Below are 70,794 nucleotides of genomic sequence, written 5' to 3' on the forward strand. Positions count from 1 at the left end.
ATTGAGAGCCAAATGAGTTGAACTTTGGGGTATAGTTCAAAAGATGATGTTCATAAAAAATCAAAATCAAAATCAAAAATTTGAATGCGTGTTAGATGACATAATTGTGATGGAATTTCGATTTCTCTCAATTCAGAGCTCGGTTCCTAACAAATTCTATATGCTTGTAAAGCTAACTAGTCACTTCGTGTCAAATGCAAGGTACATGTTTATGAATTTTGTGAGGCGACAAGAAATCAGTGTGGAACACAAATTGACCAACACATTCAAGCTAGTACCACCATATGTGTTATTTGTAGAATGTAGTAGTTGTGGGAGTAAGATTTCACAAGCCAATGACATAATTACATGCGGACAAGAGTCGAAGTGGTCAGACGAAATTACCCCTGCACAACGCGGGAATGAGATCTGCACCGCATCATACATTGAATACGTCAGGACGACACTGTTTCACTTGAGAGGAAGTCAATTCTTCTGACTTAAGGAGAAGTTAGACCACAGATAGGCCCAAACGTGCGTCCCAACGGCCCATAAGGAAAGACCCAACGAGGTCGTTTTTCTTATTGTTTTTGTTTGTTGTCGTTTTCCCTTTCCCTTGTTTTTTTTTTGGACAAAGTCGTTTTTCCTTCTTCTGTTTCTTCTGTTTTGGTGTTGTGATTTTCATTTCTGGGCAGTTTCGTCTTTCAATAAGAAACGACAAAAATCCCTGTGATAAATTGAGGTTTTGTTTTTGGTCAAAAGGCTCTATGATAAATCATACCACATTATATTCTAATCACAAAAATCTCAATTATAAATAATAGTTGAAAATTAATACTTTTAGTGATAAATTTGGCATTCTTTAACATATATCAAACTAAAGTTGTACGTATTGCATATAATCCAGGCAGTATTTGTGTAAATTTATTTATTTTTTTTTTAAGTACAAGCGAATGGATGAGGGGATTTATAAAATATTCATTGAGTGTTTGGAGGGGGTGGAGGTGGAAGAGCTTAACCAACTGAACTATACCCCACATGAAGGTGGAATATATTAAACCATTGTTGATGAAAACATACAAAAACCAAATTAATCTTAGCAACAATATATATGAAGAGTATGATGCTAATTTCTTTTGTACAACTAGAAAATGGAATACATATCATTCTAACTTCAAACGTTATATTCAATCTTTGAATGTACATATCATACTAATTACCCTTTGCCTAATGATATTGCTGGCCTCAGGTTGAGTCATTCTTTCCAAAGTATGAAGAACTTGAACTATGTGGATCTGCCTGACTCGTGGAACATCAATGTGCCAAAAACTCCGCAAAATCCAAAAGCAAATCCTAGCCCCATACTGATGTAAAATCCACGCGTTACAAGCCCACCTTCATGGTCTTGATTCCCTAAGCCAGTTTGTTGAACACTGCCTTTCTCTTTCTCTTGATCACACATCCTTTGAAGTGGAAGTCCACAAAGCAGAGGGTTTTCGGCAAAGGCTGACGGATCAAAGTTTTGGAGCTGAGACCCCATTGGAATATTTCCAGACAGGTTGTTGTTTGACAAGTCCAAGTCACCAAGACCATAAATCTGAAAAAGACTTGTCGGAATTCTTCCATCGATCTGGTTTCTTGATAAATCAAGAGACTGTAATAACTCCAACTTCCCAATGTCTGGATTTATTTGACCTGTTAGATGGTTTCGCGACAGGTTTAAAGAAACCAAACCACCAAGATGAATGATTTCTTTAGGAATCTCCCCCTTCAATTGATTGCTTGACAAATGAAAGCTCTTCACAAGTCCCAGAGTGCTCTTGTATTCAGACATTATTCCTTTCCATATTAAGGTTGCTGCATCATCATAGCTCTCCGAAAAAAGCCCATTTCCAAAATCACTTGCATAATGATGAGTGATGGTTAGAATTGAATGCCCTTTATCAACTAAAGCCGTCAAATTGCTGAGACACTTGGGTATAGTTCCAGAGATGTTGTTAATTGACAAATCCAATATTTGGACGTGTGTTAGATTGCATAACTGTAGAGGAATTCTTCCATAAAAGAGATTAGAACGGAGGATAAGGATAACCAACTTCGGAAGTTCAAACCCTAACCATCCAGGTATCAATCCTGACAGTTGATTTTCTGCAACATCAAAAACTTTCAAGTGTTTACAGTTCATCAAGGATGAAGGCAACTCTCCCACAAATCTGTTTTTTTTGAGTTTCAAGGTTTCAAGAGAATATAAATTCCCCAAGGTGGTAGGAATTTTGCCCAAAAAACCATTGCCACAAAAGTCAAGAATGACTAGATTTTCTAAATGCGTCCAGCAATCTGGAAGTTCTTCAGATACATGGTTGCCCGAGAGATCAAGAAGGGTTAAATTACTGGCCTTGATTCCACACAAGAAAGAAAAGAACCCGGAAAGTTTGTTGCTGGATAGATCTAGAGATGATGATTTTGACAGAAATGAAGGAATTGGACCTTCCAGTTGGTTCCAACTAAAATTTAGCTTAGGGTAATAAGCAAACTCCATTGTTGAACTTGGAAATGTTCCTCTAATTTGGTTGTGGGAGAGATTTATAAGGACAGCTGTACGTGACAAACCCCAAAACCAACTTGGAATGATGTCAGAAATTGTAGTGTTAGAGATATCAAGGGATGAATAATTTTTCTGAGTTTGAAGCCACTGGGGGAAATATGGACCCATCTTGCAAGACCACAATATTATGACACTCAATTGAAAAGGAGGGACCCAATCAGAATGGAAGTTTAAAACCAGTGAGTTGGAGGATAAATCCAAATATTTTAACTTGGAGAGTTTTGAAAAATGAGTTTCAGAAATCACCCCTTCCAAAGAATTCTTACCAAGATTGATGTACACCAGATTGGACATTTGTCCAATACTTTCAGGTATTCTCCCGCTTAATCGATTTCCGTAGAGAGATAATCGTGTCAATGATTGCATTTGCCCAACACTTGCAGGTATTCTTCCGCTTAATTGATTTCCATAGAGAGATAATTCTGTCAACGATGATATTTGCCCAATGCTTTCAGGTATTTCTCCGCTTAATCGGTTGTTAGAGAGATACAAACCTTCTAGCTGCTTTTGAGAACATTTAGACAATATCTGAACAAACTTGGGAAATTCTCCACTGAGATTATTGTTTGAAAGCCCTAACGATCTCAAACTGCATAGCTCCGAAAACGAATTTGTTATGTCTCCTTCAAGTTGGTTATCAGTGAGATTAAGGACTGCAAGAGAGCTCATGTTGCCCCAAACATCCATAGCTGAACCTGCAGTCCTTAATTATTACATAGTTTTTCTGCATATATAATTACTAATATATAGTACGTAGTTAAAGTCATGCTGCAGCAAGCCAATCATTTAAATTAGAACTAATCGTACCTTGCAAAGATTGGGATCCAAGCTGAAGTTCAACAACCTGGCCAGTTTGGTTGCTGCAGTAGACTCCTTTCCACGTGCAACAATCTTTGTTTTGGCCTTCTGAGGTGCCCCATGTAGAGACTATTTGACTGAGGGTGTCCACGACGAGGCCTTGTTTGAATGCAAGGAGGGCTTGTCTTTCCCTCTCTATGCATCCATTTATGGAAGGACTCATGTGTAGCAAAGGCACCACAAAAGCATACCAGAGTTTGAAGCACCTTCTGTGGTCAACTACGGCCATCGAAGTGAGGGAGGTAGAGGAATAGTTGAGAGAGAGACAGAGAGATAGAGCTGGAGAGAGAGATGGACGGATTGAGGTTGTGGTTTCTATGTTGCAGATAGAATTATGGAATAGTAAACGTTATAAAGATGCGAGAGAGAGAGTCATTAGACTTCTTTAACCTTAGTCTTTAATCCTTTTACAGATACAAGAGATGAGATTTGTCTAAGGAATTGCATGGGTTTATATAATGATAGTACGTATCGAAACCAAGTAGCCCAATCTTAATGTAGTGGTACTTTTCTTTCTAATGTTAGAAAAAACTGGATGGACATTAATTGTTGCACAAATTTTATTTTTCATAAATTTTGAATATAATCACATTGAGTAAATCACTTTGCCTCTAAAAATTGGCGAAATTGAAACAATTCGGTGCATACATGATTTGTGAAAGTAATTTGTAAATCGTGAGCCAGAATTTCTCTTTTCATAACATCAAAAATTTTAAACAAATGTTTTCGTAATCAAAATATAAGGAGGGCATGACCACTTCAACCCTGTCCTTGTCCTTGTTTGTACACAAGCCACGTTTTTGGCCAAATACTACAACGTTTGCCAATTTTTGATTTTCCTAATGAAAAAGAAAATATCAATTTAGTCAGTCGTGTGGCAATATATTCCAGTGATGGTACATTCCAGTGTTTTTGGCCAAATACTACATTTGGTCACCCGTTATCAATCAATAGCTGCGTCAAAGGAGAAAAGCTGTCTGTGATGTTCTCACAAGTAGCCAAGTATATTGACTTGCAACGTGGACCTAAGCTTTTCATTTTGTCTCTTAACCAAACTTGACTAATTCGCAACTTGAATTTTCATAGTGGGGATACCAAAATGTTAACTTGTATTGATAATTGAATAGTTTTCAAATCTTGGAACCATTGAATTCGATGGAAACCCTTGTGAGAAATAATCTGCTTAGTAACCCAAGTTTGTGCCTACAACTCATCACGTGACACGATAGCTAAGATTCTCTTGTCATGTAATGTAAACATAAATGAAAAACTGAGTTGATTATTTGCAAACAATACGAATTGATCTTACCGTGTCACTAGCTGAGATTCTTCATGGTGAACAAATGTAATTGACGTGTGTAATTTTTTCAATGTCGGATGTTGGACGTAATTGATGTTTCCTTGTAAGCATTGCCAATTAGGCTTGCAAATTGAAATATGGTTTAACACTACTGATATTAATTGGCATACCAAGTTGTAAGACAAGACAACATTACTCTTGAATACAAAGTATGTCAAGTCGTTTTGCTGGGAAAATGGTGTTGATCTAGATGCAATGTCGTTTGGTTAAATGTATGTGTCTAGACTTTAAAATTTCTCGATCATGTGGAAGCCCAAGTAGTCATTTGTCTTCGCATAATGCAAGTACTGACTATGACAATAAGCGGTGTCATGTCATGTCTTTCTCGGAGTCGTTTCAAGTCCTTACAAAACATCTTAGCTAAATTAAAAAAAAGTCTTTATAAAACATCAAATTCATTTTTTTTTTTTTAACGTCCCCTCCACCCCAAGTCTTTTTTTTTTTTTGGAGAGAATTATCTTTATAAAAACTTATTCATCGATCAAGTCTTGTGCCTTTAAAAATTGCACATCCTTTGAAAAATTCCTGGGTCCACCAGTGGTCATATATGCTCAATTATCAAATGCAAAAATCTCTCTTCTCATTATTATCTTCCCTCAAATTAAAAATCAAGTAAATAAAGGCAAAGGATTATCCATTCAACCAACATTGAGATAGCATGCAAGAATCATAGGGAAACCATGCGATGCAATAAATACATATTACATAACTATGGTTTATGCGGTAGATATTATCATTTCAATTAAAATCTGCACAAATGCAAATGAAACAAGAACGTTACGCCAAACAGTTGATAGCAGAAGTTCCTATAAAAATAGCCACTATTAAACAAGGGTCCGGGTTCAGCAATCTCTGTAGTAATCACTCCAATACTAGTAGCAATTAACCATCATCTAGGCCATCTTCAACCGAAAGGAAGCATGTTATCTTAGTGGTGCCTGAGCTAAAAACAACCCCTATATGAGTTTATATGATGACAACAGCTAGCTCAACACTACTTTTATAACCAGTATTTCCAAACTCTAGGATTGTATGCATTAATTCTCATCTCATGCCCTAGGAATGACATTCTTAAAGAGCTCATCCTACAAAACAAACGCATTAATAGTCAAATTGATGATGAAATTCAAATCTTACGTAACAACTACCATAAATAACATGTCCACCTCTCATTCCATAACTACAATCTTGAAGTTCGGTTATTGCAACATCATGACATTCCTTACAATTTACTTCATAAAGGTCCTTAGTACATTCAACGATACCAAAAACATTTTTCCCGTTTGGTGATATTTTTATCTTCCCATTAGCGTACAACAGTTTATTAACAGCTTTAAAACTTAAGCGGGTGAGCAACGCATGAACTTTATCCTGAATCAACTTGGGATTATTAACAACTTTTTTTGAACTCATCCCATAAAGCGCGTTATTTGTGTCAATTCTACCAAAGAAATCGCCTCGTGCATAGATAAGGGCCAAGAACCTACGTGATTATCAGACTTCAATTCGTAGTCCCACTCATCTCTCCTACGTGATTATCAGACTTTGGATGCATGTGTTAATGATGATTCTTATTGTTGACATAATTAACTATTGAGATCATATTCTTTATGAAAATTAGTGTTTTCAAAGGCATGCCTAAGCGCAACTCAGAGCGAGGCGAATGGAAATCGCCTCGTGCATTCGTTTGTTTAGCTTGCTGCACGTTTAGCGTGGTGAGGTAGGGCGATGCATGTCAACATGCAACGGCGCCATGGTGTGATCTGCAAGCCGCAGGGCGAGGAAGAGGATGAAGTCGCGTGAAAGTTTTTTTTTTATTTTTATTTTTAATTTTTAATTTTTTTTAAGGTTTGCTTCAATGAAACGACGTCATTTCATATAGTAAGTTTTTTTTTTTTTTTTTTTTTTTTGAAAGAATAAGATTTCATTTATAAACCAAAAAGACATACAAAAACCGGCACAAGTACAATGGCCAACCTTCCTAGGAAAACTACTTGGGACAAACCCCAGGGTAAGGAAAAAAAAAAGTACCACACATGTCATGGACTAACATGAGAGTCTGACACATGTCACTATGGACCACTATAGAGAACCCGAAATAAACGTACAAAACAAAGCATAACTCCAAGCCCCGCAAAGAACAACCCACCACAACGTAATACTGTCAAAGAAAAACTCCTATGCACACATAGTTCGATGTACATAACAACATATCGTGAGCGTCAAAACATAGCCAACAGAAGTACCAAATACCTACTTGGTTAGCCTACTCCACATTTTAATTAATTTCATAATTTGAACCGTTCAATTTTTAGGTTCTCATTTCAAGATCATTCCTATATAATTTCATCCAAATCGGGACTCCTCTTAATTATTATCATGAACATTTCATTGTTATTGAAAATGGTGGGTCTGTCTAATTATTTTATCACCATTAGATAATGAAGGCATGTTGTTGAATACTAAAATGCATTGCATATTATTCAAATATGATCATCCAACTCAAAACTAATTTCCACTAAATAAAGAGGCCTAAAATCTTTGAAGCACTATTGCAAAACGTCCATCTTCCAATGTGGAATTCTCAACTAAGTATTGCTCGACATTACTGTTATAAAAAATATAGTTTTCCTCTTTCTATAAAGCCAACTACAAAAATCTTTATATTATAAATTACATATAAAAAAAATTGGAAAGCTTTTAAGGTACAATGAAATTGAAGAAAACAAATTGATAGGTAAGTAAAAGCAAAATAAATAATAAGTAAGAATGTGAGTTTGGTACGTGAAGCACGTCAAAAACACTGTCCTAAAGCCTTTGTAGCCTCCCTACGTGCACGTACTGGCGGTTTATAAGATTCCAAGATACGACCCCTTGTACACAAACTCAAGATCCGCTATGAGAACGTTCATAGACGGATATAGGTATCTAAATCACATAACCGTTGCCCAAAATAATAATATAAATAGAGAATATATATCAAAGTAGAAAAAGAGAGAATCAGATTGTGATATGTGATATTTTGATGGTGTATTGTGGTTGTTCAAATGTGAAGGAGGAGTGGCCTTTTATAGGCATCCAATAACATGTAACTTTCACCTACATTAAATTAGAAAATTAAGTAGAAATAAAACATGAAAATTAAATATTTATAACCCCCACAATAAATAAAATAAAACAGCCAAAAAAATTAAATAAATAAAACGGTTAAATTTTTAAAACCTTTTTTAAAATTCCAACAATTACTTCTTTCCATAGTACTCTCAGATTTTTACTCTCATATCCATAATCACTTATAAGCAGTTTCAGTCACCTAAGAACTTAAAAATAAAAGATAGTGAGCAACTCTTAATAACAGCCATTAATTGGATTTCTTTAAATGAGTTTCTCTAGCCTTTAGCTCTCTCTCTCTGAATGGGTTTCAAAAGTCAATACTATGATTTCATGGTTCGCTACTGTACTCTCCTCCATGCTAGTCCAATCGCTTGTTGTGTCTATCTCTGGTCCATGCTAGTCCAATCGCTTGTTTTATGAAATAGGATGAGGAAGATCTTCTCTACGGGTCAAAATAGGGTTTAAGTAAATAAAAACATGTGCCGTTGTAGTTATAAAGTGATGGTTAAACTCCGCTTTCTTAATTGCGCCAAAGGAGTTGCACTGTTGGGGCATTGGGTATAGGTCCAAAGATGATGTTCATAAAAAAATCCGAAGTTTGAATGTGTGTTAGATGGTATATAGAAATGTGATGGCATGTTGAATTGTGATTTCTCTCAATTCAGAGCTTGGTTCCTAACCAATTTTATATGCTTGAAAAGCTAATTAGTCACTTTGTGTCAAATACAACGACATATTTTGTATACAAGAATTTTGTTAGGGCCACAATAAATCAGTCTGGAACACAAATTGACCAACACATTCAAGTTAGTACAATATCTGTTATATATGGAGTAAGAACACCAGCCAATCACATAATTACATGTGGACAAGACTCAAAGTAGTCAGATGAAAATACCCCTGCACAATGCGGGAATGGGATCCACTCCTCATTGATTAGGGTCACGACGACACCATTTCAAAAGTTTCAACAACTAATATTGACATGGGTTTTAAGACAAGTATTTTTCTTTCTTACACAGATGAAAGATAATGTTAAAGTGCATTTCCCAGACTAGCAATCCTTCATTTCTAGCATTGAACTCAAATTCCATTGGTTTATTCATAAGAGCAATACAGTAAAAGGCAATTCAACGTCTACATTGAAAAAATAAAAACTTGCTTGAATCAGAGAAAAACCATGACGTGCATAAGAACATCATACGTACCAAATAGTTCATGGTAGAAATTCCAGTTACAAATGATGGTACAACTTATTTACTAAACATGGTTTATATTTCAGAGAGACCCTTATCATCACTCAAATACTCGAAAGCTAGTACAAATATAGGAGCAGTCCGTCGTCTCGGGTATCTTCAATTGAAGAGAAGCATGTCGTCTCAAAGGTGTCTGCCTGCGCTAAAGACGAAGGTAAACGACCCATAAGATTGAAAAAGATAAATCACATAAACCATATGAGTCTAATGACGATAAGAAGTGAACAAAATAACGCATGTTACTTTTATATTACAAAAGGAGAGAATCCTTAGTTTTGGAGGGCAATGAAGTCATATGTTGTTTTGATTCTGCAAAATATGCATGCATATCAAGAACAATTAACTCGTATATCATTGAATTTCAAAAATAGTATATGTGGTAAAGATAGAAGTAATTACCATTTATCTATTAAGCATCCTTTGACAGATGATTGCTGCCTTCACGTGCAGCCAATCGTTCAAAAATGTCAAGAAATTGAAGTATGTGTATCTGCATGACTTGTTGAGAAGAAGAGTGCCACAAACTCCCCAAAATCCAACAGCAAACCCAAGTCCCATGCTGATGTAATGACCTTGCGTTATGAGCACACCCTGGCTGTCTTGGTTCACCAACACAGATTGTCTTGGACCTTTTTCCTCCTCAGGGCATGTCCTTGGGAGTGGTGCTCCGCAAAGCAGACGATTTCCATCATAAGCATAGTCAAAGCTTTGGAGTTGAGTGCCTATTGGAATTTTTCCAAACAAGTTGTTTTCTGACAAGTTCAACTTACCAAGACTAGCTATCCAAGAAAGACTTGTTGGAATTTTGCCATTTATCTGGTTTTTTGATAAATCAAGAGATTCTAACTCCTGCAAATTTCCAATCCTTGAAGGTATTTGACCTATTAATTGGTTTCTCGACAGATTTAAAGAAATCAAACCAACAAGATAAGTGATTTCACTAGGAATCTCCCCAATCAACTTATTGCTTGAAAAATCAATACTCTTTAGGAGTCCTAGATTACTTTTAAATTTAGCTCTGAATCCTTTCCATGTTAAAAATGCCTCATCATCATAACGCTCTTGAAGTCTTTGTCGTAGATATTGACCTAAAAAGGAATGTTGGATAGCTTGATTTGAACTTCCTTTTTTAGTCAAAGTAGTCAAATTGTTGAGACATTTGGGTATAGTTCCAGAGATGTTGTTCATCGACAAATCCAAAAGTTGAATACGAGTGAGATGGCATAATTGTGGTGGGATGCTTCCATAGAAGTTATTAGATTGAAGGATAAGGATAGTCAAATTTGGGAGACTTGCCCCTAACCATTCAGGTATTGATCCTGATAATTTATTTTCCGCAAGATTAAAAAGTGTCAAGCTTCTACAATTCTTCAACTGTGAAGGCAACTCTCCCACAAATCCATTGTTATTTAGTCTCAGTGTCTCGATGCTAAACAAGTACCCTGATAAGCCCATATTTTATATATATTTTATGCCTCCTTTACTTATCTATTTGTTAATTTCCTTGGATTAAATTGGTTGTTTTAATTAGTTTTGTGAGATTTGTGAAGGAATTGTAAAATATGAGAAAGTGTGCTAAAAAGGGGCAAGAAGATGAAGATTGGAGATTAATCAAGTCAAGAAGCCAAGCCATTCCTTTTGTCGCAAGGAATGTTGTCAAATTTCCTAATTCAAGACGATTCAAGTTTTATCAAGTCAAACAAGGAGAAATAAAGAAGACCTTATATTAGAAGGAATCCTACTTTTATAATAATTGTAATTATACCTTAGATAGGTAGGATTTGTAGAAGTATTATAAATAGGGAGTTTAGGTCATTGTTCAAGGGGGAATTACCGATCGATCATCCTCCATCCTCCATCATCCTACATATTCATAGCCGAAATATCCAAAGGGGAATACGAAGAAAGCTTGTGCAACCTTGGCGTTCTACTTGGAGAATTCGGTGCCTTCCATGTCTTCATCAACCATCAAGATTCTCAATAAGTCCTTCATGAACTAATTCCTTTTACTAGGGCTACGATGTAGCCTAGCTATGAATACTCAAATTCTTTGATATTGTTAATTTTATTTATCTATACATGTTGAGTGCTTGTTACCGTTCTTAATGCTTTCAATTAATTGGCCACTAATTGCATGATTGGAAGAATTAGGTTGAAACCGGAAGGAGGTTCCTAGTAAATAGCTTCTTGTAACAAGTACCATAAATTACATAGCCGACTCGGAAGATTAGGTTATGGTTTGTGTAATCTTTATTGTTTTCCACAAATCTTAATGGGTTCTAAACTATCTAAATCCATAACTAGGAATAGAGTGGGTTGACTGTAAGGAATACAACTAATATAACTCGGAAGAGAGTATTGGTGAGGTAAGGGAAAACGATTATCAACATGTTAGGTAATTAGAATTAGCAAGCTAGAAGGATTTGGGTGGGATTAGCTAGGTGAAATCGGTGCCCTAGTGCTTTATCATCTTTGTTTTCATCTTTTACATTATTTCCTTAATCTCAATTTATTTTGCTTGCTTAATTAGATTTTAATCATCATAATTCTCTTTTCGTTTAATTCAAATATAATTAGATATAAATCACTCTAATATTTAATAGATTACTTGATCCCTGTTGGAACGATACTCTACTTACTACTATATTAATTTGAGCGATATTGTCCACTTGCAATTAATCACATCATACCCCATGGTGGTCGGAATTTTTCCAGATAAAGAGTTATTGCTCAAATCAAGAAAGACTAATTTTTTAAAATGGATCCAACAATCCGGAAGTTCTCCGAATATATGGTTACTGGAGATATCAAGAAAACTTAAATTACTATCCTTGGTTGTGCACAAAAAAGAAGCTGCTGCCACTGAAAATTTATTATTGGAGAGATCTAAAAAAGTAACTTCTGATAGAGTTGAAGGGATTGGACCCTCCAATTGGTTCCAACTCACATTTAGCTTAGGTGGGAACTCCGATCTCAAATTTCCAATTGTTCCTCTAATTTGATTCTGAGAGAGATCCATAAAGTATAATCCATGTGAAAAATCCCAAAGCCAACTGGGAATGGTATCAGTAATTCCATTATCATAAATATCAAGAGATGAAACACTTTTTTGAGTTTGAAGCCATTTTGGGAAAGACGGCCCCATCTTACAAGACCTCAATGTTATCGTATCCAACTGGAAAGGAGGAACCCAATCAAAACGGAAGTTTAAAACTAGTGAGCTGGAGGATAAATCCAAATAATATAATCGGAAGAGTTTCGAGAAATGGATTTCTGAAATTACTCCTTCCAAAGAATTCCCACCAAAATCAATAGCCTCCAACTTGGACATCTGTCCAATATTTTCAGGCACTGAACCCATGATGCCATGATTATCAGAGATATCCAAATACTCTAATGTGTTTTGAGCGCATTTAGACAATATGTCAATAATGTCTGAAAGTTGTCCGCTAAGGCTATTATTCCCAAGGTACAACACTCGCAACCTACATAACTTGGCAAACGAATTTGGGATCCCTCCTTTAAGTCTGCTACCAGAGAGATAAAGAGATGCAAGAGAGCTCATGTTTCCGAAATCATCAGGAATTGATGAACCATTTAAATTGTTCCAGGATAGATCAAGCTCAACAAGGTTGGTATGAGTACCGGACAGCCATTGAAAGATTGAAGAGTCAAGATTGTTGTCGTAGAGATCGACACGAACAAGAGATTTAGATGAGTTCATAACAGAAACAGAGGACATAATTGGAGGAGGAAGATTACACCCTGATAGTATCAAGTTTGATAGTTTAGGAAGCATATTAATTGCTTCCAGCCAACCAACAACACCGGTGAAATTGTTCCCAGAGAGATCAAGATAAACAAGGTTGGTATGAGTACTGGACAGCCATTGAAAGATTGAAGAGTTAAGATTGTTGTAGGAGAGATCGACATGAACAAGAGATTTAGAAGAGTTCATAACAGAAACAGAGGATATAATTGGAGGAGGAAGATTACATCCCCGTAATATCAAGTTTGATAGTTTAGGAAGCATATTAATTGCTTCCAGCCAACCAACAACACCGGTGAAATTGTTCCTAGAGAGATCAAGATGAACAAGGTTGGTATGAGTACCGGACTGTTGAGAATTAATGACTAACTCACTGCCCTTTTAAGATCTTGTTGTTGATGGACTTTGGACAAAGAACTCAATGATGGATGAGTCTTACACACACACACAGAAATTAACCAAGCACAAATGACACAAGTGTTTATAGAGGTTCAGCAAATTGCCTACATCCTCTTTGGTGATCACCTTGAGAAATTTCACTAATGAAGATAGGTTACAACTTTGGTTTACAAAGGAAACCCCCTTAGAACACTACCCTCACAATCTGTTTCTCTCACACCCTTGCTCAACACCTTGATACACTTAGAGAACTCTCTTGCTCTCACCTTGGTTTTTCTGAACAAAGCTCTCTAAAGAAACTCTAACTTGTTTCCAGCTTTTGCCACTACATTTGTTCAACATTCTTTCTCCCTTGTGTTATCTTACTTCATCCCATTACCTACACAGGCCAATGGACAAGAGATAGGATATCTGATTGTCCTCCACGTTCTTTCCTTTTAGTCACCACTTAGACTAAGGGTCAGATTAGGTAGGTAATACAATCCCACTCAGCCACCTCCATTAAACCAGAAAATGGAGAGGAGATTAATCAAAATAGGATAACCAATTAGCCATGAGTGCTCTCCCAACTATCCAGCAGGTAGTCAACCCTCTTTTACCTCAGAAGTGATCCATTAAGCACCTGCAAACTCGTGGAAAGCGATAGCCATTGAAAAGACAGTTGAAAATACGTAAGCAAAGCATCACAGCACGACTGGAGCGACCGGTCGTCAGGAATGGGCGACCGGTCGCCAGAATTTTTTCCCTCCAGACTTTGAATCTGCTTCTAAGCGACCGGTCGCAAATGTCCAGCGACCGGTCGCTCGTGTGCCTGCGACCGGTCGCAAAGAACTAGCGACCGGTCGCTCTTCAGTTTTGCTTCCAGACTTCGAATCCGCTTCAAAACGACCGGTCGCAAATGTCCAGCGACCGGTCGCTTTTAGGCAGATTCAAAATCATCCTTTGAGCGCCAAAAAACTTTGTATCCTTTTAGGTGAGCCATTTTTTCCAACACGGACAACAATTGGAAGATTGAAGAGTTAAGATTGTTGAAGGAGAGATCGACATGAACAAGAGATTTAGAAGAATTCATAACAGAAACAGAGGATATAATTGGAGGAGGAAGTTCACAGTCCCATAATATCAAGTTTGTTAGTTTAGGAAGCATATTAACTGCTTCCAGCCAACCAACAACACTGGTGAAATTGTTCCAGGATAGATCAAGCTCAACAAGGTTGGTATGAGTACCGGACAGCCATTGAAAGATTGAAGAGTTAAGATTGTTGTTGGAGAGATCGACACGAACAAGAGATTTAGAAGAGTTCATAACAGAAACAGAGGACATAATTGGAGGAGGAAGATTACACTCTTGTAGTATCAAGTTTCTTAGTTTAGGAAGCATATTAACTGAGATTAGTGGAACTTAGGTCCAAGTGTTTCAGACCTGAAAGATTAGGGAGCCAATTGAGGTTTTTTGCATAAATAGAGTCATCAAACCACCCGTATTCATCCGAGCTGAGATCGAGATATTCCAAGCGTGTCAGGTTTTCAAGTTGATATGGAATTTCACCTCCAAATTTTGCATTAGAGAGATTGAGGTATCTTAAATTGCTAAAAGATCCAATGAAATCTGGAATTTGGCTACCACGGAAATTATTCAAACTAAGATTCAAATACTCCAAATCCTGCAACTCAACAAGTTTTGGACTAATCGTACCTTCCAAAGATTGGTCTCCAAGATCAAGCTTAACAACATGGCCAGTGTGGTTGCTGCAGTAGACTCCGTCCCATTGGCAACAGTCTTTGTTTTGCACTTCTCTTCCCCATGAAAGGAGGCTATTGTCGTCATCCACGAGGCCTTGTTTGAATGCAAGGAGGGCTTGCATCTCCCTCTCACTGCATCCAATGCAAGGATTGTTCATGCGTAGTAAAAGCACCACAAGAAATGCATAGAAGACTTTGAAGCAGTATATTTGCTTCTCATGATCAATGTTTGTTAGAGTCATGATCAAGACGCAGAAGCACAACTATTTAAGGAAATCTGGTGAAGTATATTTGCTTGTCTGATATCTCAAGATACAAGCATTAATTATTTATAGTGGTTACCATAGCCTAAACTCATGAATGACAAAGTGGGATTCTTTAATTCTTGAGATATTTAGTCAGATACCCATTTTTAGCAACAACTTAAATTGGGGCCTTACATAATCTAATATGAAAATACTATAAGTCAAAATTTGCTATAACTTAATGTTATAAACAATTTTTTTATAACTAAAAGTCACCATCAATAAATATGTAATGACAATCAGAAATTAAATTCATAAAAATTTAAAATTTTCCATTTTAATAAAGTTAAATATATTGTCATCCCAAAATAAAAGACAGAAGAAACTTAATGAAGTCATCTTAAACATAATAACCACAAACCCAACTTATTAAGGGTTAAACATTTCAGGGCTTGGAAAAAAATCCATTCTAATCCAAATTACTAAAGCCTGGAGGCCGCACTGTTTGAAAGCTGCTTCCGCAGCCTTCTGCTCTTTTTCTTGTTTTTGCTTGTTCTTTTGGAGTTTTTATCAAAAAATAGCCAAAATTTAAGCCCCAAATTCATAAATGTCAGTTTTTTTAAAAACTTTCAAATATAGCTAAAAACTCATTTAAATTGAATGCCCTCTAAATTATAACTCAATTACACCTAAAAGCTAAAACCCAAAATAGCACAGGAGCACAAAAACAAAATTGGCTTCGTCAACTTAATCATGCCTATGAGAACCTCCGACGACGGCGTGTCGATGTGGAGGCTGACTGTCCACTGTGCGGTGATAATGGTGAAACTGAGGTCCACTTGTTTTTTCGTTGTGAAATAGCCAGACTATTTTGTTTTGCGACCCCTTTACAATTAGATGTGCTTGGTGTAGAAGGAGAAGATTTCCTGAGTTGTTGGGAATGTTTGCTCCAGAAGTTTGCTCAGGTTGATCAGATGGATGAGATCCTTCAAATTGTGGCTTTTGGATTGTGGAGAATCTGGAAAGGGAGGAATGCGGTAGTGTTTGAAAGACAGACCTTGGACCCCATAGATTGGGTGAGGTGTTTGCGCATGCAGACTAATGAATATCGGGGGGCTCACTCGGCAACCATGGCGCTTAGGAGTGAACTGGTAAGACCACCAGACGTAACCTGTCCCCCTAGGAGAACTTGGCAGAAGCCCCTCCCCGGATCTGTTAAAGCTAATTGTGATGGGGCTTGGGTGGCACATGTTGGAAAAAATGGCTCACCTAAAAGGATACAAAGTTTTTTTGGCGCTCAAAGGATGATTTTGAATCTGCCTAAAAGCGACCGGTCGCTGGACATTTGCGACCGGTCGTTTTGAAGCGGATTCGAAGTCTGGAAGCAAAACTGAAGAGCGACCGGTCGCTAGTTCTTTGCGACCGGTCGCAGGCACACGAGCGACCGGTCGCTGGACATTTGCGACCGGTCGCTTAGAAGCAGATTCAAAGTCTGGAGGGAAAAATTTCTGGCGACCGGTCGCCCATTCCTGACGACCGGTCGCTCCAGTCGTGCTGTGATGCTTTGCTTACGTATTTTCAACTGTCTTTTCAATGGCTATCGCTTTCCACGAGTTTGCAGGTGCTTAATGGATCACTTCTGAGGTAAAAGAGGGTTGACTACCTGCTGGATAGTTGGGAGAGCACTCATGGCTAATTGGTTATCCTATTTTGATTAATCTCCTCTCCATTTTCTGGTTTAATGGAGGTGGCTGAGTGGGATTGTATTACCTACCTAATCTGACCCTTAGTCTAAGTGGTGACTAAAAGGAAAGAACGTGGAGGACAATCAGATATCCTATCTCTTGTCCATTGGCCTGTGTAGGTAATGGGATGAAGTAAGATAACACAAGGGAGAAAGAATGTTGAACAAATGTAGTGGCAAAAGCTGGAAACAAGTAAGAGTTTCTTTAGAGAGCTTTGTTCAGAAAAACCAAGGTGAGAGCAAGAGAGTTCTCTAAGTGTATCAAGGTGTTGAGCAAGGGTGTGAGAGAAACAGATTGTGAGGGTAGTGTTCTAAGGGGGTTTCCTTTGTAAACCAAAGTTGTAACCTATCTTCATTAGTGAAATTTCTCAAGGTGATCACCAAAGAGGATGTAGGCAATTTGCTGAACCTCTATAAACACTTGTGTCATTTGTGCTTGGTTAATTTCTGTGTGTGTGTGTAAGACTCATCCATCATTGAGTTCTTTGTCCAAAGTCCATCAACAACAAGATCTTAAAAGGGCAGTGAGTTAGTCATTAATTCTCAACAAGTGGTATCAGAGCTGTGTTTGGCAGCTGGAGCTAGTTCTTCTCTTGGAGTGCTAGTGTGTTGAAGATGGCAAGTGACATGGAAGCTGAGAGTGGTAGCAGTTCACAGCATATGAAGCCACCACAGGCAGCAAGTATGAAGGTGGAGTTAAAGCCTTTCACAGGGAAGGAGAACTTCACTCTTTGGCAACGAAGGATGAAGTCAGCTCTTACACAACAACAGCTCCATGTAGTGTTGGTTGGCAAGGAGAAGAAGCCAGCAAGCATGACGGATGATGAGTGGGGAGTTCTTGACGAGTTAGCCAGAGGAGCTATCGAAAACTATCTCTCCGATGAGGTGCTCATCAACGTGATAAAGGATACAGCGAAGCAAACATGGGAGAAGCTCGAAGAGATGTTTGCAGGGAAATCGTTGTCCAACAAACTCTTCCTCAAGGAAGAACTCCTGAATCTTAAGATGGAGGAGGGAGGAAATCTAATGGAACATCTAAGTAGTTTCAATAGATGTGTTGCTGACTTGCAGAGAATGGATGTGAATTATAGTCCGGAGGATAAGGCTCTCATGTTGTTGACATCCTTACCTTCGTCCTATAAACACTTCCGAACCACTCTTATGTTCGGAAAGGTTACTCTTGATTTTGAGCCTGTGGTGCAAGACATCATGACACACCATAGGATGACTCAACGTTCGGGAGAAAACTCTCAAGGTGAAGGTCTAGTTGCAAAGACCGGAGAGAGAGGTCGTTCAAAGAGGCGTGAAGGCAAGAAAGGCAATAGAGGAAGGTCCAAATCCAAGGCGAAAGATGGTTGTTTCGAGTGTGGGTCAAAGGAGCATTGGAAAAAGAATTGCCCCATATGGAAGGAGAAGAAGAACAAAGGGAAGAATGCAGCAAACACAGCGGAGGATGTCACGGAAAGTGATGGTGAGCTTTTGTGTGTTAATAGCAATGTTAAAACAAATGCATTGGCTAATTCTTCAAGGTGTTCCTCTTCCGATTGGATTTTGGATTCCGGATGCTCATATCATATGTGCTCAAACAAGGAGTGGTTTGACACGTATGAGAAAGAAGATAGCAGTGAAGTGATGATGGGGGATGGCTCAATGTGTAGAGTCAAAGGAACCGGTACAATCAAGGTAAAGATGCATGATGGGGCTGTTAGGACGCTTGGAATGGTAAGGCACATTCCAAAGTTGCGTAAGAATCTCATTTCCCTTGGAACTCTTGATAAGAATGGTTATTCATTCAAAGCAAATGGAGGGAAACTCATAGTCTCAAAAGGTTCACTTGTGATTATGAAGGGAGAGATTCAACCTAATTGTCTATATAGGTTGTGTGGTACAACAATCATAGGTGGAGCAGCTGTATCTACAAGCAAGGACTCGGAAGATGAAACTCAGCTTTGGCATTTGAGGCTAGGGCACATGAGTGAGAGGGGCATGCAGGAACTACACAACAGAAAATTGTTGAAAGGTGTTCAAAGTTGCAAGCTTGAGTTCTGCAGATTTTGTACCATGGGAAAGCAATCAAAAATAGCTTTCAAGCAGCGAAACAAAGAGGAAGAAAGCACGGGTGTGCTAGATTATATTCACACGGATGTATGGGGGCCATCACCGGTTAAATCGAAGGGTGGAGCTCGCTATTTTGTGACTTTCTTGGATGATTTTTCCAGGAAGGTTTGGGTCTACTTCATGAAGGAGAAATCTGAGGTCTTCACCAAATTCAAAGAGTGGAAGGCGGAAGTAGAGAACCTAACCGGAAGAAAGATCAAGATCCTAAAGAGTGACAATGGTGGTGAATATAAGGACAGCAAGTTCCTTGAGTTTTGCAAAAGTGAAGGCATTAAGAGGCACTTTACCGTGAAGAAGACACCCCAACAAAATGGAGCTGCGGAGAGGATGAACCGAACTCTCATGGAGCGTGAGAGATGTATGAGAATTCATGCAGGGTTGCCCGAATCTTTTTGGGCAGAAACGGTTAACCACGCTGCCTATTTGGTTAACCGATCGCCTTCAAGAAATCTTGAGTTCAAGTGTGCAGAGGAGGTATGGTCTAAAAGGTCAATCGATTATTCGAATCTTAAGGTGTTTGGGTGCAGTGCATATGCACTTATTCCTAGTGATGAAAGATCCAAGTTGAAGCCAAAGTCTCTTGAATGTATTTTCATTGGATTTGAGAGTGGTGTGAAGGGCTACAAGCTGTGGGATCCAGTGAACCACAAGAAGATACTCAGCAGAAATGTTGTGTTTGATGAGAAGACCATACCTATGAACAAAGTCAAGAATTCAGAGGCAAAGGAGGATGTTGTTGAGAAAGAAACAACCATTGAAGTTCCACTCAAGAAGGTGTCAAGAAAGACTTCACGGAAACAGCCAACTGAAGACGTTCAGGAGGAGGTGGAGTCTGACATTGAAGAGGAAGAAGCTGGGCAGCATCAACAACACACTCAAGAAGAAGAAGAGGCTCAAGAACAGGTGGAGCCATCATCTATAGCTCGGTCCAGGCCCAAGAGAACCATCAAACCACCTCAAAGGTTTGGTTGGGAGACGGATGCAGTTCACTATGCCCTAAATGCTAGTGAAGAAGAACCAACCACGTTCCAAGAAGCTGTTGAGAACAAGGAACGGGAAAGTTGGATGGAAGCTATGATGCAAGAGATGGAATCTCTACACCAAAACTCAGTTTGGGAGTTAGTTCCTAAACCCAAAGGTCGCAAGGTTATTGGCTGCAAATGGGTGTTTAGGAAGAAAGAAGAAATGCATGAGAAGGGTGCCACCTTATTCAAAGCTCGGTTGGTGGCAAAAGGATTCTTACAAAAGGAGGGAGTTGATTATGATGAAATCTTCTCTCCGGTGGTGAAACATACTTCTATACGACTACTACTCTCCATAGTAGCACAAGAGGACATGGAGGTGGAGCAAATGGATGTGAAGACTGCTTTCCTTCATGGTGAATTGGAGGAAGACATCTACATGAGCCAACCTCAAGGGTTCATTGAAGCAGGGAAGGAAAATCTGGTTTGCAGGTTGAAGAAGTCTTTGTATGGGCTGAAGCAATCTCCAAGGCAGTGGAACAAGTGCTTTGATTCTTTCATGATGAAGATTGGGTATAGAAGATGTGAATCTGATTGTTGTGTTTACTCTCATGCATTCAAGGATGGTAACTTCATCCTTTTGCTTCTTTATGTTGATGACATGCTAATTGCATGTAAGGACATGTCAAAAATCCAGAATTTGAAGACATTGCTTGGAAGGGAGTTTGACATGAAGGATCTTGGTGCTGCACAAAAGATCCTAGGAATGGAGATAAGGAGAGACAGAAAGGAAGGCAAGTTGTGGCTGTCACAAAGCAAGTACATTTCCAAGGTACTTGAAAGGTTTAATATGATGGATTGCAAACCGGTGTCTACTCCTTTGGCGGAGCATTTTAAGTTAAGTGCAAAAGAATGTCCTTCTACGAATGTGGAGAAGGAAGAAATGAGTAAAGTTCCATATGCAAGCTTGGTAGGGTGTCTCATGTATGCAATGGTGTGCACACGCCCCGACTTAGCCCAAGCCGTTAGTGTGGTGTCAAGGTATATGGCGAATCCTGGAAGGCAACATTGGACAGCAGCAAAATGGATTCTCAGGTACTTGAAGGGCACCAAAAGGCTTGGGATATTGTTTGAAAGACAACAAGGAAATGCATGTGTGTCGGGGTATGTAGATTCTGATTATGCAGGAGATTTAGACAAGAGGAGATCCACCACAGGATATGTCTTCACTTGTGGTGGAGGACCGATTAGTTGGAGAGCAGTGTTACAATCGGTTAGTGCCTTGTCTACTACGGAAGCAGAGTATATGGCGTTAACGGAAGCTTCAAAAGAAGCGGTATGGCTGAAGAGATTGGCAAAGGAATTCGGGATAGCTCAAGACTTGGTGGTGATTCTAAGTGACAGTCAAAGTGCTATTTGCTTAGTGAAGAATCAAGTGTTCCATGGGAGGTCCAAACACATTGATGTGAGATACCACCGGATAAGGGATTGGGTGAATGATGGAGACATCACAATAATGAAGGTTCATACAAATGAGAACGCTTCAGATTGCCTAACAGAGCCAGTCACAGCAGCAAAGTTCAAGCATTGTTTGAGCTTGCTCAATCTTGTTACATGCTAAAGATTGAGGTGGAGTTCTTGAGAGTTATCAGGGCGATTCTCAAGACATTACAGATGTCCTGGAAGGCAATGATGTCCACAAGGAGTATTAGGCTCGCCATGGTGGAGATTGTTGGAAAAAATGGCTCACCTAAAAGGATACAAAGTTTTTTGGCGCTCAAAGGATGATTTTGAATCTGCCTAAAAGCGACCGGTCGCTGGACATTTGCGACCGGTCGTTTTGAAGCAGATTCGAAGTCTGGAAGCAAAACTGAAGAGCGACCGGTCGCTAGTTCTTTGCAACCGGTCGCAGGCACACGAGCGACCGGTCGCTGGACATTTGCGACCGGTCGCTTAGAAGCAGATTCAAAGTCTGGAGGGAAAAAATTCTGGCGACCGGTCGCCCATTCCTGACGACCGGTCGCTCCAGTCGTGCTGTGATGCTTTGCTTACGTATTTTCAACTGTCTTTTCAATGGCTATCGCTTTCCACGAGTTTGCAGGTGCTTAATGGATCACTTCTGAGGTAAAAGAGGGTTGACTACCTGCTGGATAGTTGGGAGAGCACTCATGGCTAATTGGTTATCCTATTTTGATTAATCTCCTCTTCATTTTCTGGTTTAATGGAGGTGGCTGAGTGGGGTTGTATTACCTACCTAATCTGACCCTTAGTCTAAGTGGTGACTAAAAGGAAAGAACGTGGAGGACAATCAGATATCCTATCTCTTGTCCATTGGCCTGTGTAGGTAATGGGATGAAGTAAGATAACACAAGGGAGAAAGAATGTTGAACAAATGTAGTGGCAAAAGCTGGAAACAAGTAAGAGTTTCTTTAGAGAGCTTTGTTCAGAAAAACCAAGGTGAGAGCAAGAGAGTTCTCTAAGTGTATCAAGGTGTTGAGCAAGGGTGTGAGAGAAACATATTGTGAGGGTAGTGTTCTAAGGGGGTTTCCTTTGTAAACCAAAGTTGTAACCTATCTTCATTAGTGAAATTTCTCAAGGTGATCACCAAAGAGGATGTAGGCAATTTGCTGAACCTCTATAAACACTTGTGTCATTTGTGCTTGGTTAATTTCTGTGTGTGTGTGTAAGACTCATCCATCATTGAGTTCTTTGTCCAAAGTCCATCAACAACAAGATCTTAAAAGGGCAGTGAGTTAGTCATTAATTCTCAACAGCACAAACGAAGAGGGGCGGGGTTGGTTGGGTTATCCGGTCTGAGTGGGGTGAGCTATTGCGAGCAGGTGGGCGAAGGATTGCTTGGTGTGGTACAGCACTTGTGGCCGAAGCAGAGGCTATACGAGATATGTTGGGTATTTGTCTGCATAATGGGTTTTTGAGCGTAGAAGTAGAGTCTGATTCACAAGAGATTATTCGGATGATCAGGGGGGATAGTCTGAGTGCGACAGAAATAGAAGGTATACTGTTTGACATCCAAGTTCTAGTTAGACGGTTTCAGTGGGTGGAGTTTCGTCATATTCCACGCCTTTGTAACAACGCAGCACATGAGGTGGCTGCTTATTTCTTTAGAGCTGGGGGTTCTGAGGTCTGGGACCAGTCTGGCCCAGCGTGGCTCCATAGTGTTTTAGCTCTTGATGTTATTGATGCTTAGCTCTTGATTTAATAAAACTTCCAAACTTTCGACAAAAAAAAACTTAATCATGCCTATGAATCCTACCATAAAAATGACAATGTAATTATCAAAAAGAAGAAGAAAAGGAAAAGCCGATGTTTTCATAAATCCAGGCAATAAAAATCATCTCTGCGGCTATGGCTTGAATCAGTGGGTTTGAGAGTTTTTTACAATAAAAAAAGTTAAAGTCAGTTTCTTGACATAATAATTTTTAATTGAGAAAAAAAAGTTGAACTTTCTTGCAAAATTCGTATCATAAATACTGCTGTTTGAAATCAGTGGGTTTGAAAATCGTTGTGTACGATTTTCGTTCTAATCTTTCATACGGTGCAAGTCTTCAACCCACAAAGAGCCATGCTCGTGCTTAAAACTCCAAAGGACATACTGCAGGGAGATATTTGCACAAAAATGAATCTAGAGAGTGTCCAAATAAGAACATCGGATTTTCCTTGTTTCCACAAGTGGTCTGAATAGGAATTTCATTGAATTTAGGGAAATTAATGGATGACAAGATTTGTGGAAATAGATGGATAAGAGAAGACTTATGGAAATAACGAAAATTCTAAAGTGGACCTGGTGCGCTATAGAAGTTGCCATGAAAATAAATGGGTGAGAAGACTTGTCTGAAGTAGACAACACGAAACTGGGTTCGTCTAAAACACGCTGCAAAGAAAAGTAGATTCACAAGTCACAAGGAGAATCTAGCAACAGGTGACCAAAACAGAGCCACATATTCACCAAACAGGACCACAGCAATGATCTGCACTTGTGCTAGTGATTGAATGCATCTTGGAATTATTAATTTGGAACGCATAAAATTGATTGACGTACTTATAGTCTTTTCATACAAACCTGCCAATTTAGTATTGGCTGATTAGGCTTTGAGCCTTAAAATTCAATGCCAGTTAAGTGGTTGGGTGAGAGTCCATTTATACATTGATTGGCCCAATATTTTCAGAACATGGGCTTTGTTTTGATTTGGACCCTTCCTTTCTGAACTTGACAGCAGTGTGTCAAAACAAAACTTCAACGTCATAAAAATTGCAATAATTTGCAACCATTTAAATAAAAAAATTGTGAGTTTTTTTATATTTATTTTGGGCCTCAAAGCAAGAAAGGGTTTTGACAAAAAACAAAGAAAAATATTTTGTTATTGATAGATATTTTCTTTTGCGAAAATTATGTGGTGCATCGGCACATTCACTCTAGCTAACTTGACTAAACCCATATCTGAGTTATTGATAGATTTATAATAGTTGTAAAATGTATACAAAAACTTGTTGCATTTGAATGGAGAAAATAAATTTTGATTTTGGACAAAAAGTTATTGTTGAGAAGAGGGATTCAATTAAGGGCTAGTATGGCATTGCTGTGCTGTGAAAATAATCGCTGTCAGATTTGCTGTGAGAGAAAGCAGTTTGGCGTTCGGTAAACTTTTTGTTAAAAGTGTTGTGCGTACTGATTCCCATATAATCAAAAAATGATTCCCACATAATCATTAAACCCAGAGCCTCTTCGAAACTGAATCTTGTATAATCAGAAAATGAAAGCACCTCATTAGCTGCTTTCCCTTATTGCTTTCTCTCACAACAATTTTTAACAATAAGTGATTTTCTCATAGTTTACCAAACGGTCTGGGCTTCCCAAATTTTTTTTAAAATCACTTATCACAATGCCAAACTGGCACTAAGAAGAAATATTATTAGATTAATTTCTAGTTGGTAAGGTGAATTTAAATCAATATAATGATTGCTTTTAAAAAAAATTCTATTCTTTAAACTACAAGGTATAAAACATGATTATTGTCACTTCAAAAAAACTTGCCGTGTGAATGTTTTAATTTTTTTTTTTTTTGAGTCAATAATAGTTTCCTAGTAATTTATTTATACTTTTCTCACACTCATTACTTGCTTATTATAAATGAAATAAATTTTTATTAAGGGTTAAACATTTCAGGGCTTGGAAAAAAATCCATTCTAATCCAAATTACTAAAGCCTGGAGGCCGCATGAAGCTGTTTGAAAGCTGCTTCCGCAGCCTTCTGCTCTTTTTCTTGTTTTTGCTTATTCTTTTGGAACCTGATCCCACACCGATTGCGAAGAGTCTGCAAAAATAAAAACATCCAATTACATATACATGTATACCTATTCAATTACTTTACGTACAACTTTTTTAGTAAGTGGAGACTTTTCAGTGCATGAAAATAAACGAGGAGTGGTTACCAAATTTGGTCCTCCCTCCCTATCTACTTAGTCTACGTAACTTGATATTTCTGAGCTGCCAATTTGGACGCCATACATGCATATGTGAAGCGTCATTTGCTTATTTCATGTGACCGTGCTGTTTCCATTATTGTCTTCTGCTTCAAATTTCTCCTTGACTGAAGTAGACAAGTAATTGTTTCACTCGAAGCTGGGTTCGTCTAAAACACGCTGCAAAGAAAAGTAGATTCACAAGTCACAAGGAGAATCTAGCAACAGGTGACCAAAACAGAGCCACATATTCACCAAACAGGACCACAGCAATGATCTGCACTTGTGCTAGTGATTGAATGCATCTTGGAATTATTAATTTGGAACGCATAAAATTGATTGACGTACTTATAGTCTTTTCATAAAGTTGGGTAAAAGCAAGAATTCCTAGCTAGCTATTCTTGGCTTCTTATTGTTGGTTCTAAATGTTGTTGCCTTTTGTTGTGTTTACGATTTTCGTTCTAATCTTTTATACGGTGCAAGTCTTCAACCCACAAAGAGCCATTCCCGTGCTTAAAACTCCAAAGGACATACTACAAGGAGATAGTTGCACAAAAATGAAGCTAAAGAGTGTCCAAATAAGAACATCGGATTTTCCTTGTTTCCACAACTGCTCTGAATAGGGATTTCATTGAATTTAGGAAAATTAATGGATGACAAGACTTGTGGAAATAAATGGATGAGAGAAGACTCATGGAAATAACGAAAATTCTAAGGTGGACCTGGTGCACTATAGACGTTGCTATGGAAATAAATGGGTGAGAAGACTACGAAAAAAATGGATGAGAGAAGACTTGTGGAAATAAATGAATGAAAAGACTTGTGGAAATTTGGTATTGGAAGACTGAATTTGGGATGAATGTGCAACTATCAAAAGATGATGCTCTTGTCTGTACCCAAAAAAGTACAAAAGATGAAATTCTTCTCACTTCTATGAGAAAAGCCCAATTTATCTTGAAAAGGTGCCTAGAATCATGGGCCTAAGATCGGGATATTTGCCTCTCCTTTCTTCTTTCTTCCTGAAACCTTCTCTTTTTCTCCTTCCACCCAAAACCTTCCTAAAGCTACTGCAAACTCTTTTGGTTCCAGGGGTTGCCCCTGGAATCATCTCCTTTCAGCTAATAAACAGAGCCTCTCTACCCCCGTCATGTTGTGTAGAGTTTTCCCCCAGTTTTATGCTGGGCTTTTGATCCCTTGCCTCTTTGGCAGCCTTTTGTCAGGTTTTGGTTGAGTGAGTCTGATCACTCTCTCCTCTAATCATTCTTAATCTCAACAGCAAAACAGCAAACAACAATGCACAAAGATTATGAGCAATAAGTTAACTGTCTTGCAAGGAAATTCATGGAAATATATATATATATATATATATATATATATATATATATATACTAAATTGATAAGAATATTACAACCACCTTATGGTGTGTAACTCATTCTAATGAAAACACTACATCCATTGCAATTGATCAAATCATCAGCGAAGTTCGTTTTTATACCAATGCAATGGGGTAGGGTTGCTGCTTGCCGGGATACTTTTTTTATTTTATTTTATATTTTTTTTAAAGAGTTATTAGATAAATATAATAAGGTGCAAATGGTTATTTTTTGTTTAATACAATTATGATGATGTGGACTTATTAAAGTTCATTAGATTAATCTAATGGTTAACATTATCTTAAATGCGTGTAAATGCACCGATACTAAATGCAGAGGCTCGGGATACAAGAAGAAAGGCTGCAGGCAATTCTTAACGTGATGAGTTGTGGCTTTCTAGGATGTTTCTTTAATTCATTTTTAATAAATGGATAATTGTGTGTGGGTAATAAAAGTTGAGTGTGGGCCATGGCCCATACTGGGCGTGAGCTGGGTCCGTCTGAATTGCCTCTAAAGGAGGGAGAGATATCATTTTTCTCGGGTTCATTGTTGATTGTTAAAGACTTTATGCAATTGGGCTACAATGGAAAGAAATATTGCAGCAGAAGGCATACCTTGGTCTGGGTTTGCACCTAGGCCTGCATGTGCTGGACACCCCCAACCGTTTTTAGTTGATGTGCTACCAGATGATTAGCCTGGCGTTAAGAAAATTGTAGTACTGCATCAATGAATCCCTTTTGAAGAATCATGGTGTACAACTCATTCAAATGAAAACATTACACCCATTGCCATTTACCAAATCATCAATGAATCCCTTTTATACTAATATCATGGGGCAGGCTTCAAGAATCTCTGCTAGCCCTACCATTCAAACAACATTGAGACAGAAAGAATCAGAGAGACCATTTTATATCCCTTCCTAATGTACTTCAACCAGACCATAGAACAGTAGGATTATGAAACTGTTGCTTTGCTCCCATTAGCTCGAAATGACTCCTTTGTTATCCCACAGTAGACTGGTTCGCTGCCTAAAAAGGTGATGAAATTCCAGCCAAAAGCTGAACCTCCAACAACATATGTCCCTTGAATTTGACCATCTTCAGCCTTCTCGCTGGATACACCTGACGGAAATTTATTTTCTGATGGTTTTCCAGAAGCTCTAGTATCTTGGGACTTTTCACCTGATAAAGGCTGGCCTTCCGGCACATTCTTACATCTTGCTGTGGAAACTGCTTCTGCTGTCATCTGTTTGTATAGTTCCATCAGAAGCTTCACTTCTGCAATTTGCAACATACAGGGTTGTAAATACATCTCATAATCAATACATAAAAAGTTACTTTCTACTTGCCCGTCATATGACAAGTAAAAAGCAGTGTCTCTCATGCAATTGGCTCCATCATTGAAAACCTTGGATTCTAAATTGTTCCCAAAGGGATTAAGAAAACAAAAACTACAAAAATGGAGCACAAGCATACATGGAGCTCAAGAAATTCAAACCTCAGGATAAAACCATGTGTGAATTTAAGAGACGAGCAAGACAGATGTCTCCTCACAAAGGAGGCCAAAGTCCATCTGAATATTACGCTAACGATTATCCTAGAATTTGGTGGCCAACAAGGAAAATACGGCAAACTAAGTTTCAAGGATAAAACTCTACATTTTCATCAACACGAAGAATTAATAAATCAAGTTAGGGCGTGAATGGAAGTTGGACACAAGAAATCAGGTCAGCTTTCTCATACGAATCAAGGGATACCTATGTGTCACTGTGTTCAAATGACAAATAAAACAAAATCTTCACGAGCTTACGTTCTTGGATGTCATTGGCCGCCTTGCATAATCGAAAGTCAGGGGTCCGGAGAACCTTCAAGATAACAGGAGACAAAAAGTTAGCCCTCCTTACTTCACATAATGTAGCAAGCAAAAGAAGCAGTTCAAAACATTAGGATGTAGAGCAATTAATTGAGAGTGAATACATCCACAACTTTGATAGACCAACAATTTAAGAACCAAGCTAACACCCAATGGCCTATCACCAGCAGTCTCTACAGAACCTTATGTACTTTACAGCAGCCATGATCTCCTAATTCTACCCATGTCATATAGACTACATAGCATGCATGACGCATTATACTTCATCTGAGCCTAAAACAATCAAACACAAACAGAAATGGTAGCAAATAGACCCTACTTTTGAGAGTTTCACTTAACGCAAACTAACAACACCTCAATTCACTTGAACCTTAAATTTCTTGTCTTCATCCTTCACTTTATATTAAATGTCCTGTGCAACAAAAAAATTAAAATAGCGACAGACCCTCTAAAATAAAAACAAAATCAAAAGCAGCAATCAATGGTACATGTTTACCAAGTACAGTCATTTCCATCAAAATCACTATTTAGACCAACTTTCCTATGAAAGCTGCCAAGGGCACCCCAAAAAACCAAAGTACAACGCAGAATGACAAAGATTATACATTTGATTTCACCCACAAAATTATTAAAGATTATACATTTGTAAATTTTTAAAAGAAAGAGGAAAGAGACGGAACAATAAAAGGAAAGAAATCATTAGAAATGCTCAAGAAAGCAAATTGTGAACCCAAACAAGCCCGAATAATGTACCTCAAATCAAAATGTAACCAAGTTAAAAAGCAAATTCAATAAAAAGAAAACCCAGATCACATAAATTGTCCAAATTTACAACAAATTCAGACCAAGATACAAACTTTGACAAATGGGTCTGAAATGTACCTCAAGAAAATGAGGACGAATCTCCTTGAGGACGGCGCGAACCTTGAAGTAGCTGGAGTTGGAGATATGGGCATCATTGTCAAGGGGTCTCTTCTTGGTCTTGGGAGGAAGAGAAGACGGGGGAGGCTGTGGAGGGAGAGCTTCTTCGGAGTTTGGGGGGTTCGCGATTTGCGTGACTGTGGGCTGGGCTGGGTTGGGATCTTCCATTGATGAAGAGCTGAGAGGAACTATTGGCTTTCTGTGACCAAATAAAGGAAAAAAGAGAGGAACTTGAGGCTTCTGGATTTGCAGGAAGAGAAATATTTGCGGTGTGTTTGGCTGTCAGTATAAGCTTAACTGGTTAAACATAAGAGACCCAGATGGCCAAGAAGTAATAACTGCAGAGCAGTCTCTTGGGACAATGTGTAATAAACTGCAAACCAAAGGGTAGTTTCTGATATTTTATAAAACCCATTTTCTTCCAAGGCCGCCTTCTACTTTCTTTTCTCCCTCCCCAAAATTGAAAACCCTTTCTCTAGAACCAAGTCTCAAAGTCTGTAACTTTAAACCCTTTTTTTTTTAAGAGAATCCAATTGAAAGCAAAACTACCACGATGAACTCACAAACTGATAAGCTGGTGAGGAGGACAACTATGGTGGCCACCGTTACTGCTGCCTATTTCCTCTTGACTGCTGATTATGGCTCTGAGCCCAATGCTCTCGACCCTGTATGTGCTTTTTCCTTCCCGTGATTTCTTTTTCCCAAAATTACTATTGAATCTTGTTGAGAAATGGTAGGGGGAAAATGAAAAACTAGTCTTGGGGTTACAATTTTCTCTTTGTTTGTTTTGCAGCTAATTAAATTCTGAGATGCATGATATGCCCTTTTAGTTCACAATGTTTGGGGTCTTTCGATTTTGGGGGTTAATCTGTAGTTGCTAGTTGTGGACTAAACTTGGGTTTTGTAATTGGGCTAGTTGGGCATCTTGTTTTTGCTTTGCATCGATTTTGCTTTTGTTGCTGTTTAATGTGCTGCTTGTTTAGTCACTACCCTGTAGCAAAAACGTTTTATTTATATTGCAATATGCTTAACATGGTTAGGTTCTATGAAAGAAAGACTAAAGATTGGGTTTCATATGTGTCTTGGTATTTGATTATCTACATCTGGTTGTTCATGACCAGAAATAACCAAAGAAACTTTTCTATCATCTAGATTTGACTGTTCATGACGAAGAGGTAGAAAAATATGATGTGGGAGTGCTCTTAGGCTGGCCTTGTTTTCGGAACATTGAGTAGGGTACTAAAGAATGACTTGTTCATGAAATTAGAACTATACGATGTTCAAATGGTATAGTGAAAAATTTGCGGAGTTACAAATAGGTGCAGTCATTAAAAGAGGCACCTCTTAGTGAGAATATTAGAGGATGTCATGTGATTCAGTCAAAGAAAGGCCAACTTTTCTAGGATATCATTAGAGACTAAGAGAGAACAAACGAAAGCATGAATGTGTTATTTTGACAAAGACGGTTTAACCATAATCATCCCGGGACTATGGCTTTCAGGGCTGTAAAAAATTGTTTTGTATTGATATTGATACAAGTTATATATCATCTGGCACACATAATGGAAGTTTGTTGTTTCTGTAAGGATAGCATATCAGCCTTTGAAAGTGTAGTGTGATGAGGCTCCACTTACAACAGATTATGGCTGAGATTAGTGATGAGGTATTAGGTAGATAAAGACTAGATTGTTTAATGTAAAGCATGTTTTTTCTTTCCATATAAGGCAGGATGGCTTTTGTAATTTAATTGAATCAATGGTTATGAAAAGCTGAGATTCTTTCCTCTGTTCATGTTCTTTTTTACTGTCTTAGAAAACTTTCAATTTGTTAGTAGGTTCCCAATTGGCGATTGTCATAGGTTCTTTTGGTAAATATCGGTTTTGTTAATACTTGGTGTACGGTAACTTTTTCAAATACTAATTGCACAGAGTTGTGATGGCAGGTTAAGAGGGCGATACAGTCTGCTGAAAGTTCTGTGAAAGACTTCATCTTTGGAGCAAAGAGGCAACCTGAAAAAGAAATTGAAAAGCTGGCCCCTAACAGTGCTAAGGAACATCCTTAGTTTAATAGGCAGTTAACAATGTATAGAAAGATAATTGTTTTGAGAATGATTCTACTGTTCTTGTGAGTTGTATGCGGTGATATATTTGGACCCTGTGTTCCTTTTGCAGAAGATATTTCATGTTTTGTCTCATGTATGATCTTCTCCTTGCTGCTGAGATAAACCCTAACTCAGTATGGATATGATTCTTGGGTCACCTGAAGCTCAAATGCCCCTCATCTTGACAATATGCACAGTGCTTTGAAATTTAAGAAGCTGACAAAAAGAAAACAAGAACTGAGATAAAAAGGATTAATAAATATAGTTTTTATATAAGTGATAGGTAATGCTGTGGCAATGTGTTGGATGGTGTGGAGGTTGTTTTTGGCGGGTATTCAAATGAACGGTGCAGATGACCCTGTCACTGATATTGGGTCCCACTAGCATACTCACTTTTGTTACTATCAGATTTTTTGTCCAACTAAAATTTGAACATGTGTAAAAACCTCCTTCACATATAACCGTTGTTTAACTAACTCATCTACTTTCTCCCTCTCAGCTCAGCTAACACTCTTCACACACTCACTCTGTGAAACCCTAACACGCCCTTTTCTTCTTCCCTCTCCCTCCTCCAAACCCTAACTCCTACAAATGCTGATACAACCCATAAACCCCATCAAACCCACCACCAACATCTCTCTCTCATCCAAATACTCTACCCCAAACACTTTTCCAACCCTTCCCTCCAAACCTAAAACCCTCAAGTTCAAAGTCCTCTGCTGCTCACCCTCCCCAACCCCAAACCCACCATCATCATCATCTTCATCTTCCTCTCCAATACAATCCGTAATCTCAATATTCCAGATCATACCCGACTGGGCAGACAGCATAAAAGAGCGTGGCTTCAGACAAAACAGAACCCTTTACGACCATGAGAAATGGGTTCATCACAGAAGCTCTTACCGCCATCTCCGGCACTTTCTTACAAGCCTTTCGTCAAGGGTAATCTTGTCTTTGATACCACCAGTCATTGCTTTTACTTTAGTGGCAGTGGTGATTGCGAGCTACAATTCAGCGGTTTCATTGAATTGGCTTCCGGGGTTTTTTCCGGTGTTGAGGTCCTCATCTTTGCCGTACCAGCTGACAGCACCGGCATTGGCGCTGTTGTTGGTGTTCAGGACAGAGGCTTCTTATTCAAGGTTCGAAGAAGGGAGGAAGGCTTGGACTACGGTGATTGCAGGGGCTAATGATTTTGCAAGGCATATCATTTCCGGAGTTGAAAATTCAAGTGATGCACAGCTGAAGAAGGCGCTTCTGCAGTATATTGTGGCCTTTCCTGTTGCGCTGAAGGTTTGTGAATTTCAGTTTTTCGATGTTAATTGTTCAAATTTTAGCATGCCTTCTTGTATTTACTTATGTCAGTATTGAGAAGAAAAAAAAAAGGTGCAAGTTCATCAGAATTGCTGATTGAAAACAAATTTCTGAGGATAGTAATTTCATGCTTTGTGTTTTGGAGGACTCGAATTTAACAAAATCAATGTAACATCCAGAAGGTTTTCATTGTGCACTAATATAATATCGAGAGTGTTGGTGGTTCCAATTAGACTGGTAGGGCATTTTAGTAATGTTTTATAATTTTGGACTCCTTTGCAGTATTTGAAAGCCCAATGTAAATGTGTAATCAATAGAGAGATGCTCAGATAATTTTTTAACATGAGCTAGAGCCTACCTTTAGTTTCATTGATTTTTCTGTGCTGAAGAAAACTTGATTCTGTGTCTTTTTCATTTGTGGAACTATTATTTGATCACATTGATATTGGTAGCATTGATAGATGTTAACTTTTAAATGCAGTGTCATGTCGTTTATGGCTCAGATATCAGACAGGACCTCCAAAATTTGCTTGAATTAGATGATCTGCTAGTTGTTTTGAATTCAAAACATCGACCCAGCTGCATTATTGAGTTCATCTCCCAGAGCCTTCGATTGCTAAATTTGGAAGACTCAAGGAGAATTATGTTGGTAATCCCTTCCTAGATTAATATCACAGTTTCAAATGACTATTTTTGTTGTAATTTACTTCGGGTGCATAAGTTCAATCAAAATTACTAGTGACATAATTTCTTGAATAAATTTACAGTAACCAGTTGGCAGTTGTGAATCAGTATTATTTTCTTTCTTCAAAAATCTGCAGCATTTTGTTGTACTTAGTTTTGGGAAACTAAATATGAGCTTTATGGATGAAGAAACTCAATCAGTATCTTACATGACTTAATCATTATACAGCAATCAAAGATCTCTTGTTTCCATGAAGGGATTGGCGTATGTGAACAACTAATTGGTACTCCCATCCCCCTCTCATATACCCGCTTGACTTCAAGGTTTCTAGTCCTCTGGCATCTCACTCTCCCTATCATACTTTGGGATGACTGCCACTGGATTGTGGTTCCTGCTACTTTTATTAGTGCTGCTTCTCTGTTCTGCATTGAAGAAGTATGTTCCTTTCTCTGCCTGCTTTCTAACGTATATGTTTTTTCCTTTTCTCAATGCTGTGTTTGTTATATTTATTACTTGCAGTATGCTACAATTCTCTTTAATACGACTGAGATAATCAGGCACAGGCAAAGTAAATTGCCTTTTAATTGTCATTCTTGGTATAAGCTGAATGGGAGAAATGGTGTGTGCCATCGCCTTTAATTGTCATTCTCAAACCAATCTTAAATTCATGTATGTTTCATTCTAGAACGCCTACTTTTACTACTCTAAAACATATATAGACCATCAAAAATTGTTCGAAGCAGATTGTGGGAATTCTGAAAGTAAAATTTAGTCCCATACTCATTATTCTCCGAAATGAACTGAATTACTGAAAGCCGGTGGCAGAAGATTTCAGAGAACCTTATCTGCTACTCTGTTATATGAGTTACCTCTCCTTGATCTCTTATTGGTAGATGATGCATGCTCTTATAGGGTAATTAATATCTGCAGGTGGGTGTTCTTATTGAGGAGCCATTTCCAATGCTTGCCCTTGATGACCTTTGTAATTCAGTTCAAACCAATGTAAGAGAGGCTCTTGCTAGAGAAAAACTAATTCAAGCTCGGCTTGCTGCAAAAGGAAAGATCCAGCCTGAGCAGCAGTTTCAAAATGGTCAGCCTAAGTCTTAGTTGGATGAGATACTCAGTCAGGATCATCTCCACACTCTTATACAGCCGCCTATACGTAAACCCACGAGTCTGCAGACCTATAAGTTTCTTGCACTTTCTGAAATCTAAATGATGCATTACAATAGCCCCAGGGTTGAGATTTGTAAATATAAAAGTGTAGAGGATTATGTTTCATCGATGTATATGTCACCGTGTCATACTTTTGGCTCTTCTGAGTTTTGTTTTTAAATAGATAGTTGGCTTTGAGTGCAAAATTACAATCTAGCAGGCTTTGCAATCTGCAACTTTAATTGTGTTGATGTATACATAATTTTTGAAGCGTTTATCTCCAAATCCCACAACAAATTACAAAGGAGAGGAATTAAGGGGATTTTTTTGGGGCTTTTAGACCATCACAATATGATTAACATGAACCAAAACATCTCATGATGAAAAACAGTAAAAATTGAACAATTGGGAAGACTCCATGCGTATATTCTGCATCTTGCCCGGCCAAAACAAAAATAAAAAACAAAAATGTTTAGATGTCTGAGCCCGGGTTCGAACCGGGGACCTCTAGTGTGTGAGACTAGCGTGATAACCGACTACACCACCCAGACGATTTGTTTATTCTTCTTCAAATATAATTTATAAAGACTACAAAATGACGTTAAAAAGCTTGCACTCAATCATTTCTGTTTTAATAGTTGTTTATTGCACCCTCCCCTTTCTTATTGAACTTTAATTTAAATATTTGTTGGTTGAAAATTTGACATTTTGATGAAGAGCCAGTGAAAACTTTGGATGTCTAGCTGGTACTCTTTATAAGAATTTGGAAAGGTAGGGAAGAGAGAAGGCATAATTACCATACTAAGCTGGGTGCCAAGCAAAATTAATTAAAACTTTAATATGATAAGTTGTCACTCTTGTAAAGAAGTTATACAGAAAGTAACACACATGCCTATATACATAAACCCAAAGAAGAAGAAAAAGAACTAAACATATGTCTGTCATAATCCCATCTTATAAGATGGCACAAGCACCAATACAGGTTCCCATTCTTTTCTTGTTCTGAAAGTTCTCTTGAATTATCTCCAACTGCGAAATGATCTCTTCGAATGTCGGCCGGCAATCTGGATTCTGGTGCCAGCATTCTTTAAGGAGCCTAAATTATTCAAAGCAGAGAACACTTACTTCATAATCATATGCAAAACAAATGTCTGTTTAAGAAAGAGAGTAATGTGTCTTGCGCAATTCAAGATTACTGATTCTATTAACTTTGAGTTCGGTTGCAGGCTATTGTCTCACTTTTAAACCAAATTCAAGAACAATGGATTCTAATTGGCAGCAAAATGAAGCATGACAGTTCCACCTGTTTGGGGTTGCTAAAAATTTTAGTACATGTTCCTAAAGGCTCTTCTGAGTAATGCTTGTACTGTATGTAGCTGTAAGGTTTATTTTTGTGCTTGTTAACAACCTGATATGGGATAACATTTAAAGTAGTCGAAGAACACTCACGTCCTGATTGGTTCTGGGTACAAATAAGAGAAGAGAGGTGGTCGAGAATCTTCATATGCTCGCTTGTCTGCAATTTTCTCCGGGTCCTCTGCCAGATTAGGTGGTCCTCCTAGAAACATCTGTAAGTAAAATCTGTGACTATAAATGACATAGGGGAGAGGCTCAAATTGGATATGCCATAAGAAATAATCTTCAAAAATGACTACTGGAATATAAGATTTCTAAAGTTTAAAGCAAATGCACCTCATGTACTATCAGAGCGAATGAGAAGATATCAATACTCGTCCCGTATGATTCTCTACGATAAACCTCAGGCGCCATATAACGATCTAGCAAAGATGACAAGAGCATTAGAGCTAGCACCAAATTGCTAGGGATATATACTTGGTTTTTAGTGAAAAGGCATCTCTTACATGAACCTGTTCGTCCAGTCATTTTGTAACCAGATACATCATTTTGCTGTGCAATTTTGCTTAAGCCAAAATCTGTGACCTTGAGTCTCCCAGCTTCATCCTGTAACACATTTCTATAGAACAAAGAAGAAGCATTGGTTGCCAGGGAGGGAACAATCTGTATAATTCACTCTCAAAATGCATTTTAATACTGTTTCCTTGCTGTACCTTGGTGTCAAATCTCTGTGGATTATAGGGCGTGGTTTATGCTGATGGAGATAATTCATACCTCTGCAACATTTTTGAACATAATCCTCACCAAGAAGTTCACATGAAAAGTGTAAAAAAATGGAGAAAAAATAGTAACATATACAAATGAGATACGTGACGAGAATGAAAAGATACATTTTTCATAGTCCCTTGGGAGGTCATTATCAATTTATAACTTTAATTTCATATCAGTAGGATATATGAGTACCTGGCGATATCTAAAGCATAAGAAACTACGGTTTGTAAATCAAGTCTTCCTTTCCTCTTTAATATATCATGCAAACTTCCCTGGTGCATTAAAATTGGGAGAGTTTAAACATGAACATGAATTTAGGAAGAAAAGGAAATTAAGTATTAAGATAACTTACATTGCAAAGATACTCGGTAAGGAAGATCAAGCGGTCAGTGTGCCTCAGAACACCAAGAAATTGCACAATGTTAGGGTGGCGCAACTTTTGCCACAAAGCAAGTTCCTTCAGAAAGATAGTCCTGCAATTAGCAAAGTTAGTTCAACTTGGTTGAATCCGGAAAATGAAGATACTGGCATCAATTTACGACTTTAGCAAACCATATAGCATGGTTCTGTGCTTAATATATGCAGACTAAAAATCTCTACTAACCAAATCTTTATCAAATTCAAAACTATATGCAGACATTCACACTGTTTAAAATGCACATGATGTGACCAACACACAAGGTGAGAAAGATCATAGGAGGTTTTCGTTGGTATGATAGTTTACATCAAGTTTATACTTGTTATTTCTTATCAGTGATTACTTTCTCTTTTAACTGCCGTGATCTATTTATTATGCTGCCACTTATAAGATGACTAGAAACCATTAGATCAAAGATATGCAGATAGAGAAACTCACTTCACTGTGGGATTGGAAGCAATGGAGGATCGGATTGTTTTAGCAGCAACTTCTGTACCACGCCACTTCACTAAATAAATTTCACCATATGATCCCTGCATTGCTAGGAAATTTTAAGTACATATGAAGTATCACGAACGGGACAGAAAACCAAAAAAGTGCAGGTGCAGAGGTTAGATATTTCACACAAAGCCTACTGAACAAAGTTAGAACATCAAAATGCGCTGAGGTGCCTTTGTTGCAATTATGTTCTAGAAGAAATTGAACTAACAAAATCTACCTCTCCAATAAGCGTCGCTTCATCCATGTTCACCTCAGTGTGTTCAATTTCATAGCACGGAAGTTGGGAGTCAAGCCCTACCTTTAACATATAAAAATATTACATTTGCCAGTAAGTACATTCGAATTTCGAACAATATGTAAGGACATGTAAATGAATCGATTGAGAAGAAATGCAGACTGCAGACTATAAAGCAAATATAATCTGTTGATCTCTGTAACATGTGAGAATGCATTTGGAAAGTGAAATACCGGATCTATTCCACCTCTAGCCTCCAATATCTTGCAAATCGCCTCATGACTGAAGCTACGAGCATCTGACAGTGGCTGCAAGATCACTCATATTAACAACAAATGGCTTAATCCTTTACATATAATTGGAGAAAGCATATTATTGGTATATAATTGGAAATTTTTGGATGAACTTACAGTGCGGCCCCAGCGATCCGTGGAGTTCACATCAGCACCTTTATGAAGAAGTAGATCAACAATCTCAGTGCAGCCTTCACAGGATGCCAAATGAAGAGCTGTCCTCTTATCATAGTCAGCCAGATTGGGCTTCACACCTTTCTCTAACTCATGCATCACCCCTGCTTTGTCACCCTTGCTTGAACAATACAGCAGCCGATACGGGCTGTCCAGGCCAACTTTTTGACACTTCTACATGATGATAAGTAAAAAAAAATTCAAACTTTTTGCGTATAACTTTGTGATAAATGAAAACTCATGCTGCATAACACTTCAATCACATCTTTGCTTAACATCTATACCTATAAGCTAACAATTTGTTGTAACTTCAGGCTGTGAAATTATATTGAAATTTCAATCCAACCCTCTATTTGCTCTGCTTTCCAATGTTCACACTCAAAAAAAAAAATGCAGACTGGTTTGAAAAGATGAGAATTGATCACCTTGGATGACAGTTGAGATGATGAAAGAGGTCTGCAATCTTCCATGAGATGAAATCAGGAAAACACTTTTAAGTAGAGAAGTGTGATTTTGAATATGTTTAAGGGAATGCTTAGAGTGATTAATTAGAGATAATGCTTGGAGTTGCATGTCTGAGGAGCATTTCTAATGTTGTGTCGGAGTCGACAAGGTCTCTTAAATGTCTGTTTCTGGGGTTTTATAACGAAAAAGGCAGGAGAGCCGCCTCGTACTCTTCGCTGAGTTAAAGTTAGGATTTGGTTGACTTCTTGTTTGTTTCCTACGAAAATGGAAGGGGATAACCATGCTGAGTTTTCTCGGGTTCGATTTTAGTAAGGTTTCTCCCTCGGAGGGCAAACGGATGAGCGAGCGAGGACATTCAGAGTTGGCGGGGTTTTCTGTTTCCCAGAGGAGGAACGACGCCGTCTCACTGTATACTAACGTTGCAAACAATATTAGCGTATAATACATTTTCAAGGACGACGAATACAAAGGTGTGACACAAATAAAATTTCAATATTTTGTCAATTTTCTACAACAGTGATATTTCAAAGCATTTATCCTGATTTAATGCAACTTAAAACAAAACAAGATAATGAAATTTAAATATTAAAAAATAAAAAGAGTGGAAAGGAATGCAATGCATAGTCGTCATTGGATCTTGAGTCTCTGCATTTAAAATCCACATATTTTTCCGCATTTGGCTTCATCTCAGCTGTTATAATAATCCAACGATCTACAACATGACATGTCAGCTACCATAAGTTCAATTTAATGTTAAGAGTCTAATAGTCCAATTTTGCCCTTCCAATAAAATTAAGAAAAAAAAAAAAACAAAACAAGAAACCAAACCCACCCCCTCCCAACATCGGTGTTGTTGCACCCGCACCACCACCCCCAACCTCCTTTATTTTTGTCTTGGGTAACGATGGACTCCCCTACTCTCCAAGTATATAGGCTTTCAAAAGGCTAGAGGTCCCAAGTGCTCTGCTTCTGAGACGTCAGTTCTGTTGCTTTATGGTGTTTCGACTATTACTGTTTTTCAATCTTTCATATTGTTATATTTGTTTGTGGCACTTTGTTGCTTGAGTTCTTTCTCTTAGAGCACTTCCACCCATTTACCATGGTAAAGGGCATGGGCAAAGCAAGGGATGTTACTATTCACATGAATAGTGGCAGCCCTTGCAAAAGTGTCACGACTTGATTCGAAAACAAGGAATATTTCCGAATCATGGTGTGAGTCATACCATAGTCATAAGAATAAAATTCTACAACCATGATATGATGAGAAATTGAGCCACAAATAATACAAATTTACTTAACACAAAATCAGAGTAGCGGTAGCTTGTAGTTAACTACACACTAAGATCTTTAACAAACGGTTGACTACTTACAAATATTAATTACACAAATCAACAATAAAAACTCAGCAGCTTAGTTGAACCCGCTTTCTCAAACTTCTTCTTTAATCCTTTGAATCCTGCACAATCTATTAGGGTATGAGCATTCTAATGCCCAGTAGAGTACCGTCAAACCCCTCAAAGTCAGCTATCACAGTTAATCAAAGTGTCATACATCAAACAACACAAGAGATACAAATTATGCAATCATACAAGATAAATAAATTTGCATATGCGGTGATACCATGAACTCACTCCCTTCTAATCCCACTAATTCATATCCTAAGGCAACAAGCCTGCATGTCCCATACCATGCGTTTTACCACTGTGACTCCAACTAAATTTATAGTTGTTGACGTGTCATGCTATATGTCATTATATTATAATGACGACTAAGATCAAGCGAAATGCGAGAAAATGTGTAAATTCTAAATGCAAAGCCTCAAGATACCCGTCTTCATCATGCTAGGAAATAAATAAATAAAAGCAATAGCAAAATGTCTCAATAAAAAATAATCCTACAAGCGAAAAGTAGGAAGAAAGAATTTGAAAAATCTCAAAAACCCTCCTTCGGACTTCAAATTTAAAAAATCCCTGACGTCGAAATAAAAGCACAATTACCCTCCAAATCAACCCCAACCTGATTTTGACACACACCATCGTCACTCTCACCCTCTCTCCCTCTCTCCCTCTGGATCTGAGACATGGCGTTGAACGAGCGTCAGGGCTCCGAAAGCGGACCCGACCCAGAAGAGCTGGAGGTGCTGGAGTGTGAAGTGAAGGAAATGGCAGAGAAGATTTTAGAGTACAGAGCCACTTTACCAGATCAGCTCAAGAACACCTTCGCCTCAATTCTCGCTGCTCAGAAACCCGTTTTTCTGAATGGGTCGGATCCTGGGACTTCCGCAGTTCCGAATTCGGGTACATTTCTTTTAACTTCTTGTTGTGTTTTGTATACTTTTTAGGGTTGTTGGATAATGAATGCCGTGGTTCTCAGATCAGATTGATATTGTTTGAAACCTTTTAAAGTCTGGTTGGTAGCTAGGAAAAACGAGGTTGGTATAGAGAACGAAAATTTGGGTCTTTTTAGACATGATTTATTTGGGTTTCTCAGAAATTTCAGATCAAAATTGGGTCTTTTGTGTAAAGAGTGAAGTAAGGTAAAGTGTGTGTGTTAGGAAACTGAAAGACTCCCTAGCTTGGAAAATGTCAAGAATTATAACTTGAGGTTCATTTGTTTTCAAATAATTTTGGTTTGCACAGAAGATGAAAGCTTGGTACAAGGAACCCCCTTTTGGGAGCCCAAGTGGGATTTTAATTTTGCTTTGGTGGCTGCAAAGATATTTGAATGGATTTTTATGTTTCTGTGGCAATAACGATATAAATAGGAAAGCTTGTGTTGACATAGTGTTTAAGGCATCCATCTTTTGTGGTAGTGATCATACTAGCATTAGTGCTCTCACACACCAAACATGGCTGATTTTGATGCTGTGCCTCTTTTGCCATCTCAAGAGAGGAGACTCATCGGTGGAAATGCTTAATTGAGAGATAAAATTCCTCTCCCTTGTATTATGCTCTTTGAAGAATGGGGGAAATTAGTGAAACAACGGTATGTTGCTATGTTGCATAGCAATACTGATGGATGAATGTTATTGAAGGCAAGATTGGCGGTGGTCACCGTGTGAAAGTGGTCGTCTTAGTTGAATTAATGGTAGCACACAAGTGGAGATGATGTCTTTTTTTTGTAGTTGAATATATGGCTATTGTTTGGCACAGGCCGCAGGGGTGAACTATTTTGTGATTGTGATGGTGAAAATGTTGAGTCATAAATTACAATGGTAGGACTATGATAGTAAAAGCAATAGCTTTTGTTTCAACTAGGTTCCCCCCTTTCTCTATTGGTGTTGCTTGATTAAAGTTTTGAAATAACCGTCTCTAAGAAACAGTTGTATGGTTTTTTTGCTCATAGATTGGTGCTTTATTTACCTGGCGTAGAATTTTCTTTCGTCTGTCATTAAAACCTTTTCCATGATTTCCTTGATTGGGTATGCCTATACACTCTTTGTTTTCAGTGCCTACTTATCCCCCAAAGTTAGAAAAGAGAGGTAGTATGGAATTTCCTTTTTTAGGGTAAATTTCCTGGTGTGGTTGAAGCACTTAACAAACTTATATTTTGCAGGGGCAGGTCAAGTTGCTTCTAATAAGGGGGCATTACTGGCTGATGGAGATCAGACTTCCGAGAAGTTGCGATTGTTTAGAGATAAACTTTCCAGCAATGTTGCTGCCTTGCCTATTGTTTTGAAGAGGATGACAGAGTGTATTTCAAAGATTGACAATTTAGACTCTGAAAACGTAATCATACATCCTTCATTTAAAAAGAAAAGGACCAGTTGATCGAGTTTTCAACCCTTGAATGGCTGCTGTATCACCTGTTGATTGATGTAGAATGACACATGTTTTGAAATTTGATCAAATTTGATTCATACGATCAAAACTCGTATATGATGATGTAATTACTCAAGAAAAGCGTGCTTTGAAGTATACCATAATATGTTGTTGCAAATTTCTCAGAAAGCTCCTCTTTCAGATATCCTCATGCATTAAAGGTGATCAAGAGAAAGATCATATGCGCATGTTCTTTATGTTTCTGTTCCTTATTTTTACTTTTTCTCTTTCAGATAGCCTATTACTACTATTTAAGTCATTCATATGTGGGTTTTCATTGTTCCATATTTCCCTAAATATTGTAAGGTAAGAAGGTGACAAGGCAGTAAAACCATCAGGAAGAAGAGGAACAAAGCTTTGTTGGCCTGTAAATCTTTCAAACATCCAACTAATGAAAACATTTAAAACTTAAATCTAAAATTAGCACAAAGTCCTAGGCCTGAGCATCGGGTCAAAATCAATGGTTTCTTACTAATCCAATCCAATCCAATATAATCTGATGTCATGATTCAATTTAATCCAATCCATAACGCATTGGATTGGATTGAATTGGATGGTCGATTTGTATGAAAATATAATCATTGCAAAAGAACTTTAGTCTTTCATTACATATAATTCAAAATTTAATACATATGATAAAAATACTCACAAATCGTATTTCCTTTTGTTAGGTAGACTACCTCGACACTCGAACCTATTTGGTAAGTAGTTCCCATTAGAAATGCATGGGTTGTTCCTAATAAACCCTACCAATTTTGGGTTTTAATCTAATTTTCTATTTAATATCTACTTCAAAAGTCTGTTGCACTTCACTTTCGTTGGTCATGTGTGTTTATCTTCAATTTCAGCTCAATTTGAGATCTTATGCACAAATCTGTCACATTTACGAATTGTTAACAATTTTCCTTCTTGTGAATCCATGTTTTTCATATGCTGAGGTTGACCAATTAGTATCCTGCCAAACCTCAATATCAAGCTTGCAATCAACAGCATGTTTTTCATCCTCCAGAGCACACTTATATCAATTCCTTACAATTGTAATTGTAAGATATATCATTATTCATGCTTTTAACTGTGTTAAACCAAGATTCATAAATAACTACACCACAACGCAAATCACAATTGAACAAAATAAAATAAACAAGGAGTAAAAATACTAGTGCACAAGAGATTTACGAGGTTTGACATATTCTTGTGTACATACGTATTTAGACAGAATTCATAATAACAGTACAAAATACACTTGATCTAAATGAACATAAAAACAAGAACTTTTTTTTATTTCTTATCTCTTGCTTTCCTCTTAGTTTATCTCTCAATGCAACCCGTGTTTCATCTCTTGCATGCTCGTCTTTCACATGAATCGCTTGCTGCCTGTTAATAGACAGTTGGCTGGCTCAATGTGAAAATCAATGCTCTTTTTTCCTTCCTATACCTATTTTGGCAAGAGCAAATAAGACCAAAGTTGGAAGTGTCTTGATGTTGCAATTACTGAACTTCGGGACAATAATTTCGGAATAAAAGGTGGACATGTTATTTATGGTAGTTGTTACATAAGATTTGATTTTAGTAAATTTTACTATTAATACGTTTGTTTGTACGTACGATGAACTCTTTGAGAATGTCATTCCTAGGCAATGGGAATTAATGCATACAAATCCTAGAGTTTGGAAATACTGGTTATGGAAGTAGTGTTGAGCTAGTTGTTGTCATCATATAAACTCATGTATCGGTTGTTTTGGGTTCAGGCACCACTGAAACAACATGCTTGCCTTGGGTATCGACGATACTATTATTGGAGTGATAACATAACTATAAAGAGACCACTGAACCAGACCCATGTTCAGTAGTGGTTCTTTTTTAATTGGAACTTCCAACGTTCTTGTTTCATTTGCATTTGTGCTGCAATATATTTTAAATGAAATGATATATATACTATCAACTACGGAAACCCTATTTATATATTTATTGCATCGCATGGCTTCCTATATGATTCTTGCATGTTAATCCTATTCCCCATCATCATGGAAATTTTTGGAAAAAAAAATGTGATTAATGGTTCCTCAACTTAGCTATTCACATATTTGCACTTGCAAATCAACTGTTTGCCATAAAATGTTCTGGCTTTCTATGTTCCTGCCAAATTTACGAATGGTAAACAAAGGCCAATTGATTTGATATTGCATAATTAATCCACTAATATGTATTATAGGTAACAATTGTGCCTGATATTGACTTGAATCTTCACCTATATATTTATCACTTTCTCATTTCTTTCTTATTTTTAATGACCCAAAATCTTGTCCACTGATCACAAATTCATTCTTCCTATATAAAATTTGATTTCCACAAGTCTTCTCGTCCATTAATCCCCAACTCAATGAACTTCTTATATTGATACCCAACAAAAAAGAAAAAAAGAAGAAGAAGATAATAAAAATGTAATTATCTGATTTGGATAATTCCAAAATTTATTCAATTACTTAACTCAAGTTAATTCCTGGCCACTTGCATCTTGGAAATTAGTGTCCAACTTAATTTCTAGTAGTAGCAGATGAATGATAGATTGTAGTCCTTTTTCATATAAATGTATGACTCTGGTTTTGGTCTTTTGTTTGTGTGAATATCTCAAACACTTTATAAATATTGGAAAGAATCCGATCTCAAGTTGAAAGGATGTCTCAAAAATTAATACATGCTCTTCTTTTTCGCATACCAGCACATCCCACTTCAAAAAGATAATTCCCTTTTGAAAAATGTGGTTTTGGTAAAATTATTTTAAAATATAAAAGGGCTTTAGTGATTTTCTATTTAGGCACAATTGTTATTTTGGTAAAAAGGGACTTTAGAGAGTTCAATATAATATACCTCGGTGGACTGGAAAAAACTAGTTGGGTATGAAGTTTGGCATAGACACACTTCTGTTTTCTTTTGCATTATAATATACCTCGGTGGAATGAAAGAGTCCAGGTCTTCAAAGTCGTCATCAATGTTTCCACTACGACATAATAAAAATCATGGAACAGAGCCATGGAAATTAAGTGACCACTTAAAGTTTGGTTTCGTTCCGTCGGAGAGTTGCCTCCCAAACCCTACTTGAATCTCCAATTTTTTATTTTTTTTAAAAATTTATCCTAAGTACTCAAAATAATCTCCATTCAATTTGAAAAAACTAAATAAATATTATATTAAATAGTAATTGATTGTATTATATTATAAATTACATAGTTATTACTTAAAATAAATATATTACTTATTGGGCCTAGTAGGTGGATGAGGATAACAATACCATCCGTGGCCCCCAATCGAGTAGAATTTTAAAACAAAAAACAAAAAACAAAAAAAGATTAAATATTTTTTTTGGTCATTGGATTTTACACGAAATTTTAATTTGGTCAATAAAAAAATATTAGCCAAATTGATCATTCAAAAAAATAAATTGTAACTAAGGTGGTTGGTGTGAGTGGTTCGGCACTCTCATTTCTTAAGAGAGGTCAGGGGTTCGATCCCTGCTCTCGTACGGAGTCACCACTTTGGCCAACACTTTACCCCTTACGGGCCGACCCGGTGTGAGTGGGGATTAGTCTAAGTTGTGGTTAAGGCTTAAAGGTGCCACCCATAGTTGGGGCCCATCTAGGACCACCTCATGGTTTAGACCAAAAAAAAAAAAAAAAAAATTGTCAGAATTCTGTTTTAGGATAATGTGGCTTTATTGATTGCATTAAGTGGGAAAGCGGTTTTGTCAAGATTCTGTTTTAGGATAAAGAGTCAAGTCAACCATGTTTCGTCAATCTTTGTTGGTTTTTGCAAGGTATTGCAAACATGATTGAATTGAAATTTGTCCCACATTGGAAAACTATAGTTCTTTGAAAGTCTTTCTCTAGGAAATAAAATACTTAGGATTGGGCTATGTAAGTGGCCCAATTGAGTGGCTTGTTGGGTTTGGCCTTTGGGTCAATGCCTAATTAGTTGGGTCAATGGTTAATTAATATATATAAATAATATATATTTAACTAGTCAAAAGATGGGCTTGGGGCTCTGTAATTTAAAATTAAACTCAATTAATTAAATTAATTTCGAGTTAATTATTTAATTAATTATTTGAATTATTTTTAAAAATTCTGAAATTATTTATGTTTCGTCAATCTTGAGATATCATACAAGCATATATATGTGCTTCACCAGTTTTGCATGTACGCTTACTTTGGTTGTGCTTTACATTTTTCCTAAAGAGTTTCCCTTGTTCGTCTTGATCATGACTGTAGCTAACATGGTTGAAGCAAGGTGCTGCTTCAAACTCCTCTATGCAATTCTGGTGGTGGTTTTACTACACATGAGCAGTCCTTGCATTGGATGTAGCGAGAGGGACAGGCAAGCACTCCTTGCACTCAAACAAGGCCTCGTGGGTGACGACGGCGATCGCCTCCTTTCATGGGGAAGAGAAGCCCAAAACAAAAATTGTTGCCAATGGGAAGGAGTCTACTGTAGCAGCAACCAAACTGGCCATGTTGTTAAACTTGATCTTGGAGACCAATCTTTGCAAGGTAAGATTAGTCCTAAACTCGTTCACTTGCAGCATTTGGAGTATTTGAACCTTAGTTTCAATAATTTCGGTTGGAGCAAAATTCCAGATTTCATTGGATCTCTGAGCAATTTAATATACCTCGATCTTTCTTATGCAAATTTTGGAGGTCAAATTCCAAACCAACTTGGAAACCTTACACACTTGCAATATCTCAATCTCAGCTCTACTTCATCTTCTGATATACGACCACCCCCTGTGAACTCTATTCATGCAAAAAATCTCAATTGGCTCCCTAATCTTTCAGGTCTGAAACACTTGGACCTAAGTTACACTAATCTCAGTGACATTGTTGGTTGGCTGGAAGCAGTTAATATGCTTCCTAAACTAACAAACTTGATATTATGGCGCTGTAAACTTCCTCCTCCAATTATATCCTCTGTTTCTCTCATGAATTCTTCTAACTCTCTTGTTCATGTCGATCTCGGCCTCAACAATCTCAACTCTTCAATCTTCCAATGGTTGTCCGGTACTCATACCAACCTTGTTTATCTTGATCTCTCGTATAACAATTTCAATGGTTCCTCAATTCCTGCATCTTTTGGAAACATGAGCTCTCTTGCACATCTTAGTCTCTATGATAGCCAACTTGAAGGAGGGATCCCGAATTCCTTTGCCAAGTTATGTAGGCTGCGAGAGTTGGACCTTGGGGTTAATAGTCTTAGTGGACAACTTTCAGACTTTGTTGAAACGTTGTCCAAATGCGCTCAAAAGACATTGGAGAGTTTGGATATCTCTTTCAATAACATTTCGGGTTCATTGCCTGATCTTACGAACTTCTTATCATTGAAACACTTGCTTCTCCAGGACAATAACTTAAGTGGAAGAATACCTAAAAGTATTGGACAGATGTCCAAGCTGGAGACTATTGGTTTTGGTTGGAATTCTTTGGAAGGAGTGATTTCAGAAACTCATTTTTCAAAACTCTCCAAATTAAGTTATTTGAGTTTATCATCTAACTCACTACTTTTAAACTTCAGTTTTGATTGGATTCCTCCCTTCCAATTGCAACGCATACAATTGATGTCTTGTAAGATGTGGCCGTCGTCTTTCCCAAAATGGCTTCAAACTCAAAAAAATTATATATGGCTTGATATTTCTGATGCTGGAATTTCTGATACCATTCCAAGTTGGTTTTGGGATTTGTCACAAAAATTAGAGATTATGGATATCTCTCACAATCAAATGAGAGGAACAGTTGGAAATATTAGATTGGAGTTCACAGCGGGCCTAAATTTGAGTTGGAATCAATTGGAGGGTCCAATCCCTTCAATTCTATCAAAAGCTTCAGTTCTAGATCTCTCCCATAATAACTTTTCAGGGGCAGCTTCTTTTTTGTGTGAAACCAAGGATAGTAATTTAACCCTTCTTGATCTCTCAAGCAATCATGTATCTGGAGAACTTCCTGATTGTTGGATCCATTTTAAAAAATTAGTCTTCCTTGATTTGGGCAATAACTATTTATTTGGAAAAATTCCCACCACGATGGGGCACTTGTTTAGTATCAAGACACTAAGACTAAGTAACAACAGATTTGTGGGAGAGTTGCCTTCACAATTGAAGAATTGTACAAAGTTGACACTTTTTGATCTTGGGGAAAATAACTTATCATGCTCAATACCTGAATGGTTAGGGGCTAGCCTTCCAAATTTGGGTATCTTAATCCTTCGAGGTAATCAGTTCTATAGAAGCATCCCACCCCAATTATGCCATCTGACACGCATTCAAATTTTGGATTTGTCGATGAACAACATCTCTGGAACTATACCCAAATGTCTCAACAATTTGATTGTTTTGGCTCAGAAAGGAAATTCAAGTCGAATTATCCAACATTCATATACGGTTCAGCTAGAATAAGTTATACTTTGGATTATGAGGAGGAAGCATCTCTAACATGGAAAGGGGTACGTTCTAAATACAAAAGTACTCTGGGACTTGTAAAGAGTATTGATCTCTCAAGCAATAAGTTGACTGGGGAGATTCCTAGTGAAATCACTAATCTTGTTGGTTTGGTTTCTTTAAACCTATCAAGAAACCAATTAACAGGTCAAATACCTCCAAGGATTGGAATGCTACAGGAGTTAGATTCCCTTGATTTATCAAGAAACCAGATTAATGGCAGAATTCCAAACAGTCTATCTCGGATAGATCGTATTAGTTACTTGGACTTGTCAGAAAACAACTTGTCTGGAAAAATTCCAATAGGCACCCAGCTCCAAAGCTTTGGTCCATCTTCTTATGGTGGAAATCCTCTACTTTGTGGATTGCCACTCCTAAGGACATGCGCAGAGGAGGAAAAAGGTCCAGGACAAACTGTGTTGGTGAATCAAGACAATAAAGATGGGCTCATATCGCAAGGATTTTATATCAGCTTGGGGCTTGGGTTTGCTGTTGGATTTTGGGGAGTTTTTGGCACTCTTCTATTCAACAGGTCATACAGATATACATACTTCAATTTCTGGACTTGTTTCACAGATTGGTTGTACGTGAAGGCAGAAATCATCAGGCAAAGGATGCCTAATACTAGATAAATGGTAATTACTACTATCTCTCTCACATACTATTTTTGAAATTCAATGATACAAGTTAGTTGTTCTTTATCCCAAAATGCGTGTAGATATTATAGAACATAATTAATATTTTATAAAAAGGAAATATGAACTTTCTTTCTTTTGCTATATAAAAGGAACATGCATGCATGATTTTGTTCACTGGTTATAATCATGCTTCCCTTCGTCTTTAGCACAGGCACCTTTGAGACGACATGTTTTCCTTTCAGTTGAAGATGGACGAGACGAAGGACTGCTATTTGTACTAGCATTCGAGTACTTGAGTGATGATGATAAGGGATCTCATTGAAATCAAGGAACCATTTATTTTATAGTAAATGAGTTGTACCGTTATTTGTAAGAACTTAATGGGAACTTCACCCAAGAAGTATTTGGTATGACGTTCTTGTGTACCTCATGGTTTTTTCTGATTCGAGCATGTTATCTCAATGTAGGGAATGTAGACGCTTTGATTGCCTTTTACTGTATTGCTCGTATGGATAAAACAATGGAATAATTTGAGTTAAGTGATTCAATCACAGAAATGAAACTGTTGTGTCAATCTGGGAAAGGCACTTTACTAACATTATCTTTCCGTCAGTGTAAGAAACAAAATACTTACTTTGAAAGTCCAATATTTTTTAAAGGTATTTTGGTTTTTGGTTTTTGGTTTTTAAAGGTTCTCTTCTCTGTATGAACACGAACAAAGAAGTAAAACATTTGTAAGTGCCCACCATGGGGCTCGAACCCAGGACCACAAGGTTAAGAGCCTTGCGCCCTACCGACTGCGTTAGACGGTATATATAGTAAATACACAAATCTTACCACAACATCACAACCAATCACGTCGAGTTCAAACCCCTGGGGATGTCTAGCGGTGCAAGTGTTATAAATAGCATCTTAGCTTATACTTTTTAATCAAGAATGGGTAAACCAAAAATTCTTATAAATAGTTTCATTTTTATACAATGGTAGTTTTCCAAGACTCCTTCGGCAACAATAATTTCAAATCAAATTGATAAACATTTACAGCTGATTACATCATCATCAGAATTCAATTTAGGTATTGAAGAACTAACCATCACCCCTTCCATATTCCCTGCATTCTCAACATCAAACATGATTGTGCTAAGCCCCTTTCCTACAACGTAAAATTTCTTCCCAATAGCTACAAGTTGACAGGGCGGCCTGGTGAGCAAGGATGACAGCCTCCCAACAGGAATCCACTCCCTAGACTCCTTCTGCCACATCATCAGCCTGGTTCCTGAGCTCTGATCCAACACATAGAGGGTCCCATCTACGACAACTGCTGGACCCCACCAGCCGGCAACCATGTCGGCATCTGCATGCTGCCATGTGCCACTTGATGGTTCATAAACAACAGCGTACACATGAGAAGTTACAGCAGAAGTCCCGCAGCAAATGTAGATCTTCCCTTCCATGACCACAGAATCCTCAATTTCAGGGACAATGTTTGGGTCAGAGTGAAATTTCCAACTATCGGTGCAAGGGTCATAGATGTCCCAAGAATGTGGATCACTTGAATTTGAACCTAAACCACCAATGGAATATATTTTTCCATCCAATACTTCACAGGCGAAATAGCACCTGCATGCACAAATCCAATAAAGCAAAGGCTCTTTACAATTATAATAATAACGAAGAGCAAACTAATTTGCAAGAGTTTTTACTATTCATCACGACAGCATTCAATAATGAGAAATCTATATGCTCTGACAGGTCAAAAGACGAAATCGCCAATCTTTAACATTGCATGAAATATGGTGTTCTCTCAGCAGATAATGTGATATATTTGAACCTGGGAGAAATTATTCCAGCTTTAACCCATGAAAAACTCTGCAGAAAGTACAAGTGAGAAGTATTACCTAGCAGTGGATAATGGAGAAGCTTCACTCCAAGCGTTCAGGGAAGCAACATAACAGTATACCTCGCCAGTAGCATCTTCACACCAATCACAACCACCCAACAGGTAAACTTTGTTTCCCAGCACTTCGAAACCCATGCCTTTTCTCTTCAAGACGCGAGGCGGAAGTCCATGAACAAGCTTCCATGACTTTCTTGATGAGTTGGGATCCAAAACATAACAGCAAAGTCGGTCCAACTTGTCTCGACACAAAGCATAGATCCAAGTCTCATCAAGTTTGTGCTTTTGACGGTAAGAATGCCACTCTTCACTGCACACTAAGTCTCTCCATCTTTTTGAAACACACTTTAGGAGTGTATGATACTTCCGGGGAACCCTAGCCAGGCAAAAGAGAGCAATGTCATCTGGAAGGCCAGATATAAGCGACTGTTGGCTCAGTTCCTGTGAAACCACATATTTGTTTTTATATATATTGGTAAATATGTAGTTCTTAACATAGATATTTAAATTTATATAAGTACATATATATTTATACGAGTTAATTTTTTTAAATATTATTTTTTTAGATTTTCATATTAGTTATTAGAATTAGTAGTAATATTAAATAAACATATAGCATTTGACAACTATCTCAAACATTTCGTGCTGACCAAGTTCAAAAGCTTAGATATTTTTTTACAAACACACTTGAAGACTCCAAGTGTCATTCTAAACACATTTTAAAGATTCCAAGTGTCTTTCTACCTAGGTGAGTAAAGCCTTGTTTAGCATGAGGTGTTGGCAAATTAAGTGACAGCCGCTATTCAAGTCTTGGAGCCCAAGTTCATACATAGTCATCACCTTCCCACCAATGAAAACGTGTTTGATTCCTCCTTGATTGTTCTATAAATAGGACATTGTTTTGAGAGAACTGAAGCTTGAATAAAAATTCCAGCAAGGAGAGAAAAACGTAGAGAGAGAGAGAGAGAGAGAGAGAGAGAGAGAGAGAATAGTGAGGAATTCTTGGAAGAGACATAAGGGCTTAGCTTGTGTTTTCCTAAACTTGGAACTAGCTTTGGAAACAAGGTAGGGGTTTCTTGGGGGCCTTTTACAGAGATTGTTTTAATTAAATTTTGTGAACAATATATTATGCGTGATATGATTATTTGATTAATATTCTTGTTACAATTGAATGTTATTCTTGGAATGTCTATGTGTTCTTGATTGGTTGTACAATGTTGGTACATTGGTGATATTTTGAATAGCTACATTGTTGTGGGATATATAGATATGTGAAATGCATAATTATATCATGTCATGAAAATTAGTTGGAGATGTTGATTGGAGATAATAATGATGGGAAAGAGGGTAATGGATATAATCTTTTGTGTAGTTGAGTCTAACTCTTGGCAGGTACCAGGTCTCAGGGATCCCACAGTGCACATGGTTTTTATTGGGTGATTCGGGACTGGTGAAAGGGAGTTAGGCAAGATGACTAACAAAAGGGGAATTATGGGACAGTTGAAATGGGTGTTAGTTCATATAAATGGGCATCCGGGACCAAGTGGTATAAGCATGGTATGGGACGTGCAGGTCTGCTTGTCCAGTTATATGAATTAACGGGAATTAGAATTGAAGCTCATTCATGCATTATTATTAATAATGTGATATTTTGCGGGGTAATTGTTCGTCATTTAATTTAATTATATCAATTTCATGTAAAAAGGTTTATGTCCCTACTGAGCTGTGGTTTCGATCACCCCCTAATAGATTTTGCAGGTACTGAACCTGAAATCTAAAGCTTGTGATGATTTTGGCATATTTATAAGGGTGTACTGTGTACATAGCTTGTGGATAAATAATGAGTTACTCTTTTAGTAAACTCTTTAGTAGTTATGGCTTGTAAAATAATATAACTATTTTAAACTTTCAGATGTTGTTGTTTCAAATATTCTATGTAAAATATTTACTTTATTTATTTAAATGTTTCTTCACATTTTAGTTATAGTTTTTATTAAATTCTATAATTAAGGTGTGAATCACGTCTTAACCCAAAATTACTTAAATCCATGGGTTGGGTCGTGGCAAGTTGGTATCAGAGCTAGTTTTACGATTTCATTGTTTTGTTATTTAACTGACCTGTTAAATTAATGTTTAGAATGCAACCCGATCATAGCAATGATACGTGGGGAGGGTTCCAAATGGGACCCGATGGCCTTATCCCAATAAACGAAGAAGAATTCCACAGCCGTCTACACCACCAAGCTTATGTGGATGTAGTTAATGAAGTCATAGATACCGGAAATAGAAGGATGTTTTATACACCAGAAATGCAGAGACTGGTGGTTAGACGTCGGTTGCAAGCAAACAATATTAGGAGTCAGCAGTTATAGCTGCTGATATGTGGCCACCACCAGGGGTAGACTTACCATATGTTCCAGAACCACAGGAGTTAAACTTACCCCATGTCCCAGATCCAGGGGATGAAGCATTTTTGGAACTTTTGAACCTTGATGCTTTGTCTGCTGAGTCTGTGGGGTCAGCTGCTTCAGTGGTTATCATTGAACCACAAAATTTTGATCCAACTGTCATCAATCTAAGTTCTGATGATGAAAATGAACATCCTGAGCCTGTTATCCCTCCCATCGAAATTATAGATATTAGTTCTGATGATGAATAGAAAGTTTGACTAATAATAGATAGTGTAAATCTAACATGCTGATTTTGGTATGTATAGTTTTTGTGAGCAGCCTTATGGAGGTTTTGAAGTGGGAAGTTCTTTGTAACATAGGTTTGTGACTGTTTTGTTAAATTTTGTGCAATAGGTTTGTAACAACTTATAAATGTTTAATATGCATGTTTGATTTTCTATAATGTTTCTTCTTCATATAATTTATAAATGTTTTATTTATATGTTTTCATTGGCATGATTAATTACGTATTTAAAAAAAAATAATAAAAAAAAATAAATAAAATTCTATGGATTAATGAATTGTTAGTTTTACTTTTCAAAATTCGTATTAAATCAGACAATTGTGTTTGTCATGCCAATATTTCATGATTGTGGTGTATTGAGTAATTGTAAGTGTTAATTTAATCTAAACTTAATTGTGTGCACTAATTTTTGCAACTCACACTAGCAATTCTTTTTACTGTATCATATAGGTTTGCATTCGACTTATGAAGATTTGTGGCAGTTTTTAGTTTTGTTAGATTTTATTAAAATCGTGTGAACGTTTCAGCATAGTTTAGAGTTTTCATAATTATAGCATACAGTCATTTTATTTACTTTACTTAAATTCTTCGATTCACTAGTCTATTTTCCGTTGGCATCGACACTTTTTATTGTCTGTCATTGTGTGTTTTACGTTGTCCTTGTGATAAGTATGCTTATTTTAATATTTAGCATATTTATATATATATATATATATTTTAATCTTGTGGAATTATCTAATAAGGGCTCGTTTGGTACGTCGGACTGTACTGACTAATTTCTGTCGGATAGTATTAATCTGTTCCGGAGAGTACTGACTGTTTATTCATAATATTATAAGGCGTTTGGTGCTGTTCCGGATAAATAGTCTGACTAAGTTATACTGTGTTTGGTGATGTTCCGGATAACATCATATCAGACTATTTTAAAAATAAATAAAAAAACTTTGATAATTTTAATGGAAATTGAGATTCAAATGACATGAATTTTTTTGTGTGGTAAGATTCATATGACAAGATTTGTTTTTCAATTGTTTTTGCCAAGATTTTTTTCATATAACCCATTATCATAATTGTAGTATCTCATAAAAATTCCAACATACTCGCATACGTTAATAAAAACAGTACCAAATTCAATTGATATAAATAATGGAAAGTTCTCCAATCCATCCTAATTTGGTTCACACATTGTATGTCATCAATTCCTATAATGCTATCTAAATAATTTGACCGAGTTGCAGTCCTGAAAAACCTTTGACTCCTAATGGCATTCCGTTCTTGGCGTCGTTGTTCCAAATTGTAGTTTGTCATGAACCACATCATGCACCAAACCATGATATGCAAGAACCACAATCTAATAATAAAGTAGGCCACAATCTTTCTTTCATCCATATCTAGGCATAATATAAAGGAAATTTTTTTAGTAAAAGTAATATAAATAACCATGCATTAATTTTAGCAATATAAATAATCATGCATTACACAAGACTACATGTAAAATTAGAATAATACAACAATAAGTAGAATTCTACACATGACAGAAGACTACAAAATACCATCCCGCTTGCATATACAGAAATATATGTGGTTTAACTATTAGAATTGTATTATGAATATTGATCTGCATATGTCTGTACTGGACATCAAAGTTTCCATGTACAACAAGAAGAAGGAGAAAGTAACAGAAGAACAGAAGCATTGCAATCAAAAGAGCCAAGGCCTCAAGCTTGGGAATCGTAAAAAGAAAAGGAAAAGAGAAAATTTATCAATCAAGAAAATGGTTCAAGAGGAAAACATCATAAATGGCCCATGGTCGCCCAAAAAAAAAAAATGGTTCCTAGAATTCAGGTTCATACAATTTTAATTTTGTAATTTTGCTATCCTAATTGTCAGGTATGTATGTATTCAACTAAACTACCAACACTAGCACATTTGTTTGTTTTTGGACGAAAACTAGCACTACTCTGTTTAATACCAACAATCTAAATATTCCCACAACGTCGAATCAATATATCACATACAAAGAAAACATTCGATTAAAAAAAATGTCAAAAAAGAAAAATTAATAACCTAATTTCCACAAAAATTTAATAAAAAATTGAAATATATAAAGAATAGAGAAGAAGTAAGAAGAAGTATATTAGAGAGAGTATGAAAAAGAGAGAGAGTGAGAGATGGATACCTGGAGAAGAGTGAAGAAAATAACTTGTGGAGAAGATAGCAAAGAAGAACCCTAGGGAGAAGAAGATGAAAAGAGCGTCTGACTTTTTTTGTAGAACGCGTGTTCTTTTTCCCTAGCTGTATAATTAAGCGTGTATTATCTAATCCGGGGTGTGTGGGTTGTATTAGTTAGTCAGGTAAGGAGAGTATTAAAAGCCCAACCCGTATAAAATAGTCGGGTAATTAAATAATACAAGTTGACACCAAACACCTGACATAGACTATTTACTCCTATCCAAAGTCTAATACGGTGTACCAAACGAGCCCTAAAGGTCCAATTGTTAAGATGGCTGGAATAGAAGGACAAAACGAGAATGATGTGAGTGATAGTATGAGAATAATGTTAGCCATTCAGGATATGGCCTCTGCTATTCGTGAGACAAATAACCACGAACCCCATCATGAAACTCAAGATGATCAAATAATGAGGATCCAAGGAGAATTTCGAAAGACACGGCCACCTGTGTTCAAGGGTGATCCAAACCCTATGGTAGCAGAGGAATGGTTAAGACAAATGAGGAGAAAGATGAATGAACAAAGAGTTCCTGAAAACCTGAAAGTAACCATTGCTTCTACCTATCTGGAAGGACAAGCTTATCATTGGTGGGAATCTGTCTTGGCTATGCCTGATGTTGAGATTGCAACTTGGGTTGCCTTTGAGACGATATTTCTGGAAAAATATTTTCTTGAAACTATGAAAACCATGAAGGTACGTGAGTTCACTAATCTTTATCAAGGTGATATGACTGTGGGACAATATCAAGCTAAGTTTGAAGAACTGATGCGTTTTGCTCCTTACATAATTCCTGATGAGTCTGCAAAAGCAAAGAAATTTGAAGAAGGGTTGAGACTAGAGATCAAGGAGAAAGTGGAACTTTTTAAGTTAAAAAAATATGCTGAAGTTGTTGATCGTGCCTTAATGGCCGAACAAAGAATACTTGGTTCTAAGAGAGTTTTTGAACCTAAGAATCCTAACGGGGGACAAAGTAGTAAACGCCAAAGATTTTTCCCCTCTCGTTCTCGGTATCAAAATCCAAGATCATTTGAGGCAACTCAAAACTCAGGATTTTGTTATCATTGTCGGCAGATAGGACATTACCGGAGGGATTGTCCCCAGTTACAATCCTATCAGATACCTGTTGCTCCACAACCACAACCACAGTTCCGTGCACCACAACAACAATCTCAAGCTCCACAAACACAGTACCGTGCTTCGTACCAAGCCCCATACCAAGCTTCACAGAATCAGTTTAGAGGTCCTGTTAATCAACAGGCACAACGTCCAAGAGGACAACCTGCACAACAAAGGCCTAAGGCGCCAGGAGCAGCAAGGAGACCGGAACAACTCACTCAAGGACGAGTATATGCTGTTGGACAAGTAGTGGAGCAGAATGAACCTACTGTGGTGGAAGGTACATTTCTAGTTTTCAACTCGTGGGCTAGAATATTGTTTGACCCCAGTGCTACAAATTCATTCATATCTGTGTCCTTTGCATCTATTCTTGGATTAGAATATGAATTTATGAAATCCTCGTTGATGATTGGATCTCCATTGGGTAAATGTGCTGAAGTTAATAAGTTGTGTAGATCCTGCATAATAGAGATATCAGATCATAAACTTGTTGTTGACCTGATGATATTGGAATTCATGGTATATGATGTAATATTGGGGATGGACTTGCTTACCCAATTTAAAGCTATTCTTGATTGTGGTAAAAAGATGGTGACTATGACTCTCAGCGATGGGAAAACATTCAATTTTTATGGAAATAAGAATAGTTGCAAGCCTGGATCAATCTTGGGTAATAAAAGTTGTAATTATTTGAGATTGATTTCTCATATGGCCAATAAGGATCTGGGTGATCCCAAACTTGGGCTAATTCCTATAGTGAAGAATTTCAGTGATGTTTTCCCAGAAGAGTTATCTGGATTACCCCCAAAACGTGAAGTGAAGTTTTCTATAGATATCTATCCTGGCACATCACCTATCTCTATACCTCCACATCGGATGGCACCAGCAGAGTTGAAAGAACTCAAAACACAACTTCAAGAGCTTGAGAAAAAAGGTTTCATTCGTCCTAGTACCTCACCATGGGGTTTTCCTGCACTCTTTGTAAAGAAAAGTGATCAAACTCTAAGGATGTGTATTGACTATCGTCAACTGAATAGAATCACCATCAAGAACAAGTACCCATTACCTAGGATTGATGATCTGTTTGATCAACTGCAAGGTTCCCAATACTTCTCAAAGATTGATCTTCGCTCTGGTTATCATCAACTACGAGTAAAAGCAGAAGATGTATCGAAAACTGCGTTTCGAACGCGATATGGACATTATGAATTCCTAGTAATGCCTTTTGGATTGACAAATGCTCCATCGGTTTTCATGGACTTAATGAATCGAGTTTTTCGACCTTATCTGGATCAATTTGTGATTGTGTTCATTGATGATATTCTCATTTATTCATCATCTCAAAAAGAACATGAACAACACCTGTCAATTGTTCTACAGACATTGAGAGAACACAAGTTATTTGCCAAGCTAAGTAAGTGTGAGTTTTGGTTGACAGAAGTAAAGTTTTTGGGACATGTTATTTCAAAAGAAGGCATTGCAATGGATCCTACAAAAGTAGAAGCAGTGTTGAATTGGAAAGAACCGAAAAATGTTCATGAGATTCGAAGTTTTCTTGGGTTAGCTAGCTATTATAGGAAGTTTATCAAAGATTTTTCTCAAATAGCTAATCCAATGACCAAGTTGACACAAAAGGGAGTTAAGTTTATTTGGGATAATAAATGTGAGGAAGCATTTCACGAGTTAAAAACTCGATTGACATCTGCTCCTATGTTAATTATTCCAGAAAGAGGTGTAAGTTATGTAGTATATACTGATGCATCATTGCATGGTTTAGGATGTGTTTTGATGCAGTCTGACAAAGTTGTTGCTTATGCTTCTCGTCAATTGAAATCAAATGAGAAGAATTACCCAACACACGATCTAGAACTGGCAGCCATTGTTCACGCATTGAAAGTATGGAGACATTATTTATATGGGGAACATTTTGAGCTCTACTCGGATCATAAGAGTTTGAAGTACTTATTCACTCAGAAGGAGTTGAATTTAAGACAAAGGCGTTGGATGGAATATTTAGAAGATTATGACTTTGATTTACATTATCATCCAGGAAAAGCTAATGTGGTGGCGGATGCTTTAAGTCGAAATCCCCAAGAAGTCATAGCCAGTTTATGTGATCAAAGGTGGAAGATGGTAGAGTCTCTCAATGATTTTGACTTGTACATAGATGTGCATAAGGATTGTGCATATCTATGTAATTTAGTAACTCACCCCACTTTGATTGGAAGGATAATTGAGGCACAAGAATCTGATTCTGTGTCTAAAGATATTCGAACTAGGATTACAACTGGAGATACACCAGATGGATGGAGTGTCCACGCAGACAGCGAATTAAGATATTTGAATAGATTGTATGTCCCAGAAACTTCAGATCTGAGAAAAGAAGTTCTGAAAGAAGGACATCATTCCTCCTATACAATTCATCCTGGAGGGACAAAGATGTCTCATGACCTGAGACGCAACTTTTGGTGGAGTGGCATGAAGGGAGATATAGGAAAATTTGTAGCAAAGTGTCTTACATGTCAGCAGGTGAAAGCTGAACATCAGAAACCGTCAGGTCCATTACAGCCATTACCAGTAGCAGAATGGAAATGGGATCATATAACCATGGATTTTGTTACAGGTTTACCAAAATCTCCAAAGGGACGAGATGCAGTATGGGTTATAGTAGATCGGTTGACCAAATCTGCACATTTCTTACCAGTCAAAACAACAGATTCCACTGAAAGTCTTGGAAAGCTTTATGTTCGAGAGATAATAAGATTACATGGGATTCCAATTTCAATTGTTTCAGATAGAGATTCTAAGTTTACTTCTAAATTTTGGGGAAGTTTACAGAAAGCATTGGGTACGCAACTAAATTTCAGTACTGCTTTTCATCCCCAAACTGATGGACAGTCAGAGAGAACCATTCAAATTTTAGAGGACATGTTGAGAGCATGTATTCTAGATTTTGGTGGAAGTTGGGAAGATCATTTGGTGTTGGCAGAATTCGCCTACAACAACAGCTATCAATCCAGTATTCAAATGGCACCGTATGAAGCTTTATATGGAAGACCTTGTCGGTCACCTGTATGTTGGACTGAAGTAGGAGAAACTGTGTTGCTAGGACCTGATTTGGTACAAGAGACAACTGAAAAGGTTAAACTTATCAAGCAACGTCTCTTAACAGCTCAAAGTCGACAAAAGAACTATGCTGACCGAAGAAGGAAACCATTAAGTTTTAATGTGGGGAATTATGTGTTTCTTAAAGTCTCACCACGAAGAGGAGTAAAGCGGTTTGGAAAAACTGGAAAATTAGCACCAAGGTTTATTGGACCATTTGAAATCTTGGAAAGGATTGGTGAAGTAGCTTATAAGCTAGCACTACCACCTCAACTTTCGAATATACATAATGTTTTCCATATTTCTATGCTTCGAAAGTATGAGCCTGATCCAACCCATGTTCTAGATTGGGGAGAGCTCAACTTAGATAAAGAACTGTCATTTGAGGAAAGACCAATACAGATTTTGGATCATAAGAAACAAGTGTTACGTACGAAAACAATACCATTGGTCAAAGTTCTTTGGTTACATGGGAATACTGAAGAAGCTACATGGGAATTAGAGACAGAAATACGTAAAAAGTACCCAGAATTGTTCTCTTAATCAAGTAAGTTTTAATTTCGAGGACGAAATTTCTTTAAGGAGGGTAGATTGTGAAACCACATATTTGTTTTTATATATATTGGTAAATATGTAGTTCTTAACATAGATATTTAAATTTATATAAGTACATATATATTTATACGAGTTAATTTTTTTAAATATTATTTTTTTAGATTTTCATATTAGTTATTAGAATTAGTAGTAATATTAAATAAACATATAGCATTTGACAACTATCTCAAACATTTCGTGCTGACCAAGTTCAAAAGCTTAGATATTTTTTTACAAACACACTTGAAGACTCCAAGTGTCATTCTAAACACATTTTAAAGATTCCAAGTGTCTTTCTACCTAGGTGAGTAAAGCTTTGTTTAGCATGAGGTGTTGGCAAATTAAGTGACAGCCGCTATTCAAGTCTTGGAGCCCAAGTTCATACATAGTCATCACCTTCCCACCAATGAAAACGTGTTTGATTCCTCCTTGATTGTTCTATAAATAGGACATTGTTTTGAGAGAACTGAAGCTTGCATAAAAATTCCAGCAAGGAGAGAAAAACGTAGAGAGAGAGAGAGAGAGAGAATAGTGAGGAATTCTTGGAAGAGACATAAGGGCTTAGCTTGTGTTTTCCTAAACTTGGAACTAGCTTTGGAAACAAGGTAGGGGTTTCTTGGGGGCCTTTTACAGAGATTGTTTTAATTAAATTTTGTAAACAATATATTATGCGTGATATGATTATTTGATTAATATTCTTGTTACAATTGAATGTTATTCTTGGAATGTCTATGTGTTCTTGATTGGTTGTACAATGTTGGTACATTGGTGATATTTTGAATAGCTACATTGTTGTGGGATATATAGATATGTGAAATGCATAATTATATCATGTCATGAAAATTAGTTGGAGATGTTGATTGGAGATAATAATGATGGGAAAGAGGGTAATGGATATAATCTTTTGTGTAGTTGAGTCTAACTCTTGGCAGGTACCAGGTCTCAGGGATCCCACAGTGCACATGGTTTTTATTGGGTGATTCGGGACTGGTGAAAGGGAGTTAGACAAGATGACTAACAAAAGGGGAATTATGGGACAGTTGAAATGGGTGTTAGTTCATATAAATGGGCATCCGGGACCAAGTGGTATAAGCATGGTATGGGACGTGCAGGTCTGCTTGTCCAGTTATATGAATTAGCGGGAATTAGAATTGAAGCTCATTCATGCATTATTATTAATAATGTGATATTTGGCGGGGTAATTGTTCGTCATTTAATTTAATTATATCAATTTCATGTAAAAAAGTTTATGTCCCTACTGAGCTGTGGTTTCGCTCACCCCCTAATAGATTTTGCAGCTACTGAACCTGAAATCTAAAGCTTGTGATGATTTTGGCATATTTATAAGGGTGTACTGTGTACATAGCTTGTGGATAAATAATGAGTTACTCTTTTAGTAAACTCTTTAGTAGTTCTGGCTTGTAAAATAATATAACTATTTTAAACTTTCAGATGTTGTTGTTTCAAATATTCTATGTAAAATATTTACTTTATTTATTTAAATGTTTCTTCACATTTTAGTTATAGTTTTTATTAAATTCTATAATTAAGGTGTGAATCACGTCTTAACCCAAAATTACTTAAATCCATGGGTTGGGTCGTGACAGTTCCATTTGACCGATCCCCTCTGATACGACACCTGGCTGGTCCATTCTAATGTCGCCTGAAAAATTAAAACGGAACCATAAGGATTTTAGATAAGTAAGACTGATATAAGCCAACAAGCAGCTTGTATGTTGAACAATGGATTCACTTTCTCAATCCTTAGTAATATGCAAGCCAGCTTATACCTTCAGCTATGACACCAAGACTAGAACTAGGGGCACCAAACTTTCCACCAATAAAGATTGCAATTTCAATAGGTTTTTCTACAGCTGATTAATTTTGGAGAATCTATTTGAAATTTACCCTTACCTCTGCAAATCAAACACCACCACAAACGTTTCCCCCACTCTTGATGAGACATTCTTTCTCTAACCTTGCATTTATTCTTTTATAATTTTATAGAATGGAAGAACTTATCTGTTTCTTCAATCTAGTAGCTTAGCATATAGATATAGCATTGCATGTAATTGCCATATTTTCACCTCAATGTAAGTTCTGAATAAATAAAGCCCCTAGAGAAATTGAAATTGGTTTCTCTTTTCCTCATTAGTAGCAGCAGAACTCTTCATATCCACATTAACTTAAACACTCAGTACGCTACTAAAAAGCCACAATTCGACAAAATAGACAATAGCAACATGACCAAAAATCCAATTCCAAGTCACACAGTTCGGGAAACATTCTCTCTTTCGTTTCTCTTGTTCTTCATAACAGTTTCCCATTTAAGTTATTCACAGAGTGGCCATTTGTCACCGAAGCTATGTCTTGGATCCCCGGAAATATATAGAACCCAGAAGTTTCTTCAAACCCAATAAAATTCAAAAGCAAATTCATACCAATTGTCAGGAAACAATTTCAATTCGATTTTATTTGCAGAAACTTCTTTTTTTTTTTTTCACAGCAACCAAGTAGATCAAATACCAAACCTAACGAGTTGAATTGAAACCCTAATTTGACCGAATCGATAAATAACCGTTCGCAAGAGAAAGAAAACATATTTGATAAGAAGACAAAAAAAGAAACGATTTGGCGGAAACTGACCTGTGAGTCTCAGAAATGGGGATTTGATTGATTGGTTACTGGAACCACATTCTTCTTTACCTACAATCGATTCAAAAGGAACCACATTCTTCTTTAATTACAAAACCTTTCTGATTAAGCTCTGTTTTTAATAGTTTTTTTTTTCTTTTTTGGTCGAACCTTTGCCTAATTCTTGGTAAGTTTAAACTAGGGTTATTCGCAGCAATGGTTTCTCAACTATACCCGTAGTTACAGTTTGGTCACTCAATTCAATTATTAATTGCAGAGGTCACTTAATTGGGTGTTATGTTGCACCGTTAGTCCCTACTATCAAGTCTCTCTAACGATAGGAACTAATGGTGCAAGACAACACCTAATTGAGTGACCCATGTACCTATTTTTGGAGTTGAGTGACCAAAATATAACTCCGAGTATAGTTGAGGGATCATTGCTACAAATAATCCTAACTGAAAAGTGACATTTGCCCATGCTTGTCACGTCATCATTTTAAACAGAAAAAGTCACAAACTTGACGGAAGGATTAATGGTGCAACAAAACACCTACTTGAGTGACCTCTGCAACTAATAATTGAATTGAGTGACCAAACTGTAACTACGGGTATAATTGAAGAACTATTGCTGCGAATAACCCTTTAAACTAAAAGGAAAGAATCCTACCTAAAAAAAAACTAAAAGGAAAGATATAGTGCAAAAATGCAGACGACTTGTCATTTTCTTTTTCTTTTTTGGGTGAGATAGGGGGGCCAAGCCCCAGGAACAACAACTAAAACAAATCAATACAAACTAGTCGGGTTCTGTGAACCCCAGCACTATCATCTGCAAGAGTTGATCTCACCCACTCAGGGGCATTATCAAAGAGATGAACTCCCAGCTCTACATTGTAACTTGACTTAGCTAAGCAGTCGGCAACGCAATTTTTCTCACGATAAATGTGTCTGACAACACAATTATTAATTTTCCCCATGTAATCCTTGCAGCTGCAAATCACACCAGCAAGGGGGTGGAAATTACTGTAATCAGGAGCTTGAATAAGCTGTATAGTAGTTGCTGAATCCATTTCCACAATGAGGTTAGAGATCCCACGATCAACTGCAAGTTTAAGCCCAAAAACCAGCCCCCAAGTCTCTGCATCAAGGATCTGACCCTTGCCTAAGTTGGCTGCAATCCATTCCCCATCAGAGTTGCGAATAACACCACCAGCACCAATATCACCAGTAGCAGATTTCCGAGAGCCGTCGACATTTAGTTTAAAAAAACCAAAGTCTGGAGGTTCCCACACCAGGTAGGCAGGAACTTTGGTAGTCTTGGAATTGGTAGCAAAGGCATTTGTGAACCATTCATTGGCATTAGCCAAGATAAGGTTCTGAGGTTCGAAAGGCAGCTCTTCCTCCTCGTTAAACACATAATTGTTCCTCCATTTCCAGATGTGCCAGCAAGTATAGATGAATACTAAGCTCCAAGGTATTCCACCCCTCCAACCATGTTTAGAGAGAAGATTTGCAGCTAGCCATGGTTTTAACTCAGATTGGAAGAATTGGGTCCTATGAAAGGAGGGAGACACAGCCTTCCAAATATCTTTAGATCTAGAGCAATCTCTAAGGATATGGAGGACAGATTCAGAGAGCCAACCACATATCATACAGGAAGGATCCTGAGTAAGGTGCCTTTTTGCTCTCTGCTCATTGGATAGGATTTTACCCTGGTACAACAACCAAGCAAAGATTTTCAATTTAGGGGGAATTTTCAATTTCCACATGCTTAGCCAAAACAGATCAACCTCACTCATCTCAGCAAATAACAGATCATAGGCAGATTTAACTGTAAAAATCCCATCAGCTGTCGGGTTCCAAATTTGAGTGTCTTGTAAGCTGCTATTGAAGCCAACAGGAGAGCTAATAATCTGCTGAACAAGCTGCTCATTAAGCATATCCCGAAGCTTCCCAATATCCCACCAACCATCACAAGCAAGGTTAGCCACAGTATAGTCCACAGTTTCAGAGTACAGAGTTACCTCATGTTGTATTAGAGGACGATCAGTGATCCAATGGTCCTTCCAAAACTTAACAGTAACTCCATTGCCAATTCTCCACTTCAACCCTTTTTTAATGAGGTCGGATCCATGTAAGATCCCCTTCCAGGTAGATGAGCCACCTTTTTTACCCTTCAAAGAGCTTTCCAGGATGGACTTCCCTTTTAGATACTTATCTTCAAAGATTTTGGCCCAAAGCCCTTGGTCTTTGCAGTGCAATCTCCAGCTATTTTTTGCCAATAAAGCTTGGTTCATATCAGAGGTTCGTTTAAAGCCCATGCCACCTTTCCTTTTGGGTGTACAAGCCAAATCCCATTTGCAAAGGTGCACCTTCTGTTTTTTCCCACTTCCTCCCCAGAAGAAGTTCCTATTAACACGATCTAAGTCCTTGCAAATGCTAGCAGGAAGCTTAGCAGTTTGCATAGCATAAATGGGGATTGCAGCCGTGACAGCTTGAATCATGGTAGCTCTGCCAGCAAGAGATAGGAGTTTACCTTTCCAAGACGCTAGCCTCTTGTATACTTTATCCACCAGTCTTTTGTGAGTTTTTCTAGTCACACGAGAGTGTAAAAGTGGCATCCCCAGATAAATACCCAGATTATCAGTTAGGGGGGACCCACATATATAGCTTATTTCGTTGGCAGTAGCAGTACCAGTGTTGGGGGAGCAATAGATGGCAGACTTGTCAAAATTCACCGTCTGACCAGACATTTGGCAGAAGGAATCCAGGCTGTTCTTCATAACTCGGGCTTGCTTAGGATTGGCTTCAGCAAATAAAATTAAATCATCTGCAAAAAACAAGTGAGAAATCGCTACCCCTGACTGAGAGGACTTGACCGGGTTCCAAATTTTCCTTCTGACAGCATCGAAGATAATGTGAGAGAGTTTCTCAATGCACAGAACAAATAAGTAAGGAGATAGTGGATCTCCTTGTCTGATACCATTACTAGGTTTGAATGCTTCAGTTAGTTCACCATTCACACAAACTTGGTAATTCACAGTAGAGATACAATCCATGATAAGCTTAGTAAGATTGGGAGGTAAACCCACTTCATTCAGCACATAATTAATAAAGCTCCAATTCAACCTGTCATAGGCCTTAGACAAATCAATCTTCCAAGCAATGAACCCTTTTTTCCCTTTAGAAGCTTTGAACTTATGCATAAGTTCTTGCGCGATAACAATGTTGTCAGTTATATGTCTCCCAGGCACAAAGCTGACCTGATTTGGGCTGATAAGCTTAGGCATTAAAGGTCTGAGCCGGGCAACAATGATTTTGGAGATAACTTTATACAGAGTGCAACAGAGACTAATTGGTCTAAATTGCAACATAGAATGGGGGCTGTCCACTTTTGGAATCAGGGTAATCAAGGTATCATTGAGGCCAGTTGGCACAATACAATCAATCATAGCTTTACGGATCAAATCCACAATCTCAACAGCCCAAATATTCCATTGAGTTTGGTAAAAAGCTGCTGGAAAACCGTCCACACCAGGAGCTTTCAGACTACCAATGTTGAATAGACTTTCCTTCACATCCACAATATCAATGCTTTTATGCAGCTTACTAAGATCGCTTGGATCAATGCTAGGGAAAAGATTGGGAAAAACAAATTTAGTATGCAGCACTTGAGAATGAGAGAACAAGGAGGAGAAGTACCTGACAGCTAAAGCTTTGATTGCGCTGGCCTCTTCGACCCACTCACCATGCTCGTTCTTCAACCTCTCAATTTTGTTCCTTCTTCTTCGAATAATAGTAGACAGGTGGAAGAATTTAGTATTTCTATCCCCTTCTTGAATCCATTTGATTCTAGACTTTTGATGCCAAAAAGTAGCTTCTTGATCCAGCAAATTGTTAAACTCCTCCACAAGAGCGACTTCCAGGTTATTCAAAAATCTGTTAGGCCCCAAACACAGAGATTTCTGAATTCCATCAATTCGAGCTAGGAGTCTAGCTTTCCTTTTCTTTAGATGACCAAAAACATTGGTGTTCCACTGCTTGAGAGGTTCAATTAGACCACGAGCCTTTGCCACAAAAGAACCTGAAAGATGAGACCATTGTTGGGTAATAAACTCTTTAAAACCCTCATGCTTCAACCACATAGCTTCGAATCTAAACGGCCTGTGAGCTAGAGAGGGGGTGAAGCCAGACTGCAAGCAAACCTTAATAGGATTATGGTCAGACTTAGTTCTAGGTAGGTGTTTGACATGAGCTTCAGCAAACAAACTTCTCCACTGTAAGTTACACACGGCCCTATCAAGTCTTTCAAAAATCCGCTTGTTGGTCCAAGTAAACTTAGGACCGATGAATCCCAAATCAACCATACCATTACCATCGACCCAGCTCTTAAAACCTTTTAATCTATTATGGGGCACTCCCCCTAATTTATCATCTATATGCAGCATTTCATTGAAGTCCCCAGCAAGTAGCCAAGGCATTTGGTGACAGCCAGCCACAAACTGAAGATACTCCCACAGTTGATCTCTCTTCTTTGCACAAGGATTCGCATAAACAGCAGAGAATAACCAAGGCGTTTGACCAGGCCAAGAGGCACAAATAGTGATGGCTTGGTCAGTTGTACCAATAACATCAACACAGACTTTGGCATCATTCCATAATAACCATAAACCTCCAGAGAAACCATTAGCTTCAACAATTTCATAGCAGGGGAATCCCAAGGCCTTCACAACAGACAGCTTTTTTTCCACTAATCCGAGGCTCACACAGAAAAAGAATATCCATGCGATGGGTTTTAATTAGTTCCAACATTGTAGCTTTAAAATTGGCGCAAGCAGCACCTCTAACATTCCAGCATAAAATATTCATAAAGACAGACAAAAAGGGTACTGTCAGCGACAAGGCTATACCTTGGAAACAACGGTCATACCTTTAGAAAACTTAAAGGTACTATCAGCTAGTTCTCCAGTTTGGTTTTGAACTTGGCCTTCTGCAAGGTCCATCAACTCTGCTGGGGCTGAACCTTCCGCTGTTGGATCAGTGTCAATAGTAGTGGTAGCCTCCTCTTCTGGTGTCCTAACATTATTCACGATATTAGGAGGTTGGTGCCCAAAGACATATAATCCCTGCTTATCATACCCAACCTGACCATTAATCCAGTTATTCAACTGGTCATTGACAGAAACCTGGTTGAAAATCTTTTTTCCCTCAGGGAACGACTTGTCATTTTCTGGAACATGGATAAAGTAGAACTTATTTGTTTATTCATATTGAGAAAATTGCATAGGGTGGATTAGCAGTATAACTTATTTGTTTATTCATATTTGTGGAACATGGATAAAGTATAACTTTTTAAGAAATCTTAATGTCGTCAACAAACTGGTCGTATATTTTGAAGATGAGGGAAAGCCATCATTAAAGCATGAAAAATGCTAGGGAGACCAACTTGGGAGACCAACTTGGGATACCAACTCTCTAATAGAGCGTGGGACCCATTGTATTGGTGGGCTCCACATCTATTAGAGAGTTGGTACCCAAATTGGTCTCCCAAGTTGGTCTCCCTAGCATGACCCTTAAAGCATATTTGATAAGAAGACAAAGAAATAAACGATTTGGCGGAAACTGACCTGTGAGTCTCAGAAATGGGGATTTGATTGATTGGTTACTGGAACCGCATTCTTCTTTACCTCCAATCGATTCAAAAGGAACCTGAGAATGGCTCAAGAATTGAAGAACACGTCAAGTTATATAATAATTAATTACAAAACCTTTCTGATTAAGCTCTATTTTTAATAGAAAGCTTTACCTAATTCTTGGTAAGTTTAAACTAAAAGGAAAGAAATAGTGCAAAAATGCAGACGACTCTTCGTTTTCTGAAACATGGTAGAATAAAATAGAACGTATTTGTTTAATCATATTGAAAAATTTGCATAAATACCATCTGAACTTTTAGTCATGTGCGCTGTTATGACTTTAACTTTTAATGTTTATTTTTAACCACTTGAACTTTGTAAAGTATTGTAACTCACCACCTATATCTAACTCCGTTAAAATTTATGTTAAGTGTATTTTCGTATGTTCCTTATAACTTAAAATAAATGTAAAAAACAGAATTTTTTATATATAAAGTTAACCTAATTATACCACACCTTCCCCAACCCCTTGCCTACCATGCTCTATATTTATGTCTCTTGGAATCTTGACGTGGGTTGTTGAAATTGAATTGCAAATACAGCTATAGACCAACCAAACTCTAGGTTGCTAATGGAACCCATACAACATGAAAATTTAGGCTTAAGTCTCCAGGTAAGAAGATAA

At 37.5% G+C, this 70,794-nt stretch overlaps 6 protein-coding genes, 1 non-coding gene and 3 pseudogenes across 8 annotated transcripts; 4 read left to right on the plus strand and 6 right to left on the minus strand.

Moving 5' to 3' along the window:
• Positions 1–999: 999 nt before the first annotated feature.
• LOC110744837 (receptor-like protein EIX2) lies at positions 1,000–3,867 on the minus strand. Its single transcript, XM_021944867.2, has 2 exons — positions 3,392–3,867; positions 1,000–3,279 (listed from the first exon to the last, which is right to left on the minus strand). Exons 1-2 carry the CDS (start codon positions 3,669–3,671, stop codon positions 1,265–1,267), a joined length of 2,295 nt encoding a protein of 764 aa, XP_021800559.2. The 5' UTR covers positions 3,672–3,867; the 3' UTR covers positions 1,000–1,264.
• A 5,345-nt stretch (positions 3,868–9,212) lies between these two features.
• On the minus strand, positions 9,213–15,325 carry LOC110744828 (receptor-like protein EIX1; annotated as a pseudogene).
• A 12,443-nt stretch (positions 15,326–27,768) lies between these two features.
• On the minus strand, positions 27,769–29,967 carry LOC110745055 (uncharacterized). Its single transcript, XM_021945125.2, has 3 exons — positions 29,761–29,967; positions 28,816–28,870; positions 27,769–28,283 (listed from the first exon to the last, which is right to left on the minus strand). The coding sequence occupies exons 1-3, from the start codon at positions 29,965–29,967 to the stop codon at positions 27,961–27,963; spliced, it is 585 nt and encodes a 194-aa protein (XP_021800817.1). The 3' UTR covers positions 27,769–27,960.
• A 364-nt stretch (positions 29,968–30,331) lies between these two features.
• Positions 30,332–31,993, plus strand: LOC110745064 (uncharacterized). The gene is made up of 2 exons (XM_021945137.2): positions 30,332–30,466; positions 31,742–31,993. The coding sequence occupies exons 1-2, from the start codon at positions 30,353–30,355 to the stop codon at positions 31,859–31,861; spliced, it is 234 nt and encodes a 77-aa protein (XP_021800829.1). The 5' UTR covers positions 30,332–30,352; the 3' UTR covers positions 31,862–31,993.
• A 368-nt stretch (positions 31,994–32,361) lies between these two features.
• LOC110745178 (voltage-dependent chloride channel 1, chloroplastic-like) lies at positions 32,362–35,328 on the plus strand. The gene is made up of 4 exons (XM_021945259.2): positions 32,362–33,190; positions 33,693–33,860; positions 34,125–34,331; positions 34,827–35,328. The coding sequence occupies exons 1-4, from the start codon at positions 32,492–32,494 to the stop codon at positions 35,001–35,003; spliced, it is 1,251 nt and encodes a 416-aa protein (XP_021800951.1). The 5' UTR covers positions 32,362–32,491; the 3' UTR covers positions 35,004–35,328.
• A 200-nt stretch (positions 35,329–35,528) lies between these two features.
• Positions 35,529–35,602, minus strand: TRNAV-CAC (transfer RNA valine (anticodon CAC)). The gene has a single exon. It is a non-coding gene; the product is annotated as a tRNA-Val (tRNA).
• Positions 35,603–35,875: 273 nt separating this feature from the next.
• On the minus strand, positions 35,876–39,431 carry LOC110744803 (serine/threonine-protein kinase 12-like). Its single transcript, XM_021944819.2, has 12 exons — positions 39,225–39,431; positions 38,743–38,973; positions 38,566–38,640; positions 38,315–38,395; positions 38,035–38,129; positions 37,531–37,651; positions 37,371–37,450; positions 37,121–37,183; positions 36,914–37,026; positions 36,744–36,829; positions 36,501–36,619; positions 35,876–36,147 (listed from the first exon to the last, which is right to left on the minus strand). The coding sequence occupies exons 1-12, from the start codon at positions 39,267–39,269 to the stop codon at positions 36,006–36,008; spliced, it is 1,251 nt and encodes a 416-aa protein (XP_021800511.2). The 5' UTR covers positions 39,270–39,431; the 3' UTR covers positions 35,876–36,005.
• Positions 39,432–41,165: 1,734 nt separating this feature from the next.
• Positions 41,166–43,203, plus strand: LOC110744553 (uncharacterized). 2 transcript variants are annotated; one of them, XM_021944552.2, is made up of 2 exons: positions 41,166–41,561; positions 42,826–43,203. In XM_021944552.2, exons 1-2 carry the CDS (start codon positions 41,345–41,347, stop codon positions 43,032–43,034), a joined length of 426 nt encoding a protein of 141 aa, XP_021800244.1. In that variant the 5' UTR covers positions 41,166–41,344; the 3' UTR covers positions 43,035–43,203. The 2 variants fall into 2 exon arrangements, with proteins under 2 accessions (XP_021800244.1, XP_021800240.1); XM_021944548.2 differs by having other exon boundaries at positions 41,177–41,561; positions 42,820–43,203.
• A 4,111-nt stretch (positions 43,204–47,314) lies between these two features.
• LOC110744794 (receptor-like protein EIX2) lies at positions 47,315–50,198 on the plus strand (annotated as a pseudogene).
• Positions 50,199–51,184: 986 nt separating this feature from the next.
• On the minus strand, positions 51,185–52,808 carry LOC110744784 (F-box/kelch-repeat protein SKIP4 pseudogene; annotated as a pseudogene).
• Between the last annotated feature and the right edge of the window lie 17,986 nt (positions 52,809–70,794).

Source organism: Prunus avium, chromosome 2 (assembly GCF_965620075.1).
Source record: "Prunus avium chromosome 2, drPruAviu1.hap1.1, whole genome shotgun sequence".
In the NCBI taxonomy this organism is placed as follows: Eukaryota; Viridiplantae; Streptophyta; class Magnoliopsida; order Rosales; family Rosaceae; genus Prunus; species Prunus avium.

Bases quoted from the DNA above. Each gene is read 5' to 3' on its own strand.
- LOC110744837 (XM_021944867.2), bottom strand. From the start codon at position 3,671: ATGGCCGTAGTTGACCACAGAAGGTGCTTCAAACTCTGGTATGCTTTT. The intron at 3,280-3,391 runs GTACGATTAGTT...TAAGGACTGCAG, and splicing joins TGGATCCCAATCTTTGCAAG to GTTCAGCTATGGATGTTTGG.
- LOC110745055 (XM_021945125.2), bottom strand. From the start codon at position 29,967: ATGGAAGATCCCAACCCAGCCCAGCCCACAGTCACGCAAATCGCGAAC. The intron at 28,871-29,760 runs GTACATTTCAGA...GTTATCTTGAAG, and splicing joins TTCGTCCTCATTTTCTTGAG to GTTCTCCGGACCCCTGACTT. The intron at 28,284-28,815 runs GTAAGCTCGTGA...TGCAAATTGCAG, and splicing joins GGCCAATGACATCCAAGAAC to AAGTGAAGCTTCTGATGGAA.
- LOC110745064 (XM_021945137.2), top strand. From the start codon at position 30,353: ATGAACTCACAAACTGATAAGCTGGTGAGGAGGACAACTATGGTGGCC. The intron at 30,467-31,741 runs GTATGTGCTTTT...TTGTGATGGCAG, and splicing joins AGCCCAATGCTCTCGACCCT to GTTAAGAGGGCGATACAGTC.
- LOC110745178 (XM_021945259.2), top strand. From the start codon at position 32,492: ATGCTGATACAACCCATAAACCCCATCAAACCCACCACCAACATCTCT. The intron at 33,191-33,692 runs GTTTGTGAATTT...TTTTAAATGCAG, and splicing joins CCTTTCCTGTTGCGCTGAAG to TGTCATGTCGTTTATGGCTC. The intron at 34,332-34,826 runs GTATGTTCCTTT...TAATATCTGCAG, and splicing joins CTCTGTTCTGCATTGAAGAA to GTGGGTGTTCTTATTGAGGA.
- LOC110744803 (XM_021944819.2), bottom strand. From the start codon at position 39,269: ATGGAAGATTGCAGACCTCTTTCATCATCTCAACTGTCATCCAAG. The intron at 38,641-38,742 runs GTAAGTTCATCC...GTGATCTTGCAG, and splicing joins CGGATCGCTGGGGCCGCACT to CCACTGTCAGATGCTCGTAG. The intron at 36,620-36,743 runs GTGCATTTGCTT...TTTTACTTACAG, and splicing joins TCGCTCTGATAGTACATGAG to ATGTTTCTAGGAGGACCACC.
- LOC110744553 (XM_021944548.2), top strand. From the start codon at position 41,345: ATGGCGTTGAACGAGCGTCAGGGCTCCGAAAGCGGACCCGACCCAGAA. The intron at 41,562-42,819 runs GTACATTTCTTT...TATATTTTGCAG, and splicing joins TTCCGCAGTTCCGAATTCGG to GGGCAGGTCAAGTTGCTTCT.